General features: G+C 35.3%; 5 protein-coding genes across 7 annotated transcripts; 4 read left to right on the top strand and 1 right to left on the bottom strand.

Annotated features, from left to right (window-relative positions):
* Positions 1-10208: 10208 nt before the first annotated feature.
* On the top strand, positions 10209-15711 carry LOC110805950 (probable galacturonosyltransferase 3). Its single transcript, XM_022011581.2, has 9 exons — positions 10209-10459; positions 12200-12237; positions 12330-12390; positions 12471-12527; positions 12609-12746; positions 12991-13128; positions 13201-13535; positions 13607-14555; positions 15140-15711. Exons 1-9 carry the CDS (start codon positions 10397-10399, stop codon positions 15413-15415), a joined length of 2055 nt encoding a protein of 684 aa, XP_021867273.2. The 5' UTR covers positions 10209-10396; the 3' UTR covers positions 15416-15711.
* A 2386-nt stretch (positions 15712-18097) lies between these two features.
* Positions 18098-20590, top strand: LOC110805961 (pentatricopeptide repeat-containing protein At2g17210). The gene has a single exon (XM_022011592.2). It carries the CDS (start codon positions 18185-18187, stop codon positions 20396-20398), a length of 2214 nt encoding a protein of 737 aa, XP_021867284.1. The 5' UTR covers positions 18098-18184; the 3' UTR covers positions 20399-20590.
* A 964-nt stretch (positions 20591-21554) lies between these two features.
* On the top strand, positions 21555-41306 carry LOC110805965 (uncharacterized). Its single transcript, XM_022011597.2, has 39 exons — positions 21555-21779; positions 21943-22019; positions 23743-23842; positions 23923-24030; positions 24238-24354; positions 24796-24946; positions 27061-27308; positions 27466-27642; positions 28079-28140; positions 28229-28346; positions 28661-28744; positions 29121-29216; positions 29327-29428; positions 29658-29726; positions 29970-30062; positions 30141-30248; positions 30524-30637; positions 30808-30891; positions 31363-31491; positions 32693-32891; positions 32972-33115; positions 33247-33290; positions 34118-34201; positions 34323-34391; positions 34476-34552; positions 35774-35843; positions 36425-36574; positions 37302-37367; positions 37473-37617; positions 37742-37806; positions 37914-37979; positions 38180-38273; positions 39312-39348; positions 39459-39516; positions 39993-40103; positions 40264-40331; positions 40493-40559; positions 40659-40727; positions 40846-41306. Exons 1-39 carry the CDS (start codon positions 21735-21737, stop codon positions 40912-40914), a joined length of 3834 nt encoding a protein of 1277 aa, XP_021867289.2. The 5' UTR covers positions 21555-21734; the 3' UTR covers positions 40915-41306.
* A 3948-nt stretch (positions 41307-45254) lies between these two features.
* Positions 45255-48254, top strand: LOC110805953 (pentatricopeptide repeat-containing protein At2g17140). 2 transcript variants are annotated; one of them, XM_056843068.1, is made up of 3 exons: positions 45255-47104; positions 47483-47936; positions 48018-48254. In XM_056843068.1, the coding sequence occupies exons 1-3, from the start codon at positions 45463-45465 to the stop codon at positions 48142-48144; spliced, it is 2223 nt and encodes a 740-aa protein (XP_056699046.1). In that variant the 5' UTR covers positions 45255-45462; the 3' UTR covers positions 48145-48254. The 2 variants fall into 2 exon arrangements, with proteins under 2 accessions (XP_056699046.1, XP_021867277.1); XM_022011585.2 differs by having other exon boundaries at positions 45261-47936.
* A 381-nt stretch (positions 48255-48635) lies between these two features.
* Positions 48636-53560, bottom strand: LOC110805952 (protein NLP2). 2 transcript variants are annotated; one of them, XM_022011584.2, is made up of 5 exons: positions 53208-53560; positions 51749-52868; positions 51300-51347; positions 50230-51169; positions 48636-49830 (listed from the first exon to the last, which is right to left on the bottom strand). In XM_022011584.2, the coding sequence occupies exons 2-5, from the start codon at positions 52616-52618 to the stop codon at positions 48926-48928; spliced, it is 2763 nt and encodes a 920-aa protein (XP_021867276.1). In that variant the 5' UTR covers positions 52619-52868; positions 53208-53560; the 3' UTR covers positions 48636-48925. The 2 variants fall into 2 exon arrangements, with proteins under 2 accessions (XP_021867276.1, XP_056699044.1); XM_056843066.1 differs by having other exon boundaries at positions 53410-53559.
* Between the last annotated feature and the right edge of the window lie 18529 nt (positions 53561-72089).

Genomic DNA, 72089 nt, shown 5'->3' with positions numbered 1-72089 from the left:
TCTCCTTTCTGTGCTTCTTAGGAGAAGTCTCTTTCTCCGAAGCTTTCCTCTTCTTTAGCTTCTTCGACTCCTACAAAAAGAGGGGGCGGATGAGAAACGACCAAAACGCCGAAGAAGGTAAACAGAGTACGAATGTAAGACCTCTTACTTCGGGAGCGGCAAAAGATGGAGGAGACGAAGCAGAGGAAATGACAGGCACAGCGGTTGTTACCTCTGGTCCCTAGGAAAAACAGACACGGAAGACAGGGTCAAAATCGAGACCACAAAATCCACAGAGCCGAAGTCTAAACAAAATGAACGAACTAATCAGCGTTACCGGATCAGAGGTAGTTACCAATTCAGGAAGCACTGTCCGCCTCGGAACAGCCTCTCCAGGTTTCTGAGAATCCCAAGTGTCGGCTCGAACGTCTTCCAGATGCGCAAGAGCGTGATCCGAGAACTTGTGATCCTCGAGCTTCGGCTGCCGAGGATTCTGCACTTTGAAATCGTAGGGAGGGCAGCGAACGAGAACCCCTTCGCCGTTGAGCTGGTAGCCGAGCACCGCGGGGTCAACAACTTTCTCGCCTTGATCTACACAAAAAAGAAGAAATAGAAAAGATGAGATTCAAAAGGGTAAAGAAAGGGGAGGCCAACACCCCAACTGAAGCACGATCTCAGCAAAGAAAACCTCACCCCTGTCATATATCCTACTGAGACCAGCAGCATCGAGGATGACCTCCCGTGTGATATAGTGCAGGTTCGGAAGCCAATACATTGGCTCCCGAGCCGTCTTAGCTTTAAACCACTCCAGCTTCATGGCGTGATCAGGATTCTCTCGATCAACAGGGCCAACCCGCGACATCGAGGGGTCCGGCTTCACGAACCACTTCGGCGGCGAGAAATACTGAGGGTGCCTCGGATCAACGGGAACACGAACCAACATCCATCGTTCTTTCCACCCATGGACCGAGGATACATACGGAAAAGCGTTCATATAAAGATCCTCGCCTTTCCGTTTATTCTTATTGTTGATGGCCCACCAACCAGCCTCGGCATTCGCGTTCCTCACGAGCTCATGCATCTCTTTGAAAACCTCGACCGACGGCTCATAGCCGAGGTAATCACACATCCAGCGATACCCCACAATATGGCGCATGGACTTCGGGGTCAATTGACACAATGAGACGTTGTACTCCTCCAGCACACGGGCGATGAACGGATCCAAGGGGAACCGAAGCCCGTAGTCGAAGTGGTGGAGATACACAGGAACGTATTCCGGAGGAGTACGAGTCACCCACGCATTTTTTGCTTCGGGAGCTCGCACCAATAGCCCAAGGCATGTTGAATGCCATATAAATCCTCGGCAAGCCGATGATACCTCCCTTTCTTGTCATCCACTAGCCACTTCCCATCAACTGCCACTCCATCCGGGCCAGCAATCTCGGACTTGTCCTTGTAGAGGCTAGCAAGCCTCCCCAAGGGATCAGCCTCCTCCCACCGCCTCGGAAAGAGCGAGCGAATAGGAAAACGACCCGTCACGCCAGCCCCTTGGCTCGACTCAGCACGGGCCTCGTTCCCCGAGTCCTCTCCAACACCAACCCCGGGAGCAACCCTATCCTCCTCATCACTAGAGGAGGACACCACATCGGATTTCTTCTTCCATCTTCCCCCAGCCATGGCGAAACAGAGAATGCCGAAGATACACAGAAAGGAGTAGGAAAAGAAGGGAGCAAAAATGGAAAACAAATTACCTTTCCGGAAGCGGAAAACGCCGATGAAGCGAATGAAGTAAAGTCCCGAAGCAAATTCGCAATGAATATGCAAAGATCTGAAGAAATCGCCGGAATTCTGAAGATATGGAAAACGTTTGAGTGAATAAAGTTTGAAATGAGGAAAAAGATGCGGTATTTATAGGCCACGTCCTAAAAACCGCCCAACTTCCGCTCTCCACACTTGTCACTCATCCACGAACTCGCATCATCTTCTCTTCGAAAAAAGAGAGAACCTTTGAACTTCTCACAGCTGGAAACCCACCCATTTAATTCTAAATGGGTCGGGTTTGGGGGGCATGTTGTTTGGGCTCCCAATTGAATACCAATTGGGCCATTAAGTCCAAAGCCCAAGGGCTCACAACAACAACATCAAACCCACTACAGTCCAAAAGGCTATTCAGCCGCCAGCCAAGGCCCAAGGCCCACCTGCAATAAATAACCTAAGGGGATTTATTGTACAAACACTATAAATAAGCCGCAAGGGCTCACTTACCAAGGTACGTCCATTTCACGCCTTAAGACTACTCTTCTAGAGAACTTCTCTCTCTAGAATCCGAGCATTGTTCTTACTTAGGCATCGGAGGGGCTTTCCTCGGAAACACCCCCGAGGCTAGTAACTTGTTTATTGTGCAGGTTGACTTGGACACGACACATTCGGGCTAACAAGATCTTCAACACACACAAAAAGGGCCTTCATTCGAAGCCCATTGTTTCATCCACTTCAACACCGGAACACCATTTAATGGGAGTTTATTATCATCACTTAATTTTAACAAATTGGATTATAGCAATGATACGCTCTTCACTTTCTCGATTCTTATATTTTGACATTTGCTCAGCAAACTCCCCAAACAATGCGCACTTCAATTTGTTATTGCTATCAATTAATGACAAATTCATTAAAAACAATTTAAACATGTGAACAAAATATTAATTTGAAGATCAATAATAAAATAAATAATATTTTCTAATTAACATTGAAATATTATACCTTAGGTCTTTCATTTCCATCTGCAACTTCCAGTTTCGCTTAGCATCCTGTTTTGTTATATTTTCTTTATCACCTATCGCGATAACCTCGCCGATTACATCTGTAATAAAAAAAAATATTGTTATTACAATAACATATATTTCAAGATGCTCTTGGTGATGATATATAATAAAAATAGAATAAAACTGTCATACCCACTAAAAACATGTCGTTCAGCTCCTTCTTTTATTATCGTTTCAAAGGGGACAATTGGAAACCCATTTAATGGGAGTTTATTATCATCACTTAATTTGATGGTAGTTTTGTAGAAAAAGTTTATTTTGTAAGTATGGGTTGCCGCTTTATGTTTAAATTTATTTTCGACTACTCCAAAATTAGCAATAACACGAAAGGAACCTTCTTTCAACTCTTTTTTAAATTTTTCAATGAGCGTGCCTCTAATACTGGCTTGAATCTTCGATCCCTATAATCAAAATAAATTCGTTATAGTTAACATATAACCAGACAAACCAATTAAATGAGTAAAGGTTACCGTTTCGTCTACCAAAACAATTTCAAGGGAGCCGAGTTTTTTTGGTTTGTAATAATCTGGTGCCTCCCATACTCTTAATATTTGCACTATAATTTTTCAATTTTCATTTCCAGGTGTGAGATCTTTGAGCTTGATTATTGGAAGAGCCATGAAAAATGGAGAGATATCTTACAAGTTGAATGTTTTTATGTGTTGTATATTGTATATCTGTGTTATATATGTAAAAGAGATCGTGTAAAGGAACTAATACTCCAATATTTCTTTTACTTTGTCAATTAGTTTTCAGCGAATAATTAGTTTAGTATTATTACAAAGTTTAGGAAGTTAGTATAATTCCATCGAATAATTGTCGTACATATCAACAGACAAAATAGGTAAGTTGGAAAATTTTCAGTATATTACGTATACATGACCACTTTTTGTCCATAATTAAAGTTATTCATATATAGTACCAACATGTGATACTGAAATCCTTAGTCAGTTTAGTATAATTACAAAGTTTAGGAATTAAGTTAGTATAATTGGGGCGAATAATTGCCGTTAATTTTCATTATATTACGTATACATGACAGCTTTTTGTCCATGATTAACGTTATTTATATACCAATTATCATCCTGAAATCTTTCCATATATTTTTGTCCGTAATTAACGGGTAGGAATTTTAATTTCGTATAAGAATTAAATATTCTGAAAATTATCGTACTCCTAATATGAAATAAATATTAAATTTATTTATAATGAAAATAAATATTTGGACAATAATTATGGGAGCGACATGTGGACATAGGAGGAGAGAGGAACTTCTCTTTTAGTAGAGGTATAGATTTCCTTTATTTTCCATGCTTTGCAATGTACTCGCACAATTTTGATCACTGAAGTAATATTTATCATTTTCGAACTGTATTTGCTTTGACCAAGTATTACCATTAGTGATTTAGTGGCATACCTATTTGCTTTGACCAAATACTAGTATTAGTGATTTAGGCGCTGTTTAGTTCACCTTATTTCAGGACCTTATTGCTTATTTCAATAAATTTAATCAGGCCAAAATTAGAAAAAAATAAGTTTAGATCATATCATATTATATCATATCAGACCAAATTATTATTATTATTATTATTATTATTATTATTATTATTATTATTATTATTATTATTTTTATTAATGGTATATATTTGTATGATGTTATTATTACTATTATTTTATTACCATTTGTGCTTTAATAAAAAAATGTTATTGTCAGATCAGAACCGATATGTCCGGATCATAACCGATATGATCAGATCAAGACCAGATCATAATTGCTATGTACAGATCAAGACCAGATCATAATTGCTATGTACCGATCATGTCCAGATCGGTACAGATCCGTACAAATCATGCCCGGATCATAACCGGTATGTATAGGTCATGTGCAAATCAGAATCAATATGTCCAGATCAGAATGGATATGTACATATCATGTCCAGATACAAATTGATATGTACAGATCATGTCCATATCATTTCCAGATCAGAATTGATCTGTCCATATCATGTCTAGATCAAAATTGATATGTAGAGATCATGTCTAGATTAGAATTGATCTATACATATCATGTCTAGATCAGAACCGATCTATAATGATCATGTCCAAATAACTGATTTGTCCAAATCAGAACCAGTATGATCAGATCATGTCCAGATCAGAACCGATATGTGCAGATCAGAATCGATCTGTACATATCATGTTCAGATTAGAATTGATCTATACATATCATGTCCAGATCATAACTGATTTGTATAGATCATGTTCAGATATGTGAAAATCATGTCTAGAGAAGAACCAGTATGTTGATATCATGTCCAGAACATAACCAATTTGTACAGCTCATGTCCAAATAGAATTGATCTGTATAGATCATGTCCATATCAGAACTGATTTGTACAAATCATGTTAGATCAGAACCAATCTGTTTAGATCTTAACTCGATCATAAGTCCACATCAAAATCGGTATGTCCAAATAATATGTCCATGTCAGAACCTATATGTCCAGATCATGTCTAATTCAGCATCGATTATGTCAAGATCATGTCCAAATCAGAACCGATCTATACAGACCATGTCCAAGTCTATCTAGTATATGGAATACTTAAATAACCACTGATGTAAAAAATAAATAATTTATATTATAAATTTGAATAAATTTTATTTTACATGCAAATTATTTAATATTAGTAATTGTAGTTTTTTATTTAAAACTTAATTATGAAAAATCATATTAGATCAGATCAGAAAAAATAAGTTCAGATCAGAACAGAAAAAATAAATTCAGATCAAATCAGATTAGATAAGGAGAAATCAGGTGAAGTAAACGGGGCCACTTAGTGGCGTACCTAGCTAATTAATATCAAGCCTATTGGGTTTTTGGTCACCTAACTACTTAATTTCTATGGTCTACAATACTTTATTTTGTAAAAGTGATCAACAAGACTACAACCAATTTAGCTTTGTTTGTTACCATAGCAAATTATTTTAAGGAAACAAGATTAGAAAGGCTAAATTAACTAGAGTGCGTTATATTCAACTAATTTTCACTTGTCTACGGTTATTTGAATCTATATTGGTTGTAAATTGATTGAGTCTGGACACTTATTTTCCGAACTTAATTTACCTAAACTTATTTTTCCCATGCTTGTATTATCCGAACTTATAGTAAACTATTTCTTATGAAAATAAGTGGACGTAAGGCGAAAATAAGTTACATTATAGGGCAATACCTTATAGAAAATTCAAGAGGAAAAACATAATCCATCTCAATTAATTGAAAAAATATTTAGAAAAATAAAGATTGATACCAATTGTTTGTTGGTTCAGTAGTGACTGGGGCTGAACTTGGTAGGGAGCACCCGTGTTCGATCCCCCGCAACAACAATTGGGAGAGGACTGAAACCTATCCACCCAGAACTCGCCGCGAATTCAGATTATCCCTAAGGGTGAACCGGGTGCTAACACCAAAAAAAAGATTGATTTTAATCAAGAACTCTTAGGTTATCAATATATATCGGCGTGTTCGGCGGTAGCGTTTGAGGTAGCGGGTAGCGTTTTGACCGAGTCAAGACGCTACTTGTAAAATTTGTGAGTGTTTGCCAAGGTAGTGGTTTAGGTAACGGCTAGCGGTTAAGGTAGCGTTGAGTAGCTTTTATCAAACGTTAAAATTAGTAGCGTTTAAGGTAGCGGATAGCGTTTGACAAATTTATATTAAAGTTTTAAATAATATTTCAGCATTTATTTTATTTTATAATATCAACCGCTACTTTTACGAACACTCATATTAGTTATCCGCTACTTTGACAGCTAACCGTTACCCGCTACTATTGACCGCTACCCGCTATTCCAACCGCTACCCGCTACTCAACCGCTACCCGCTTCCCGCTACCGCTACTTTTGCCGAACAGGGCCATAGTGGCCTTTAAATTGGTCAAAATGATTGAGGGTTTTGTGGAAATTAAACTGAATGATCTCCCTCAATTATGTAGAGGTAAACAAGTTTCAAATCAAGATGAAGTATTTCTAGAAAACATGATAGTCAACTTGAGCAATCTATAATGGCCATAAACACAATAATTAGACGAGTCCATGAAACATAATTGACATCCCTTTGCCAATCTATTGATAATACGAAGTACTCCCTCCGTTCCTAAATAAGTGTCACTTATGGCACTTGGCACGGTGCTTAATAAAATTGTGAAGTGTGTAAGAGGTAATGATTGAGAATGTTTTTTTTTATTTGGAAAATGATAAAGTAGATAATTGTTTAATAAGATAAAGTACAAAAAGTAAAGAGAGAGAAATCAGAAAATTAAAGACATTGCCATGTCATCAATCCACTACCAACAAAATCAACCAATCAAATTACAAAAAAAAACCCATCAACCAATAGAAATACAAGACCACAAATACACTGATCATTCAAAAAAACCCAACCAAATCACCAAAATTTCAAAAAATAAACATCAAAAAATTCGAACAATAAACATCAAAAAACATTCGAACAAATCTAGGATTAATCATCAAAAAAATTCGAACAAAACTAAAATCATCAAAAAAATCGAACTAAACTAAAATCATCAAAAAAATCAAACAAAACTCGAATTATCAAAAAATCGAACAAACCCAGATTCACCAAAAAGAGAACAAACCCTAAAACTCGAATTATCAAAAAATCGAACAAAAATTCGAATAAAAATCGAACAAACCTAGATTCACCAAAAATCGAACAAACCCTAAAACTCGAATTATCAAAAAATCGAACAAACCCAGATTTACCAAAAATCGAACAAACCCAGATTCACCAAAAATCGGAAAAAAAAACATAAAAAACCTAAGATTCACCCTAAATTCGGAAAAAAAAACAGAAAATCATAAACCCAGACAAATAAAAAAATCCATAAAATCACAACAAATCATCAACCAACCCAGAATCATAAAAAAAATCATCAACAAACCCACAAATCGTAATTAAACCAAAATAAACTTAAAATAATATCAACAAATCAACATACCTTGCAATCCAAAGACAAATTCGATGTTTAAAATGTCAAATTTGACCATAAAAACTTCAGATCTGGAATTTTCATGGTCAAATTTCATCATTTAAAACAAGATCTTGAATTTGTGGGTGAAATAGGAGAAGGACCAACAAAAATGAAGGGGAGAGAATGGAGAGGGAAGAACGAAGAAGATGAACTTTAAGGAGAGAGAGTGGAGAGAGAATGGAGAGGGAAGAACGAAGAAGATGAACTTTAAGGAGAGAGAGTGGAGAGAGAGTGGAGAGAGAAGTTGAAGTTTAAGGAGAGAGAGTGGAGCGAGAAGTTGAAAATGAGAAAATGAGAGAGAGAGGTGAACGTGGGTTTGGGTTCCCCAAACCTGCTCCCTCTGTTTTCTGTTCTTTTTCTTAAAAAAAAAGTATTTTATTATTATTATTTTTTTGGCACATATTTTAATAAAATGTAGGTATATGGGGTAATTGTTGGGAAGTTAAGGGATATATGGTAAAGTTTATGTGTCCAAAAATAGAAAAGTGACACTTATTATAAGGGAAAGCCAAAAATGGAAAAGTGACACTTATTTAGGAACGGAGGGAGTACGTTGTTAACAAAGGGGAAGTACCACATAACCATAGCATATACGATCCAAAATAGATGGTTTAGAGCTAGTGCAATGAGGAAGTATTTTCGGATATCTGATATGTGTGGCAACACACATATCAGCGTAAAAGACAAATAGCTAAAAGACATAATATGGGAAAAAAGAAGTACCATTTATGTTAAAAATAATATCACAAAATACCCTTATTGACCATTTTTCGCCCATTCCGTTAAGTCTCCGTTAGCGTGAATTTAGTTTTTTGCCATTACTCAACCATTTTATCTACTATTCCTAATATTAACACTTAATTACATTAATTAAACCCAAAATAAAGAATTAACTACTACGGAGTATTATTTAAAAAACACAAAATTTTTGTTTGGGATTTCTTTCACTTGCTCTTCTTCTTCACTTCACGCTCTTCGCTTCACGCCATCAATCATCATCATCAATCATCATCTTCTTTTTCTTCTTCTTCCACCATCATCATCTCTACAATCTTTCTCTTTTACCTTGTCATTCTCTTTCCTAAAACCCAGATTATTTCAAACCCAAATTATTAAAATCCAGTTATTTTCTCAAACCCAGATTATTCCTCAAACCCAGATTATTGAAACCCAGATTATTCCTCAAACCTAGATTATTGAAACCCAGATTATTAAACCCATATTATTTCAAACCCAAATTATTGCAAGCAACTCAAATTACAAATCTCCAACCTCAAACAAATTGAATTTGGAGGAGAGATAATTAAAGGATGTTGATGGGGGTGATTTTATTAAATTAATCGGTGGATTTGAAGGAATTGAACGGAGTTCGAGCTCCTAAAGCTCGACTGCCGGAGTTTGAAATGGAGGAGAGAGAAAGAGGTGGGGAGTGTAGGTGGTCAAAGGAAAACGGAAATTGAGAGAAGTGGGCCGGAGTTCAAGTTCTTGTTCTTGTTCGGCCGCCTCCTCCACCGCCTATTTCCGCCGTTGTTGATGGTGATGATTGGCCGCCGCTGAGGAGTTGTCGTCTTCTCGGGCTAAGTGCGTCGCTTTGCAGAAGAAGGTTGATGTTGCTTCTATGTCCGCTGAGGATTTCGCTAGGAGGTTTGAATCTGATGCTTTGGTGGTGAGCTCTCTTTTCTTGATTTTGTCAATTAATTTTTTTTAATTATATTAATTGTTGATTGATGTGATTTTGAAATTGAATGTGTAGGAAAGAGAAGCAAAGGAGGTTGTGATTCTGTGAACAAATGAAAAAGGAAAGAGAAAGATGAAGGAAAGAAAAAAGAAGGGAAAAAAGAATGGAAAAGAATTAACTTTGCATACTCCATAGGAAGGAGAAGGTGACAGAATAACGGAAAGAGAAAGAAAAAGGAAAAAAATTTTAATTAAATGTTAAAGGAAAAGGTAATGGAATGGACGGAAAATGGACAATAAGGGTATTTTGTGATATTATTGCATTCGTCAGAGGTATTTGATACGTTCGGGAAAATTAGGGATATTTGGTGCATTAACGAAACATGAAAAATCCGAATAATTTTTTACTTGGAAGAAATACAAAAGGGATACTCCATAAGGGTGTGTTATGTTCAACTTATTTGACCTAAACTTATTTGAACTTATCTAAAATTTTCTGAACTAATCTGAACTTATCTGAACTTATTGGAACTTATTGAAACTTATCTGAACTTATCTGAACTTATTAAATCTGTAACTTATTTTTTTTAAGGTGAACAGAACGCACCCTAATTAATATCGCACTCTTTCTATTTCATTTGATCATTCCGGTCAAAAGAAAAGTTATTACAAGCACGAACAGTGTGTTGCAACCAAAAAGATGTACTCGCACAGCCACTACTGAAGTGAGGACTCCCCAAAAAAATTCCCCAATGTTTTACAGTTTAATTACTTCATCTCCCTCTTTCTAATAAATATGAACTGATCTCTTTCTCCTTGGCGCGGATCCCAACGTCTCTCTCTATATCTTTCTCTCTCCTCTAGCCATGGGTCCTCGTCGACGAAGAATCTCAACTTCCGTCTTCGCCATTGTTCTATCCATATCTCTGGTAATTCTTTCGATTTTTTCGTTCTTTTTGTTGATTTATTTTTCATGAGGATTAGTATTTTGGATTGATTGTTTTTATTTTGGTAATCTTATTTTTGAGTTTCGATTTACGGTGTAATTTGCTCAGTTCTTGATGGTTATGTGGATAGTTGTGATTGATTTTGAAGTTTTGTGATGGTGATTTGTTTAATTGTTGTCAGTTTAGGGAATTTCTATTCAAATAGATTGTTGATACGGAATCTAAATCAAACTTTCAGTTGAAATTGAAATCACTGTCAATTTTTGAATTCTGATATAAGTTGCAAACTTTGATTTTTGGATTGAATGCATTTCTTATTTCTATTAGTGATAGAAAAACTGCAATGTAATCTTAGATGCATTTTACATGTATTAGATTAACACGGCCTATTCATGATTCAGCTGTGTTATAAATAAAATGAAGTTGTTACTACTGAACTCGTTTTCATGTGAGACTTGCGGTTTTCGTCACTGGATCTTGTTGTTCCTAAGCATATAGATGCACATCACAACCAATGTAACTCAGACACAGGTACAAGTGTTGTACGCGAGAATTTTTGTAGGAATGGACACGAGTGCGGGGACACACAATATATAGCTGAAAGTACATATTCACAGTATTTGACACATTTCATGTCATCTACAGTCTAGGGCTTGTTAAATTTTGTGATCTCAATCCAGTTTGTGAGCACATATCCTTAATTTTTCGTTTTTCTGCATTTTTTCTTTTTAAAATGGTTGAGGTGCTTGGATAGATATTGAAGTTTAGGTAAGGAGGCTATGTCAAACTGTTGAGTGTCTGACAATCTGAAATTCATTCGACAAATAAATAGTTAAGTTACATAGTGTACAACCTACTACTACGTATGGTTGATGTTTCAATGCAAAATGACTTTGGGATTGGATCACAGAGTTATTGTTTACTCTTGGTTGGAAGACGTTTTGTCATCCAATTGCCATATGTACTATTGTACTAATATGCATTAATTGCTAGATTTATAGATTTAAGCATTTCGATTGTGAACGAGGTTTCAATACAATTGTGATCGATTATCTTCTTTTTGAGCCCTAAGGAACAAAAAAACGAACCATATTTGCGTTAACAGCTCAATCGAGGAGAATTGAGACTTTAAGAGCCGTTTGACTTAGTTATATAGTGTGCATAGAGGCTCAAAAAGTTTTTCAAATTCGAGGCGTGAGCTTGGAGTGTGTTTATCATGGACTCGTGAAAAATATTCTGCAAAAATTCTTATTCATGATTTTGACAACTCATACTCTACCAAGAAGCTTATAGTTTAGGTTTTTTCTACTCCACCGAATGAGTTAAATCTTTCTTATATCAACAAGGAAATGGAAAAGAACCTGAGGAATGGATTTTGTTATGTGGGTTGTTCTGGTACACCGTGTCATGTCTTCACTGATTCACTCCATGAGGTGTAGAGGTCAACGCCTCTTTATCTTGTGTTTACGTGTTCTACTCTTGTCTCTCTTCCTATTTCTCATCTGCTCTATGATGAATTACTCTTGTTTCAACTAAAGCATGCCTTCTACGCGAGGTACCTTAACATGTGCCTGCCTTGCTGCTTGCATCTTGGCTTCAAAAACCCTTTCTGCCTTGGAATACCTTCTAAAAGCAAGTTCTGTAATACGTGACACATCACTGTGGACCTTTTTATCTGCTTTTTGTTGAGTGTTTTCCCATATTTATCTTTCATTTGTGCAGGTGGTGTTCAACTGTACTCTCACTAAAGCTCAGTTACTGTAAGTTGATTACATTGTTGTCAAATTTGGCTAGTCTCAAATTCTTCTATGCTCTGGCATCTCATGCTCATTCTAATTACTTTTATTTCCAGTCAAAGAGATCGCAGAGGGTACCCGCTTCTTTACGATTGTGAGCAGTGTAACAGAAAAAAGGTTTTGTTTCCATCCTTTTCTTCATTTTAAGTTTGTATCTTTCTCTGTACATGATCTTACTGTTAACGGTAAATGTGCAGGACCAGGCAACTCCATCATACACATCCGTTGATAAATCTGGGAATTTGGATGTCAAGGTATCTTCTGGAGCTGGTCATAAGCTCATAGCTAGTCAAAAATCAGAAGAAGAAATGCTTATTTCATTTTTTCTATTTCAGGATATTGATATAATGGTGACATATAGTGATGCTTCTGGCGCAGTCCGGGTTGGTTCAGTAAAAGCAAAAGATCTATCTTCTTCCTGGGTTTGGAAAACTCCTACTAGTCACCACGATGACCGTGTGAAAAATTCTGAGGTACTTCCTAATAGAGAGGATTTGAAGTGTTGAGAGCCAGATGAAAAATGTTGTCTGATTGCCCTGAAACTCAATTAACTGTAAATGTCAGGGGATGCCAAATTCCTAAATTTGTTCTGTTGAATAACTTTTAGTTTGTTTTTCCCTGGCTGTGAAATTTGTTCTTTATCGCCATACAGACATTGGAGCTATTGCTTTACAAGTGTAAACTGATTGGTGATGTTTACCAATGTTGCCCTTCCAGAAACTGAAGGATCCATCTCAGCCCATCACAAGGCATGACGACAGTACTGAGCATCATATCGAGGCAAAGCAAAGTTTAGAAAGCACTACCTTTCACGCAAAAAAATATCCAGAAGATCCAATCAAGCGCCACCGCCAGGTTCCTTTATTTGCTTCTTATTTAGTTTTTACTTGATACAAATGCTCGGCGATTCATCATTATTGCTCGCAGATATTACGGCTTAATAGAAGGGAGCTCCGCGCAGCAGAATTAATGAGGCAAGACAAAGACGTGGATGCAGAGATGGAGAAAGCAGCCATCGAACGTGCTGAGGGGCTGGATACTACCGTCATAGGGAAGTATAGTATTTGGAGACGAGACTATGACAATTCAAACTCTGATTCTACTTTAAAGCTTATGCGTGATCAGATCATAATGGCAAAAGCATATGCTACCATTGCGAAAGCTAAGAATGAAAGCAGTCTCTATGATTCCCTAACGAAGTGCACGAAAGATAGCCTGAGTGCCATTGGAGAAGCAAATTCTGATGCGGATCTTCTGCCAAGGTAATTGGCATACTCTTCATATGTTTAAAAGACACTAGTCTTTTTTCTCATGTAGCAGCTGTTTCTTGCAGTGCCCTGGATCAAGCAAAGGCAATGGGGGGGATTCTCGCATCATCAAAAGAAAAATTGCATGATTGTGCTGTTTTAGCCAGGAAACTAAGAGCCATGATTCAGCTAGCTGAAGATAATGTTAATGCTTTGAAAAAGGAGAGTGCATTTTTGATTCAGCTAGCTGCAAAGACGATCCCAAAACCAATACATTGCCTTTCTCAACTGCTTACAGCTAATTATTTCCTTCCTGGCCGTGCAAACAAAGGTGTTAACGAGAAAGAGAAGCTCGAAGATCCATCTCTTTACCATTATGCCATCTTTTCAGATAATGTACTTGCAACAGCAGTGGTAGTGAATTCTACTATTGTGCATGCAAATGAGCCAGAAAAGCATGTTTTCCACATTGTTACGGACAAGCTGAAGGTTGCAGCAATGAAAATGTGGTTTCTTGACAATCCTCCTTCTAGTGCTGCTGTAGAAGTCTTGAACATTGATGATTTCAGGTGGCTAAATTCTTCTTATTGCCCTGTTCTTCGGCAACTTGAATCTGCTCGAATGAAGGAGTTTTACTTTAAGGTCAATAATAACCCATCATCTCTCTCAACTGGTTCAGACCAACTCAAATACAGGAATCCAAAATATTTGTCAATGTTAAACCATCTCCGTTTCTATCTTCCAGAAGTGTATCCCAAGCTTAATAAAATCTTGTTTTTGGATGACGACATTGTTGTTCAAAAGGACTTGACTCCACTTTGGTCCGTTGATATGAAAGGAATGGTAAATGCTGCTGTAGAGACATGTAAGGAGAGCTTTCATAGGTTTGACAAGTATCTTAACTTCTCTAATCCCTTGATCTCTGAAAACTTCGACCCCAATGCTTGTGGCTGGGCATATGGAATGAATATGTTTGACCTGAATGAGTGGAGGAAGAGAAACATAACAGGAATTTATCATCATTGGCAAGAACTGGTAAGGCATCCTATTTTTTGTTGTCTCATTCTTTCTTTTTATCCCCTTGGCTAAATCTTTTCCCTTATCACTTTCTACCACAACATGGTCTTAATCTAGAGATAGGCCTGGTTCATGTTGCTATAAATTGTTACGCAGATACCGCGTGCCTACAATTTTACTTTGTGCTTTTCGGCAGACTATTCTTTGTGAACCTCTCAGGCATCAATTATTCTAGTATTTGAGCTCAATTCTTGCCAATTTCTGTTTCAGTGGAGGGATCCATTTAGATGTTTTCACAAAACACCTCTACACTGTGTTTGACTTCCACCTGATTGTTTTAGGATTGGTTTTTAGAGCAAAGAAAGAAGATGGTGGTCATGCTTCCTATCTTTGGGTTAATAGCGTCACTGTTGAAAGTAACTGCAGTTTTTCCGGCCTTCAATAGCTTTCCTGCTGGAGTGTTTTTGTTGATTCCCTTTTTATTTAGGAATTTGTAATCTCCTGTATAGTAATACAACTATTGAGAAAGGACAAAACTGTGTCTAAAACTATTTTGTGAACTTTGTCTGCTGGTATTCTGATCTATGGGTTTGGTTTTGCAGAACGAGGATAGAACTCTCTGGAAACTGGGCTCATTGCCACCTGGACTGATCACTTTCTACAATCTAACCTATCCGCTAGAGCGAAGCTGGCATGTGCTGGGACTCGGATACGACCCTGCACTCAATCAGACTGCAATGGGGAATGCCGCGGTTGTTCATTATAATGGAAATTATAAACCGTGGTTAGATCTCGCCATCTCCAAATACAAGTCATATTGGTCCAGATATGTGATGTATGATAGCCCCTACCTTCAACACTGCAAATTCACGGAATAGCCTCAACATGTAGCAGCAGAACCTAACAGGAAAAATACGAAATGACTTTACCCTTTTTTTTTTTTTTTTTACCACACTTCCCTCGTCAAAAATTCTTTTGATTATATAGATCCCCGAGATGGCACATTGTTGTCACCACTTTGTAACAGTTCTGTAAAAGCAAAATTACGTATAGGTTTACGGAGTATATTTTCACTATTTGTATAGATTCATATGCCACAAGGAAGAACAAAAGTTAATGGAAAAATATTCATTTTTTTTATATCGTCCGAGGCATTACTCGGACTCAGCTACAAGTGTGTAAGTGTCCCATTCAGATACAGTCCAATAGTTACATGGCCAATTGTATTTGCATGATTTTAGTAAAATGAAGCGCATTTTATATATCTATACAGCTATACTGTGTACATGACTTACAAAAGGTTTTGCATGCACAAGGCGTACAATAAATTTATTGTACACCAATATAATTTTTACCCAGTTTTCTCTAACTTTTACTCAATTTTCTCTAAGTATAATATTATTAAAAAAAAAGGTTAATAGATAAACATTTTAAAGTGTTAAATGATTAATTTTATACTACCTCCGTTTCAGAAAGTTCTTTACGCTTTGGAAAATGTGTCCAAAGTATGAAAACTTTGACCGTAAATTCCCACTATTATATACATCAAAATGTTACATGTAAGATCATGTTAGATTGGTCTCGTTATTCATTTTGAGAATATTAGCTTTTTATAATTTTTTTCCATACAAAATTGGATATATTAACGGTCAAACATTGCACCGGAGTCCGTGCAAATAGTAAGTGTAAAGATCTTTTTGAAACGGAGAAAGTACATTATTAATGATTTTGAAGAAATATTATTTATTAAAATGAAAATTTTTATTACTAAAAAGTAGATAACTTTTGGAAGACTTTTCAATGGCTACACTAAAATGGTAGCTACCACAATACATTAAATCACAACCCTTTATTATTGTTGACTCATTTAAACCATTGATTGCCATGACTTTTGTATTACTAAAAAAGTAATATATTTATTTTTAAAAAAAATACTCTCACGTTCAGTTACATTATTTTAGTATTTTCTCCTAATCACTTTTCTTGTTCCTGGAAATAACTGCCTACTCTGCTTTTAATGAAAATTTTCTCTGTTGTGTCATAAGTTTCCCCTTTCTTTCATCAAGTTTCCAAGCTTTTAATGAAAATTTATCTCGGATTTTGCCTCAGGAGTATGAACGAGTTAGATAGTATTAGTGGTTTTTGTTTAAAAATTATACGGTATGTTCTTATTCCTTGAAGTTTGATTTCCTGCATAAATGGTTTGTTTCAACGGTGAAATTTTGAAGTAGCGTGAAAATTATCCAAAAACCATACTGAGTACTTAATTTTGTTATGCTGATGATAATCAAACGTTATCTGCTTTAATTACTTCAGGGATCACAATGATACCACGCTGCTCCCATTTGCTAATTAATTGAAGTTCTCCTTTTATCAAAAAAAACTTAATCACAACAATTAGGGATACCAATTTCCCTGCCTTCAAATAACAATGGAATAACAAGTGGACAACTACCTTATAAAGAAGACCATAATGACATTAAAGAAAAAATGTTCTGCCTTCAAATAACAATTGTATTTTTGATAAATTGAAGAGATGAAGGGATTGGACTATTAAAATTAAAATTGGTTCACTGGAGAAGTTTAATACGTAGTAGAATAGAAACTGGAGAGCGAATCCGAATTTGAAGATAGAAACTGCTCATGATTCGAAGTTTAATACGGAGTAGATAATTTAATAGATGATTTGAATAGACAGTTTAATAAAACCGCTCATGATAGGAAGTTCAATAGACAGATTAATAGATGATGATTCCACCCAAATTTTGAAGAACATCAAAAAAGAAACGAAGAGTTTCAAAAATTTTGTTCAACCAATCCACCCGAATATGAAGATCGAAAATTGTTAATTCCACACTAGGAACATCAATTTGGAATTGAAGAGTTTTAGAAAATTTACTCATTTTCTGTCTGAGATATAAACTGCGTGATTTCCTGGATGATAGGTGGATGAAGGTGGGGTAGTTTAAATGCATTTATTTTTATTGAAAAATTAATGTTAATTAAATTATTAAATAATTTGAAGGCAACATAACCAATGGTTTAGATTGGTCAACTTTATTTCAATGGTTGAGATTTAATACATTATGGTGGCTACCATTTTATTGTAGCTATTGTAAAATCTTCCCTTTTACATATATATATAAGGGTAACTTTTAAGATTTTACGTCAACTTTAACTTTAGTGTACAATATTTATCGTACACCCAGTGCAAATAAGAATTTGTGCACGACTTAAAATGAAGAACCGGTATAACATACTAGTACAGTAGTACTAGCTAGTACTCCCTCCGTATTTATTTAAGAGATACACTTGCTTTTTCCAGTCGTATTTATTCAAGAGATACACTTGCTATTTTTGGCAACTTTTCAACCCCACCATCACTTCTATGCCCCACCACTTTATTAAACAAATAATTTCCCAATTACACTCCACCCCCACCCCCCCTAAAAGGACATGAGACCACTTGCTTTATCTATTAAAAAGTCTACCCCAACCCCACTTGTTTTATTCTTCTTAATACCCGTGCCGGCTCAAGTGTATCTCTTAAACAAATACGGAGGGAGTAAACAGCAATAAGAGAGTTGGTTTCCTACCTTCCTTCTCCATTTCTCTCGTGATGATTTAGTTATTTGTTATGCGTTGCAATGCGATTGCCAATTGCATCATTTAATTTGAGATTACCAGAATGGAATTCGAGGATCAAGGAATGTTTATCAAATGGGCATTGGCAAGAAGCAATCTCTTGTTATGTAGGAATGCAAAGATCTGGAGTACAACTAACAGATTGTTCACTCTTCCCTGCCATTATCAAAGCAAGCTCGCAAATTTCCTTCAAACATGGAGAATCAATGCATGCTTGTTCAGTGAAGCAGGGATATGACTTCTTCACTTCTGCTGGGAACTCAACGCTGGATTTTTACATGAAATGGGGTGCCCCCATTTCAGGGTTGTCGGTGTTTCGGGCCATGGGAAACAGAGACACCGTTTCATGGAACATTATCATTCATGGGTACCTTGATCATGGTCTTTTAGAAGGTGGTCTTTGGTTTTTTGTGCAGGGACGAGTTTCGGGTTTCGAACCTAATGTTTCCACCTTGGTTCTTGTAGCTCAAGCATATCGCATTCTCGTGGATTTTGATGGGGGGAGGAAGTTTCATGGTTATGTATTGAAAAGTGGATTTCTGGGTGTTCACTCTCTGCAAAACTCCCTGTTGGGTATGTATGCCGCTGTTAATATTGAGTATGCATACAAGGTGTTTGATGAAATGTGCGAGAGAGATGTTATTTCTTGGAGTATGATGATTCGGGCTTGCGTACAGAATGAGGAACCGTTGTTGGGGCTGCAGGTGTTCAAGGATATGGAGGTTGAGCCAGATGGGTTAACTGTGGTTAGTGTTCTTAAGGCCTGCAGTAATCTTGAAGATGCTAGTGCGGGAAGATCTCTTCATGCTTTGGCCATTTCTAGAGGGCATGATATCGATGTGTTTGTTGCAAACTCTTTGATTGACATGTATTCTAGATGTAGTGATCCGATCTCTGCCTCGAGGGTTTTCAATGAGATGACTGTAAAAAATATTGTATCCTGGAATTCAATCTTATCTGGGTTGGCTTTTAATGGAATGTGTATAGAAGCTTTAGACATAGCCAATTCCATGCTGCAGGCGAAAACTGAAACAGATGAAGTAACACTTGTGAATCTTCTTCAACTATGGAAGCACTTTTCTGATCCATTTCAGTGTAAACTAATCCATTCTAGAGTAATAAGACATAGGTATGAATCAAATAATTTGGTTTTAAGTTGTTTAGTTGACGCTTATGCAAAATGCAGTCTCATTGAGCTATCATGGAGACTGTTTAGCAGAACAGATAAAAGGGATACAGTTTTATGGGCCACAATGATTGGTGGATTCGCCTACTGTGGCATGCCTGATGAGGCAGTTGCTGTGTTTAGAAAAATGAGGGAGGTTGGGGAGAGAATTAATCCAGTAGTTGTCTTAAACTTGGTTGAAGCTTGTACAGTTTCTGCAGAACTCAAAACTTGTAAATGGGCACACGGTATTGCCATCAGAAGTAACTTTGATGCATATGTATCTGTAGGAACTGCAATCATAGACATGTATTCCAAATGTGGGGCGATAGAAGAAGCAAAAAAGGCATTTGATCAAATACCCCAGAAAAATATCATGTCATGGACTAGTATGGTATCAGCATATGGCATGAGTGGCCAAGCTCAAGATGCATTAGGTCTAGTAACTGAAATGAGGCAAAAAGGTTTCAAACCAAATGCAGTTACAGCACTTTCAGTCTTAGCTGCTTGTAGTCATGGCGGACTAATTCAGTTGGGCCTCACATTCTTCAAAGAGATGGTTCAAGATTTTGGGATTCAACCAAGTCTGGAGCATTATGCTTGTATGATTGACATGTTGAGTAGATCAGGAAAGTTGGATAATGCTATGAACCTGATCAATGTTATGCCTGAAAATTTTCAGGGCAAGGTAAGTATTTGGGGAGCAGTGTTGAGTGCTTGTACGAGGTTCAAAAACATCGAGATTGGTGAAGGAGCGGCTTCTCATGTTCTTGAGTTGGAGCCCTTTGGTTCGTCTGGTTACTTGCTAGCATCGAGTTTGCATGCTAGTACAGGGTCATGGAGTGTTGCAGCAAAGATGAGACGATTAGTCAAGGAAAGAGGAGTCAAAATAGTGGCTGGTTATAGCCTGGTTCGTGTTGATGACAGGGCTTTAAGGTTCATAGCTGGGGATAAGTCCACGCCACAGGCGATTGAAAGTTGTTGTACCGTTGACAAGTTACACAGATGTATGGACACTGATGAAGTATATGATCAAGTTACTGATTACTGAAGATTTTATCAATATGTTCAAACTTTCATCAAGTAATATTGCACTTATTTCATCTTCCTCCCTGTTGTACCAACCAATTATAGAATCATGGGAACTGTAAATTGATCTTCAAAAATTCAGATGAAACCAGAGTCCTTTTTATTAGTGCAGATTAATTTTTCAGAAAACTCGTGTTAACCATTAAGGCTCTGATTGACTTGGTGCAAAATATTTTCATTTTTCAATAAAATGAGTTATTTTTCAAAAACTAAATGTTTTTTCCTGAAGAATTGTTTCTAAAATGTTTTTCTTAGACATTTTAATCTACAATCTATCCATTATAAAATCACGCCTCATAATCAGGAATGGAGCGATTTCCTTCAATATTGCATAAAGATCCAATAATTCCCTAAATACGTTACTTTCTAAGTTATTTCCCACCATATCGTCCACGTAAGCAAGGGAGAAAGAGAAGTAATTTTTTTTTTTCCGGTTCAGCATTGAACCGCCATCTGAGATAGCGGTTTTGTTTTAAAGCAAACCGCCAATGTTATAAACCGCTATCTGAGATAGCGGTTTGCATTAAAACAAAACCGCTATCTCAGATGGCGGTTTGCTTAGTTGTAACTTATTTTTAACATGAATTACAGTTTAAATAGAAATATAACTTAGAAGTAACCTCTTGTCACATCAATTGCATCTGTAGCTCAGTGGATGGAGCTTGTGCTTTCTAAGCAAAAGGTCGTGGATTCGAATCCTACTTAACGCGCATATTTCTTTTTAACCATTTCTTAATATTAATTATAAACATTACCAAATTTAACTTATCAACATTAGTGTTTGTAGCTCAGTGGATAGAGCAATTGTTTCCTACGTTGAAGGTCGTAGGTTCGAGCCCCACCTGAAGCGGTTATAAACCGCTACCTTAGATAGCGGTTTAGTGCCGCTTCGTTAAAAAAAACCGGATTTAATGCTGACGTGGACGGTATGGTGAAAATTAAGTTAAAAAGTGGCGTATTTTGAGAATTTGACGTTCTTTAAACAATATTGAAGGAAATGACTCATCAGAAATGGGAGTTTCTTTTAGGTTAACATCAAATCACCTGCAAGCTCCACGAGGACAAAAAGCGGGTAAAGCATGGATAATATTCCCATAAAAATATCCAATTCCAAAGTCCACATCATAGATACGTTTCTTGGTTTCACCTTCATTTGACTGTGTTTGTCTCTACTGCCCCCAACAAACTTTGCCCATTTTCAACTGAAAACAACTTCCTCTCTTTTCATCTTCACTTTCCTCCCTTTCTCTCTCCCCAAACCAAATCATCAAACCAATTGCTTATGTGAGAAATCATCAATGGCGTCATCTTGCAGGTTTTTGGTCCCTCTACTTATGATCCAGGCAAGTTAAATCCTTTTTAATTTAACCCACCAAGAAAAACGATCAATTTTTGGTGTTGCAAGTTGAAGAATTGTACTTCGTTTTTTTTTCTTTTTTCTAGTTTTATTTTGCTAATGTCATGTGGAAACATTTAATCAAAGTTGCGATGATCTTTGTTGTGCAGGTGCTTTTTCTAGGTTCTTTGCTTATTTTAGTGAATGCTGATTCTGGGTCTTCCTCGTTCTCTGATTCAATACTCAGGTATGTTCATTTATCTCCTGAATTCTGCTTTTCTTTTTGGATTAATTGATCAAATATGAATTGTATTGTAAAAATCATTAAAAATGGTTATATAAAAAGGGAACCAGAAGTCTGAAATGAATGTTTTGTGTGGATAAAAAGAGTATTGAGAAGATTAAAGACTTTATTTTGCTTCGGTAAAATTCAATTTTGCCAATAACTGGGTTTTGGTTTGAATTGATACTATTTGACAAAAAGAATGGGAAGTTCAGGAAACATCAAAACATGAAATGGCATGATTTTACTTGAAAGATGTGAAAAGCATGATAACTAGGTCTATGATTTGATGATTTCACTTATTTTTTTTCCAAGTCATAGTAAAGGCTTATGTGAACTTTTACTGTAGCCACTGTATTGTTATTTGTTAGGGCATGCTTGGAATGTGTAAGGTGGTAATGGGCATCATTAGGGGCCAGGGTAACTGAGTAAGATGGTGGCGGTGGCGTGGTTAAGTCTTTGTGGAGGAACACATTTCAAACAATTGGCGGTTAATTATTACTCTATGAGCCATATGGCTGACATGAGGGTTAGGGGATCCTATTACCCTCCCTAACTATTTAATGTATAGTTTGCCTCTAATAGTAGCTTTAACTTTCTCATGATTGGAGTGAGGCTAAATAACTAACTGCTAAACTCTTACGGTCCGTTTGGTGGCCGGTAATAAACGGTGTGGGAATAAATCCTAGTGTTAATTGGCAAGAAATTAACATCATGTGTCCATGGTAATGAAATTTTATCTCAAACTTGGTGTTTTTCTTTATAAATTTGCATTCCCACCTAATACCACTCCCCAAATGGTAATGGAAATTTATAAAGAAAAAGAGATAATTTTGAGTGAATTAGCATTACTTTAGGAGTGAATATTGATTTTCCTTATAAATTTACATACAAATTCATTCCCATTGGCACCATTTATGGCCGGCTACCAAACGGGCTGTTAGTACTTCACATGTTTTTAGAATTTTTGATGGTTGTCAGGTGGCTAACATGATAGCCATTTAGATATTTGTAATTGATCTCTTGATTCCAAGTGATGCTTTGTTTGAAATATTGATTCGGTGTTTCATAAAATCTGTTCATCTGAAACTCTTATTGCTAACTGTAGACTATCATTCAAAATAAGATTCATCTTCCATCATGAGTTGTTCTTATAAGAATAATGGGTATACAGTCTTAATAGGTTCTGATGTCCACGAATAAAACTATTTGGTTGGAATGAAGTAAGAGTCACACACATTAAATTTGGATTTTATAGCTGGATTGGAGTCCATTCTATCGAGAACCTTGTCTCGGAACTCTTGATTTTCATATCCTTTCTTCATCTAGTGTTTGCTAATGGGTTTTATAGTTAGCACGTCTGTGACTACTCTGACTAGTGCTTGGTGAAAGGATCTATTAAATATTCCATTCACCTAAGTTCTATTTTCGCAGATAACTGGGAAAATTAAAAGTAAGAAGATGAGGGGTCAGGAAAAGTGGATTGTCTATACTTTAAGTTGCAATCTTGATTTCTTGACTTAGTATGAACCAATCAAGTGCCATATTATAATAACTATGCCGTGTAATAAAATGGATGCCATAGTCTTGGCTCTTGTATCTTTACCGGTTTAACTCTTTTAATTTTTCTAAATTGTTACTTCCTGTGTAAAATTCGTAATTTAACTTGCTTAACCTTGTTTCTTAGGAGAAAACACTCAACAGAGTATTGTTCCATGTATGATATTTGTGGAGAGCGCAGCGATGGGAGAGTTTTAAATTGTCCTGACAGTTCTCCTTCAAAAAAGGCATGATATCAAGTTTTTATTTCATAAATTATTTGTACCGCATTGGACTTTTAACTCAAGCTAGTGGTCATCTTTTGCAGCCTGATGATCTCTTTTCTGCGAAAATTCAGAGTTTGTGTCCTACCATAAGTGGGAATGTTTGTTGTACAGAACGTCAGTTTGACACATTGCGGTCACAAGTTCAACAAGTAAGAATAATTACAAACCTCTAGCACTGCAATCTAGCAATAAATATGATGTTATATAAACAGCTTCTTCCTGTATATAACATGGACCTAGGATAGATAATTGCAGAACTCTTGATCTGGTGCTGATAAATTATTTTGTTACCTGTGTCTTGTTCAGTTTTCTTGTCTATTGTAAAAAAGGGTTCAATTTTAGCTACTTTGTTGCAGGCGATTCCTTTACTTGTGAGTTGCCCCGCTTGCTTGAGGAACTTCTTGAATCTTTTCTGCGAGCTTTCATGCTCCCCAAATCAGAGTCAATTCATTAATGTTACTTCCATCGGCAAGGTTAGTAACTCAGTACAAGTTACCACAAGGTTAATTGGTGTTGATACTTACTTTTTGGAAATTATCCCTTAGAAATGTTCTAGAGTTTATAAAATTGTTTCATGAAAGATCTGTTTTATTCCCAAGCCTTCCACCCCCCTTCCACTCCCCCTTTTTAGCTATTTAAATTTAATGGAGTATGTGAGCTTTTTGTTTATAGTTTGCAGCAAAAAGAAAAAAAAACAGAGACAAATTCATCTGACTAGGGTTATTAGGATTGCACACTATTGATTTGTTTTATCATATAAGCTTGTGTTTTTGTGAAATTGAAAATTTTGTTTGCCCATCTTTTAAAATACTAGTTTTCTTCTTTATTTTTACATTGGAGGTGTAATAGTTGTTTGCCTTGAATGCAAAAAATAACATTACTGTCATCATAAATTAAGTTTAATTATTTTCCAGGTAAATGGTAACTTGACTGTAGATGGCATTGCATATTATGTGTCTGAAGATTTTGGTGAAGGACTATATAACTCTTGTAAGGATGTAAAATTCGGAAGTATGAACACAAGAGCCATAGATTTTGTTGGGGCTGGTGCGAAGAGTTACAAAGGTAAGGATATTTTTCAGCTTTGTTTATCTGATTGTTTATTCTATAAAGCGTATACCTTCCCTTCTTCTTTGTGTGTGTACGTTAAATCTATAGATTTCTATGTGTGTTTTTTTTATAAGGAAAGAAAACTCAGGCGTATTACCTGAAATCATCCTTTGAATGAATTCGAATGACTTCGTACAAACTAGATAGAGATTAGAGAGAACAATGAAAACCTACGCTCAAACCTCATACTACCCCAGCCCCAATTAAAGTTGGTGAATAGACTTCAAAGATAAATGATTAGCCGAACGATATATAATGACACCACATCCTTCGGAAGAAACCAAACTCGAAGCCCAACACTAAATTACTGCACTAACCAACTACACTAACTAATTGCAGCAGTAAAATGAAATTAAAACTAACTAATGTAATAATAAAGAATCATCCTGTGCAACAAACAAAACCAAGTAATAAAACAATGTAAATACATTTACAAAACTTACAAAACCCAATTGAAATATGGCCGATGCTAACGTGATGTCTAGCGGTGGTTGCGCCGGTGGCAGAAGTGATGGTGATGACGGTAGCGGCGGCGTAAACAACAATCTACACGACCGAGAATGAAATTGAGCTGACAAACTTGCTTCCTCATCTGAGAACTCAAACCTAAGTCAAAGAGAAAGAGGGATAGGGAAGCGAAATTGAATCTAGAAGATAAAATACTGAAGAAGAAGATCTATGTGTTTGCGTTAGACATTTGAATGATTATTCCAAGTTAAAAATCAAGCTTAAAAAGTTCTTTATAATTGGTAAAATCCTCTTTTTTTTCTCCGTTCATAGCACATTGTTAGCGAGCTTTGGGATTTGTTACTCAGAATGCTATAGTTCTAAGGCTTGCGAACAATGTTGGGTAGAGGGAGTAGCGTTTTTGCTGGTTGTAGACACAACAACCATAACCATGAGTTGCGTGTTAGTAAAGATAAACAAATTTGTTTATATAGATCATGCAGGAAACTTGTGTTAATTTTATAGCAATATTTTGAAGGAATGTTTCATATTTATCACCTATTAAGGTTCAGGTTTTTGTACTTATCACCTTGTAAAATGTAATTTTACATTTACCATCTAATTTTATGAAACGTTTTGTATTCACCATTTTTTAACGGATTTCATCCAGTATTCCGTCCATACGGACCATACTTAACCAACTTCTTTAATCTCTCTCCTCTTTCATTAACTTTCCAGTTAAAGAAATTAATTAAAAAGGACTCACACGAACGGAAATTTGGATGAAATTCGTTAAGAGGTGGTAAATATAAAACCTTTATAAAGTTAAGGTGATAAATATGAAATTACATTTTACAAGGTGGGAAATACAAAAACCTGAAACTTAAAAGGTGTTAAATATCAAAATAAAGTGACCGCAGTTGTTTACCAACATTTTAGTAGTCGTTATTTTCTTATTGTACGCAGTGGAAAATTAGAACATACCTAATTCTTGTTTTGGGATGTGAAAAAGATTGTATTTTAACGGAATTGCTCCTTAGTTACTGTTTTTCATGACGCTATTATGTCTTCCATTTGTGTGCAAATAGGACTTGTCCGTTTGAATTACTCCCTCCTTTCCCTTTTGTTCTTCCCATTTGGAGTCTTGATACTTCGTATTATTCACAATGAAATAAATCTTTTCCAATATATTAGAAAAAACATAGTCTTGTTTGATTCGTCTCAATGGGTACTTAACAATATCAATTTTTTATTTTTTATTTTTACTAACATGTAATTAGAGATATTGACGATACAAAATGTGCATTGGCAAGTGCGCCCAAGGGAAATGGGAAGAACTTTCGGAGGGAGTACCTCTGGAGGAATCACGTGATAGGCAATTGGAGGGTTCACTTTGCTGTTTAGTGCTCTGATTTTCTTATATATGTTGTCTAGCTTAGTCTTGATGCAAAGGATTGGGTTTTAGCCATTTTGTCGGGGTCTTCTATTGACCAGTCTTTCATGCTCATCTATTATACTTGGTATCATTTCCCCCTTCTAATATTATTTGGAGGTTAAAGTCCTACTTTAATGAGCACACTTATACTTTTAAGAGAATGTTTACTAAACCATATAATTTTCAGAATGGTTTGCATTCCTTGGTCAGAAGGCAGGACTGGGCATGCCCGGATCTCCATACTCCATGGATTTTCAGACTAAGGCTCCTGAATCATCCGGAATGCAGCTTATGGATGTGTCTACCTACTCTTGCAACGACACTTCGCTGGGCTGCTCATGTGGTGACTGTCCTTCATCACCTGTGTGCTCAAGTTCAGAACCTCCCCATTCACATACAAAGGAGTCCTGCTCAGTAAAGCTGGGTTTTTTTGAGGTCCAAAATGACATGAAAACAAAGATCCTAGCTTTAGTCACTTTTTTCTGTTGATTGGATCAAGATTTTGGTTGTTGTGTCATCTGTTAAGTTATTGTATAGTTTGTATCTTATTTTACCTTCTGGTTCTTATGGATTCGGCAATTGATACTTACAGGTGAAATGCATTGACTTGGCAATGGCCATCCTCTTTATTGTGTTGGTTTCTGCCTTTCTTGGATGGGGGTTCTTCTACAAAGAAACTGAAAGAACTGGTCCTGCCTCTAGTACGAAGCCTTTGTTGAGTAAAGTTGACTCCTTTGATGAGGAAAATGAAGATACCCCGGACGTGAAGGTTAATTCCGAGCATCTGCCTGTGTACTTTTCATTGGGGAGTGGGAATAATTTTCACTTGTTACTGTCTTTTAGCATAATCATCAAATTCTAGTTGTTTATACTTCATAGCCTTCTATAATTGCTGATCAATATCATGTTTGTTCATAATTTCTTGGTTAGTTGAATTTGATGCGCTTTTCTTTCTCCTTTATATGGTTAACTGGCCTGTTATAGCAGTAATCTGCATGTCTTCAATTTGTAAAGTTGTTATTTTATTCAGTTATCAGCTGGGATCCTGTAAAATCTAGTTTCATGTTACTCTACATTTCAAAATTCAAACCATACCTGCATGGTCAAATGTTGTTTCCTTCTGTAGCTCTACTGTTTCTTGAAGCTTCATTTATTTTGCTGTGGGTTTATTTTGTAATCTCATAGCTTTATTTACTTTTGATTAGGATACTGAGACAGCTCCACAGTCCCAGTCTACTGTTCAAGTATTTATGATTGATGTTTTTAGGTGAGCAATTAAAAGTGTTCTTTATATTCTTTTCAGCTCCTTCAGAATTATCATTGATTCAATGAATTTCATAATGAACCTACTGCAGGAAGTATGGGCTGTGGGTTGCAAGGAATCCTACTCTTGTACTGTGCTCCTCAATCGCTGTAGTTCTTGTTCTTTGCTTGGGTTTACTACGTTTCAAAGTTGAGACTCGACCTGAAAAGGTGTGTTAGCATCCAGGTCTACCCCTTTACACCAATTGTACAGGATCACAAATTTTAAATTCTGGACTAGGTTGTCAAGGAACCTGAATAGATGCAAAAGCTTCGTACTCCACATCAATGAAAGCACATTTTCATTTTAATGTAATTTTTTTTTTAATATGAATTCTTACATCTCAATTCTCAATGAACCACTAAATAATTTCGAGAACACTGGTGGCTTAAGTAAACATGTTGGTTTTCTCTGTTTATTGTTATTAAGATATTTCCTGTGTTGACGGCGTCATAATATTCGTCAGATGTCCTTTTTGTTTTAGTTATGGGTAGGTCCTGGAAGTAAGGCAGCTGAAGAGAAGCATTTCTTCGACACTCACCTAGCTCCTTTCTATAGGATTGAACAGGTATGAGACTCCTGTTTTCTTTTGTGTCAGACTTGCAGTAGTATCAGTGATGAGTAAGCATTTATTTGCACCTTGTTTTACTTGTATTTAGTCAATCCTCCATTGACAATCTGATAGATTTCTAATAGCTATACGATGTAATTCGTATGTGTCTGTTCTGCTTGGAGAGACATTGGATTCATGCTGAATTATCATAGAGTAAATTAGATTTTTCTCTCATGCTTAGGACATAGGGACTCTGCTTAGTAGAAAATAAAGACAAAATAAAGGATCCAGCTTTAATTAGTAAATGCTGTAGTGCAACATATGGTGTAGAATTATGTGAATTTTGGCATTCATGTTTGCAAACTGAAGTTGAGTGGTTCACTATTTTCAGGTTATATTGGCAACCATGCCAGATCCGCAGAGTGGAAAATCTCCCAGTATTTTAACAGAGGATAATATGCAGTTGCTTTTTGATATCCAGCAAAAGGTATTAGTGACTTCAAGTTGCAGTTAGCATGCCTTTAAAGGATGTCTGTAGGTGTATCTTTCTTTATAACCTCTTACTGGTTTTGAATGTGGAAACTTCTTTTGCTACAGGTTGATGAACTTAAAGTGAACTATTCAGGATCTATGGTATCTTTGTCTGATATTTGTTTAAAGCCTCTAGGGGAGGATTGTGCCATCCAGAGTATCCTTCAGGTTGATTGAATACTGTAACTCTGAACATTTCTGTTTTTCCACTCATTTTATCATCATTCAGCAATCTATTTTCTTACTAATCTTTTGGCCTGGTATTCTTGGTATTTTCTACTTGAAATGGAGGAGCCTATTGCAGCCTTCCTTTTTTTATTTTATTGTTAATGTCCCTTCACTTTGCACGATATCTAACTTTATTTTATGTAATTTGATATTTTCTTGTATTTGACAGTATTTCCAGATGGATCCTGACAATTATGATGATTATGGAGGAATTCAGCATGCTTTATATTGCTTTCAGGTATTCACTTCATGAACCCTTTGTGGCTATATTCTTTTGGTCCTGGTTGCAGAGGGTATGCTCACGTGGGAGCATTTGCTGCTTGAGCAAATTCCTCAAACACTAAAAAGAAAATCATGTGTGCTCCATCTGTTGAGGATACCTAAAGACTCCATGAAATGAAAAAAAATAAGATGTCACTGCTTCTATCTTCAATATTTTGCATGTATGTTAACACTTTTTTGGGACTTGTATCCGTTGCAGCACACATCCTCCGACACATGTTTGAGCGCTTTTAAAGGTCCCCTTGACCCAAGCACTGCCTTGGGGGGATTTTCCGGGAATAATTTTTCTGAGGTAATTGAGGTAATTTCTTTATTGAATCTAACATTACTAACAGCAGAATAATTGATTTTTGTGATGTTTAAATATCAGGCTACTGCATTTGTGGTAACTTACCCAGTCACTAATACGGTAGCTGAGTCAAGTGACGCGAATGAGAAGGCTGTGGAATGGGAAAGGGCTTTCATTAAGCTGGCCAAGGTTTGAACACTCCTTTAGAGCATTTTAGTTTTCTTTTTCCTAACCGCCTTCTCGTTTAAAAAAGGATAATACTTTAGATATGTCCTGTGCTGATGTTGAGATGGAGGAGAGAAAACAAACAACACTTCTTATTAAGTTTATCAAAAAAAAAATGAAAAGTGGTGTTGCTTTACCTCCTCTATCCTCGAGTTTATACCATCTACTACAGCACTAGTTGATTTTTTGTTGACATGTGGTACCATTCGGTGACTCTTATAATCCATTTCTCATTACAGGAGGAACTGTTGCCCATGGTGCTGTCTAGCAATCTCACTTTATCTTTTTCTTCTGAAAGCTCAATTGAAGATGAACTAAAACGAGAAAGCTATGCTGATGTTTTAACAATTTCAGTAAGTTATTTTAGAAATCAATTTTTTCTTTATGAATTTAGGCTGTTTTTGGTGGGAAGAGCTTATAGCATGTCATCATATATCTGCCTGAAAATTTGCTAAACTTGTTAATGTATTCGAGAAAAATGAGGTCATATAATTCGTTTTCCGATTTGTTTAATTTGTAACAGATAAGCTATCTTGTGATGTTTGCTTACATATCACTTACACTGGGAGACAGGCCACGCTTGTCCTCGTTTTACATTTCATCCAAGGTATGCATTCAATTAACTTTTTCCAGTTAGTTCCTTAAATTATACTGCGATAGTCACTTTAATCATCCATTATCCTCATCCTGCTGCATCTAGCACATAACAATAGCAGGTTCCCCTAATGTTTTAAGCCTCTTTAGCGGGTTTATATGAAACTTCGTATGTTTTTTCCATAATGAAGATTTCAGTGTGCATATGGGAAATTAAAAATCATTAACTGTGATTTGTGAATAGTGCAATATCACATGGCGTTATTGTAATTAAATTGATAAGAAAAAATAAAAAAACATGAAAATAAAAAAGGAACGAAAAAGTTAATTAAATGAATAAAGTTTGAGATTAAACGAATAAATTCAAGCTTAAATGAATAAAATTTGAGCTCGAATAAATATAAGTCTGAGTAACATAGGTTGTGCATGGGGGCAGGTGAACTAAATGACTAATGAGTATTTTGGTAAACTATTACCATTACAGGTTTTACTGGGTCTTTCAGGAGTTGTGGTTGTTATATTATCTGTTCTTGGCTCAGTTGGTTTCTTCAGCGCCTTTGGAGTGAAGTCAACATTAATAATACTGGAAGTCATCCCCTTTCTCGTGTTGGCTGTAAGTTGACTCATCATTCTATTAAATGCCATATTATTATTTGGATTCACATATGCCGAGTGTGTCTTCCTTGTTTTTCTTGGAAGTTGGTTTATGTATGACAATGACTGCCAATATATGTTATGTTAGCGTCTGTCATTTCTATTGAGTTTAAGTGCTTTAAAAATCAAGATGATGATAAATGTATGTGACAAACCTGGATTGACATTATTCCTTACCGCTTCTGGTGAGTTTATGTAGTTGTTGATGATGATAGATTTGAAGTGATCAACCTATCATCATATCTTAGGGATGTTTTTACATAACAGTTCAAAGTCATCAAACTTCACATTCATTTGGTCAGGGCTAAAATTAGAGGCTGTTGCTTAGAGGATTGAGGCATTATCATGCGTTAAACTTACTTATGCTTAGCATTTCTTTCTAATGTAGCTGTCATGAAGTAATTTGATAGATCCTTTCATCCTTGTATCATCAAGTCTTGTCATATCCTTCATCCAATGTATAATTTTTCTACCGAGATGGAGAAGGACAGCAGCAGACAATCTGGATATTGGTATGCTGATTCAATGTGAAATTTTACTCCAGATAAAAGCATATAGCTTTGCAGCATTCTATTTCATGCTGGGTAACAGGGTTGGTGCTTATTCTTGTTGATTTTTTTGGATAAGTGAAGATGTTCTGCCTTGAATTCCCACAATTTCCCTTTCCATATCTGCAGATGTTTTGCCTTGAATGCCCACATCCTTTTGTCATTTATCTTTCTATGACACCTGAACTGATAGTACAATGTACTAAGAAAAGTCTTACTAGCTGTCTCAGGAATCAGGATAGCTTTAGTTGTTTAAATACCTTGTGGTAGAAATTTTAGTCTTTCATGCGTGCATAATTTTTTGGTTCTACTACGAGGAGTTCCATCTGCCGTCAGCGGGTGGACTAATTTCCCGCGGGAGTTTGCATGGTTACCTCGACGGGCAGCATCCCTCCCAGTTGAGGTTTTTTCCATTCCCAAGGCTCGAGCCCAGACCTTGGTTAAGGAGCAAGAGGCCCTTAACCACTCATGCCAACCTCAATTGGTTTTCATGTGTGCATAATGCCTTCCAATTTTATTTTATTCATTTTCTTTCCTATACCTTTATGGTTGCTGTATGCAATGCTCTCCGTAAATAAGTATGCATCAAGTCTCTCAATCATTCGTCAACAGGTTGGAGTTGATAACATGTGCATATTGGTACACGCTGCAAAACGCCAGCCAATCGAAATTTCTTTAGAAGAACGAATAAGCAATGCCCTTGTTGAGGTTTGTCCATCTATAACACTCGCCAGTTTGTCTGAGGTCTTGGCATTTACAGTGGGAGCTTTCATTACTATGCCAGCATGCCAAGTTTTCTCCATGTTTGCAGGTTTAATCAGTTCTTGTTCTTTTTTTTGTCCGTTTGATATAGTTTTTTATTGGCTGATACAATCGTGTCCATCTCTACAGCTTTGGCTGTCTTTCTGGACTTTCTTCTTCAACTTAGTGCCTTTGTAGCACTGATAGTTTTGGACTTCCAGAGAGCTGAAGACTTCAGAATTGACTGTTTTCCTTGCATTAAAATTTCTTCAGCTTCTGTGGGATTAAACAGAGGTCTATCAAAGCTCAATTGAATTCATTTTTTTAATCCTTGGTCAAATTATTCTTTAACCTGCAGATTTGCTCAGTTATTTCCATTCATCATATTTCCTGAGCTGATGTATATTTATATAATATGACGACAGGGATTGATCAGAGAACTCCAGGTCTGCTTACTCGATACATGAAGGTATGCTTGAAAGTTTGAGGATATTAAGATCTTTTAGGCTACCTACTTGGAGATCTGTACCTCAATATGAAAACCATTGATGTGCAACAGATGCTATTATTGTATGGAGTATTATGACAAGTGGGTCCACTCCTGACCCATTCATTGTTTAGAACTAAATGATAAAGACTATAGCTACCGGAAACTGACCCAACCTGAGATGACCTGGATTGATTAAACAGTGAATTGACCCGACAGCTTGAGTCAGTTCATCGAAACACCCAATTGGACAGCTCTAAGAAACATCAATGTGTTAGTATTGTGTCAGTGCACTAACATAAATCTGAGGATTGCCTGCTTCGCGGATCTAGTTGTGGAATTGAGCAAAATCTGTTTACTTACAAGAGCTGAGGGACTGAGACTCAAAGAGACAAAGATGAAAGATCACTGATCCTGTTACAGTGCTACCCCACATAAATTTTGCTAATATAGAATGTAAACTTTGGGAAACTGAAATGACCATAAAATTAACTCAATCCAAGTTAAACTTTTTAGCAAACAACTTTTTGGTTTTCGAAAAGATGAAAATGGCCATCTCATATGTCATGTGATTATACTTTTCATTGTTTAGTGTGATGTGTTAAGTTTGGTGATAATATCCTGATGGCTAAGCTTCGGTGTTCAATTTGATAATTAGCATGTCAATTTAAAACATATTATTGAAGTTGCTAGCTGTATCAAGAATGTGTAAATTCTATGTTGTCTTTGAGTAATGAGTAAACAATTGTTGCCAAAAAACGTCCCTCTTGGCCGTATTGACTTTTTAAATTCCCTAATTTATTTTGCAGGAAATTCATGCACCCATTCTTTTACGCCGTGGAGTTAAAGTAGTTATTCTTATACTGTTTTCTGGTTTTGCTTTGGCAGGCATTGTAAGTTGTTCTAATCAAAATTTCAATTTCTAAGTTGATTGAAGTAGTAAAATAGGGCTCCCTTTCATCTACAACTTCATTTGAATTACCTAATACATTTTTTCCATTCTCTTTTCTGTAGGCTTTGTGCCCCAGGATTGAGCCAGGGTTGGAGCAACAGATTGCTCTTCCACGTGATTCATATCTGCAGGTCTTCCTGTGCTTCTTTATGTCTCATGTTACGTAATCCCACTGCTTACTTTTCCTGGTCTCACTAGTTGCCTTGTGGTTGCAGGGCTATTTTAGTAATATTTCAGAGCATCTCAGAGTTGGACCTCCCCTATATTTTGTTGTAAAGGATTATAACTACAGGTACCATTTTTTCTCTCATCGAGCATCTACTCAATTCACTTTAAATTGTTTCATGGAGAAGTTTACAATTTTTCTATTTCAGTGGAGTTATCTTGGGATATTTTCTTTTTTGTTTAATATTAACAGATGTATAAAAAAAAAGAAGGGCTGATATCATGTTTTCTAGATATAATGTAAAAGAAAAAATTCAAGAAAAGGCAAGTGTAATCCACTTAAAACTGTCAATAGAAAAGGCAAGTGTAATCCACTTAAAACTGTCACTTAAAACTGGACTCCTTGATATCGTCAAATAAATAAGAAACTGGCACGCTTGCACAATCAAGTTCTATTCTCAAATTTCCACTAGCTTCTTTTTCCTAAATGCACCACTAAATTGTCAATAGAACCAATTTCTGCATTTCAACAGTCAAACCATCCTTCTTTTCCAAACCACAAGAGCCACTCTAGGTAAAATGAGGTTGCACCCAATTCCATACCAACAAACCTAAGCCCTAAAGAGATGGAGCCCAATGGAAGAAGAGTAAACAAAAGCCTTTTCTCTTCATGACGTGAACTACAACTGATTGGAAGAATAAATTCCTTCTTTGAAGAACTCTTTCTAGCGAAATCTCTCTTTGGAAGCTGCCTATGAAGAGTATAATGGTTTAGGAGCTTCCGTCATTCAATAGTTTTTAGCAGTGAAATCTACGGAGATTTTTTTCAAGAAAGTCACAAAAACTTTGAGAAAATGATCCTCCCCTATCGGTTGCCATTACATCTCCCCATTCCCTTCAAGATCAACCTCAGCAACAGAAGACTCTTCAAAACTAGACCCTTAAACCACTCTATACCTCTAAACCAACTACGGACTTTAATACACACAACCTTTCTAAAATCGATCTCCTCATTTCTTGGGATACTTGAAAGTTGCCTTTTTGAATTTGGAGAAAATAGAATAGTCCCGTTTATGTATATGATGGTTCCTTAGCTAATAAACCCAGTTAATAGAAAGTCATCTCAAGTTTCAAGTGACGCTGAGTCGATGAGTATATATTAACAATAGATGCTAGGAAAATTATTAACAGGTCTTTAGGACTCGAGGTTCACTGTTGCAAGTGATATCTAAGTTCAGTAATTTTTCTAAAAGAGACTGCTTGTCTGTTTTCTGTATTTACAAGTTAGCATTGCATGTTTCACATAAATTTTGATAAAGATGTATGTTTCATATTGAATGCCTTGCAGCTCCAAATCAAGGCATACAAATCAGTTGTGTTCGATTAGCAAGTGTGACTCAAATTCTGTTCTAAATGAGGTAACATGTCAACTTAGGTCATTGGTAACACTTATATTTATCTTATTGGCTGGCATCTTCAGGAATAGCTTAAGCATGATTTTTATTGTGGCAGTTTCCTTAATTATTATTTGATACGAACTGCTTTTGTGAAATAAATTTTTTGAAATTGATGCATTATGATTTATGAGCACAATTATAAATGTTAATTCCTTTGTTATGAATGCATACCTTGATTCTTAAAGTGAATGGATGGAACCCCTCCCCCCCTGGCATTCCCTTTTATTTCTATCTGAACAGGAGAAAGCCCCCATCTCTTTATGTTGATGTTTTTGGGTTTTTGTTGTTCTTTCCGCATATTCTTAAATGTGTTGCTAATTGAAGTATCTAATCACTTCTATTGATATTTTTCATTATTGCATGAAGTGTCAAATAATTTCTATTAACATTCATCATTATGGCTAGTTTGGTTACAGCCTATATATATGTTTGGAGATCTGTTTTAAAAAGCATTTTTAGCCTAAGTCCAACCGCTGTGTCCAGCTTCCTGTATAATGTGCGTTTTCATAGATATTATGTTGATTTTGCATTAATGGATGCAGATATCAAGAGCATCTTTGACACCAGAATCTAGCTACATTGCTAAACCAGCAGCGTCATGGCTTGACGATTTTCTTGTGTGGTTATCACCTGAAGCTTTTGGTTGTTGCCGAAAGTTTGTGAATGAGAGTTATTGTCCTCCTGATGATCAGGTTGGTGTTTCTTTCTACCCCCTTGTACCCTCCCCCCCTCTCCAACGGCCACAAAAGTATCCAGTGTTGAGTTGAAATGATGATGTCAAGGGAATCTGACTGTCAGGTGTCAGCCAATTGGAGAATCTTTTGTCACAGAAATGGCTAAACATGATTCATAAAGTAAAGAGTGCATTGATCCACAAAGGAAAATGAGAAGATGAGACTTAAACTTGTAAAAAAAGCGTCAAAATGAGAGTAGACTGACCTCACATATCACAATACTGAAGTTGTCCCGCCATTTAGACTGCTCGAGTTCTTGGTGACAAACTGACAATGGAGATAGCATTTCTTAGTTAATTTTATGTTTTTTCACGTGGTTAAAATTATTTCAAGAATGCGATATGTTAGACTTTTTTTTTGGGTAAATGGCAACTGCTGGCTAACAGTGTGAATTAAACATCCCGATTGCATAAAAAAGAAACCAATAAACTTATGATGATTACGCGTTTACACATGTTGTGAACCTTTTGTTTGTACTTGATATGATTATCTTCATCAATTTGCTCACATTTCTGTTTAATGATCATTATCCGCCATTTACTCATTGAACTAATGGTTTTGCCACCCAGGAGTTCTTGGTAGATGTTACTTGTAGGAAGGATTTTGTCAATAGAATATATTCTTCTTGCAGAAGTCCATGTTATTAGTATTTATAATTAATCTGTCTGTTGATTTTTCTTTCCAGCCTCCTTGCTGTTCACCTGATGAAGGTCCTTGTGGTTATGGGGGAGTTTGTGAAGATTGTACAACAGTAATGATGTTCTTCTATATGCCTTAATAATTTTAAATTCCAATTTGTTTAGTAAGATTATTTGACATGTGCTAGTATCAATGTAACATGTAAAATATCGTGCAGTGCTTTCGCCATGCAGACCTGGACGGTGATCGCCCTTCTACTACACAGTTTAGAGAAAAGCTCCCGTGGTTCCTCGATGCGTTGCCTTCTGCTGATTGTGCTAAGGGCGGTCATGGAGCCTACACAACTAGTTTGGACTTGACTGGTCTATTACTATCTCTCTTCCTACTGACCTACTGAACTGTGTCCTCTCCTGTTGATTCTTGATATTCTCTTACAAACTCTAAGTTCCAGAACTGAAAATTTGTGTTCATGAAATCCCAAATCAGGTTATGAGAGTGGTGTTATAAAAGCCTCTGAGTTTCGGACATATCACACACCAGTCAACAAACAGGTTAGTTCATGTCTACAGGAAATAGAATAATCAGCTGTTTCTTGGCCTAATTTAGCATTTGTAATTACCAAGATCTCTAAAGCCATTTGGTTCCTTATCAATGACAGAGTGACTATGTCAACGCACTGCGTGCTGCCCGTGAATTTAGCTCAAAAATTTCTGACTCGCTGAAGGTATAGATTCAGTTATGTGTGTGTGTGTGTGTGTTTTCTTCTTTCCTCCCTAGGCTATAGTGACGTCCTCTTAATATAGAAAGCTTTATCTAAATTTATGTTGTTTTACCTGTTGATCATCGTTGATGGAGCTTTTTTTTAATTTTTTTTTAATTTTGTGTTTCTCATGGTATCAATGTCTATGTATGGCGACTTTGCAGATTGATGTCTTTCCATATTCGGTCTTCTATATATTTTTCGAGCAGTATTTGGACATTTGGACAACTGCTCTGATCAACCTAGCTATTGCCCTTGGTTAGTATTTCCACAGTGCTTCTTGAAGCGTTTGATTTTGTTATTTATATTAATTTGGCCACCTTGTGGTAGTAACAAGAATTTATATGTCTCTCTCCTTTTTTCTTCCCTCTGAACATGGAAATGAATATTGGAAATGTGAATCGTTTTATTCTATCTTCTTACTAATTATTAAAAATACGGTGGTCAGCAAATCAGATTTGAGGAAGAAAATTGATAAACAGTCATCAGCCTGAATTTTTTTTAAGACATGGAAAACGTTTTTTGTACGCTTTAGATTCTTTTCTCTTGTCGGCTGTTGTAGACTTATAGCTGATGACTCAGGCTTCAGTTCCCAGTTTAGAGTTCCCATTTTCTTTCCAAACTACAAAGTTTTATACACTTCTTCTTTCTCTACTACTACGTATTATATATAGAGATCTAAATTCAATTAACTCAACTGTTAGATCCCCTCAAAAAAAAAAAAAAAAGTTAACTGTTAGATATCCAAAATCAGATAGTTCTATTTTAATATACATCGTGATATAAATTACTAGCAGGGTAAACAAATATATCCATACTTTTTGGGCATTGATTGCCTTCACTTGGATTAGCAAGTCTTTTCCCTCACGGCACATGACACTAGCATAAGCATAAGGTTAGAAAGTCTTACATCCACGAAAAAAAGAAGAAGAGGAAAACCCTCTTTAAGAAGCAGAAAATTTATTTGCACTTTAAGCATTCTAGAGTGATTCAGATGTTATTTTATCAAAAAAAAAGTTACATGAAACTGAAAAGATTAACGTTCACAGTATTTATCTTCATATTACTTGTTTTAGTCCTCTCGTCCAGTTTATATACATGCAGATGTATTTTGTCTATGAGTTTAATTCAGTTCTATGGTCTCTTACAAATGAAAAGATTAATGTGCAGTATCTCTCCTTTTATGTACTCATTTTAGTCTTCTCATGCATCCAGTTTATATACAGTCGGCCTTAATATAGATAAGACACGTTACTTCAAAAGATCCACTGAATGACGTGTTAATTGTTGTCGCAGGTGCTGTTTTTGTCGTGTGCCTAGTCATAACATCCAGGTTAGAAAACTGCAGACCCTGTACCTTTCGCCCTTTCTGCTTATTTATGCAAGCATTCAACTGTCTTCCTTTCTTGTGACTCATTGCTGCTTGTTTCTTGTCAACTGCAGTTTGTGGAGTTCAGCCATCATTTTGCTTGTTTTAACCATGATTTTGGTGGATCTCATGGTATACTGTGATTACTATCTTCCTTAGAATTTCACTTACCTAAAATTCTATTTTGTTTTCTTGCATACAAGTGAAACTTTATACTTGGTATTTTATTTGTTATGCAATATATCTGGTCTTCTAAAGTTTCTTTAACTTGGAATGTTGGAACTTATGAGTTGTGTTGTTGTGGTCCTTGTGGAATTATTGCTTAATTTCGGTAAATCCACTTGTGGAGTAGGACCACTGCAGACTTATTTTTTTCCAAAAACCTAAACCAACTCAGGGGCATGAACTATATATGAAAAGGACTTGATTGCAATAACTCATTCTTTTGAGGGTTAAAGGATCTGTTACGGACTTGTAGTGTTGTGTATGCTTGAAAGTCAGAATCCAGATATTCCCCAAGTGAACTATATGTTTCTTTCTGAAGTGATTTATGATATCTGAAATAATAGCTTTCTCACTCCAAATCTGTAATATGATGGAAAATGCAGGGTGTTATGGCTATTCTGGGTATCCAACTGAACGCCGTATCAGTTGTCAACCTTATCATGTCAGTCGGAATTGCTGTTGAGTTCTGTGTTCATATAACACATGCCTTTTCGGTAATTATCACAAAATTATTTGCTGTTAATCTGTTATGTTATTGACCCTTCCAAAACAACTGAAATGGATTAGAAAAGGCTCATGAATTTAATTTCCCACCTATATAGTTTGTCGTCCATCTTTTTCTTCGTGGTGCTCAAGTTTTTGGATTATATTCAGGTCAGCCACGGTGACAGGAACCAGCGAGCAGAGGAGGCTCTAGGCACTATGGGAGCTTCTGTTTTCAGGTAACAAACTCCACATTTATTCAAGTCCACGGCAACTTGTGAGAATCAGATATGCCTTAATACAGTTATATAACTTTATGAACTCTCAACCATTAACTAAAGTTGATTCTATAGTCGTTGCAAATTCATCTAATTGATACCTGTTTTTACTTCATTTGCAGTGGAATCACACTGACGAAGCTGGTTGGAGTTATCGTCCTGTGCTTTGCAAAATCAGAAATTTTTGTGGTCTAACATACATATACTTCTCTATTATCTATCTCTTGAATCCTTTTATTACTTGGGTGAAAACACGAATGGTTAAACAACGGGTGTCTATATTTGCAGGTTTATTACTTTCAAATGTACTTGGCGTTAGTTATCATTGGTTTCCTGCACGGACTCATCTTTTTGCCTGTAAGTTGCTGTTTTCCATATTTGTGTTCATTAATTAGATGATGAAACAGTAGTTACTCCAGCTCATTTCGTTCAAACAACCTCTATCATGTACGAGTAATTACTATGTAATTTGCAGGTATTGCTAAGTTTGATCGGGCCACCACCGAGAAGCAATGCATGCAGACAGAGTGCTAGAAGCTCCTGATTGAGCTGATTGCACCTTGAGTAGCAGTTGCTCGTACTTTTCTAACCAATCCTTGGATTATTTTGCTTCTAACTTTGCACATTGTGGATCTTCTGCTGGATTCTTTTATTGTCTAGTATGAAGTGTCAACTTAGACAACTGTCTTCTTTGCACCTAACGTGCTTCCTGTAAAAGAAACTCAATATGGTAACTGTTGTTCCAAGATAGAGGTTCTTAGTGCAAGTTTCAATTACATGTTCAAAGGGTATAAACACAGATCAGCCTCTCTGATACTCGCACATTATTAGTGTAAATGTTATTATAACAAAAACTTCTGCTGTTATCTTTTTTTTGTGGTGATATACTTCAGATGGTTCATTAATCTTCTTATAATGCGTATATACCTTGATTCATGTCTTTGTTTCTCGGGTATGCAAAATGTTCCAATAACATTCATGTGTAACGTACTAACGTTACATTGCTTCATTTGTACTACGTATTCACTAAAAGTTAGTACAACAAGAAAAAAAAACAGTACAATTAACCCCTATAGAATGAATTAATCAAAAAAATTACTACGGAGTGCAACTTAATGGCATCAACTACAAAAATTGTAACCAAATTCATTATGATCAACAGGAGAATATAACTATTTACGTTGAACTCTATGACTAATACGCGTCATTAGTATTTCTGGAATTTATAGTACTTTTTATTTTATTACTTTTTATTACAGAGCCCGAATTTTCTTCGTTGGGAAATAGAAAAATGATTAAACCTAGGAAAAATTCGATGTATATTTATAATGTTTTTTGATTGGAATTTAAGCTTGTGTTATTTTTTTTTTGACGGGAAAGATCTCATATCTCTATTATACTTCGTATAAGTGAATAGGGGAGGGGGTATTTCGGTAACACCACTTTTGGTGTCCCTCACTCCCCCTAAGATAAGACTAAATTACCCTCTAAAATTTCACAATTAAATTCAATTTAAAAGTTGATTATTTTATTGATTTAAAAATCTGATTATTAATTAATTTTAAAAACTGATTATCAATAGGAAAGTTTTTTGGTGTCAGTATTATGGGTAATCCCCATACGTGTAAAATTTAATGGTCTAATATTTGAAGATCGTTGACTTTTTATAAAATTAGGAAACTATTATGGCATTTATTTTTAATAAGAATGGTAAGATATGATTATGTAGAAAAGACTATAAGAGTATAACTGCACGTAGTATGTACAAGATCTTTGCTTACGCTCATACATCAATATTAGGTAAAAATCAATTTTAAGGTTTTAATAATTTACCAGGTTTCCTGTGGAGTAGTGGCTAAGAGTGTAAACTCTAACCTCTTTATCTAGAGATCAAGCCTCGGTACCACTCTCTTTCTCTCTCTCTCCTCAAAAAAAGATATATATCTCTATTTTATAAGGGAATTTATGAGGCCATTTTAATAAATAGCCTTTTGGTGTCCCCCTATGGAATAGACTATAATACCCTTAATAAGTTTTAATTTAATTTAATTATAATAATTTTAAAAACTGATAATTAATGTCATATTATAAAAAATGAGAATTTCAATGGTGACAATGAAAAGTCAACAAAAATTTAATTTAATTTAATTCCTATAGCGAACATGAAAGCAATTATTAAGGCAGTAAAAAAAATTGAAATTCATCCCTTCAATCTTACATTTTTTTATTACAAAATTAACTTAGTCTTACTCTTAATCATACCCTAATTTTATATGGTTATACAAGCACTTTGCGGCAAAAGACGCAAAAAATAAAATAAAATTGAACAAGTAAAAACACAATCTTTTATGTTTATTTTAGTTAATTTGTTATTACATTAATTCCTAAATAGATTTTATTACATATAAATATGTATATTTTTTTCTTTAGTTTTAAATAAATTTTCTTACATGTTTTAGAAAATGTACATATTTTTAAGAATGTGTAGCGTGTATATAGGATTGTGTTTTAATTAACAAATTAGAGAAGAAATTAAAGTCATTGAAGTATTATTTTAGTTCATTATGATCAAACTTTAAATTAATAACTTAGCATTTAGGTGTCCATATAAGATATTAATAACACACTTATAAAAATTGTTAAAATACTTATAAAACGTTAGAACATACTTGGGTATATATCAAATCAGATTTTAAAAAATAATTACACGCATTGCATGCATAGAATACTAGTTTAATCATAAAGGAGCCTTGTCAATGATGACAAAGGGTAAAACATCCACGGGGTGTACGTTCTTCCATCCATACCTTCACCTCATTCAACAAAAGAGAGGATTGGGCAATAAAATAGGCCACCTTAATTGGTAAATTTTCATGTCTAGAAATAGAATAAAGCAAAGTGTAAAGAACGTTATAAAACGGACTAAAATAGAAAGTGTAAAGATCATTTTGAAACAGAGGTAGTAGTAATTGTGCCTGTTGTTTAAAAGTAACACAATTAACATTCAAAATTTAACCCTAGAAAAACACTAAAGTTAGTTCAAATATTTTTAAATGGCTAATAACCGGATTAAAAGTAACTCTTCTAAAACTATAAAAGTAACTGAAATTATGAATAGAAGGAACCAATAATAAAAGCAACCCTTTGTGCCTATTGCTTAAAAGTAACACCATTTATATTCAAAACACTAAAGTAAAATCTTAATGTTTTAAGTGATTAAGTAACTGGATTAAAAGTAACTCTGTTAAAACTATAAAAGTAACATAAATTATAAATGGAAGTAACTAATTACAAATAGAAATAGTCTTGAGTAGTATTAATAGTAATCGTGTCTAACATTTAAAAGTAACATCATTAATATCCCGTAATGCTATGATAGTGTAAATGTCTAACATATGTCTTTGTGATTTGGTTTATTTTGTTGGCATGCATGCTATGATAGTGTAAATTAGTCTTATATGCACGCGACGCGTGCGAATTATATGCACGCGATGCGTGCGAATATAAGAAACATAATTTGTGTTATTACATTTAAACCTGAAATAACATGTAAAAAAATATAATATAAATGCGATGCGTGCGAATATAAGAAAGATATAAGTTATATAGAGCCGAACGCATATAAACAGATTGATTAAAATGGTAAGAATTTATTTAAGGGTTTAGATTGATTAAAATTCTTCTTTGGACTTTTCCTATTTGGTAGGTTATCATTATATTCTCAATTCTATAAGTGTAGAGGATATTTTATTAATCCAAGGGGATACCAGAAGTGGATTTACTAAAATAACCTCACATTTTCACTTATACAATAGAGATGCATGAGCAGAACAATTAAAAAAAAGGTGGTCTTGCAGGGAAAATCCACCCCACAATCAAGCCTTGACGCTAGGGGTGTTCAAAAATACCCGACCCGCATTACCCGACCAGTTGACCCGTTGACCCGGCACAAATAAAGCGGGTAATTTGCTGATTTTTTAAAAATAAATGGGCCGGGTACCCGACCCGGTAAAAATTCCGGGTACCGGGTCGGGGCATGGGCCGCTATTTTGACTAAACGGGTACCCGAATACCCGTTAAAAACAAAAAACAAAAAATTAAAAAAATGTGCGTGTTGGGCCTATTGACAACTGAGAGAATATACTTAATTTAGTCGGTTAACTGGTTTAGAACTTTAGATTTTAGGGTTTCTCAAACACTCAATCCGCCGCTCCTCTCAATCTCTCATTCTCTCATCTCCTTGATCTCCTCTCTCGCTGCTATATGAAGATTGGTCTTGTTGTCTGACTCTACGACCAGATTAGAGAAGTCGAAATCATTGTCAAATGTACTCTACAAGCCATTGATGCCATTGTCTTCGAAGAGAAACGAACAGTGAAGGGCGCAATTGATGATGATGAGTTACAGGAGCGCTACTACTGCTTGGCTGGCTTTGCAAAGCCATGAATGAGCTTTTATCATTTGAATTTGATTAACTAGCACTCGTCATTTAGTGGAATCCTTGCTAATAATCTAATATGTGCGCCATTGCTACATGATTATTTACATTTTACGGGGTTTAAAATCTTATATTATGCTATATTAATCATTTACAGAAGTACGAGATTTTTTTTTTTAAAACAAACCGGGTACCCAGTGACCCGACCCGGGATAACCGGGTACCCGTTTAGCGGATACCCGGTTATCCCGGGTCGGGGCATGGGCCGACAAAATGACTACCCGAACATCCGGGTACCCGCAATTTCGGATACCCGTTTAACCGGGTACCCGGTAATGAACACCCCTACTTGACGCCAATATGGTTTAAACCAATTCTCCGGTGGTAATTACATGTCTCTATTCCGCGATCTCTTATAACACAGATTTCAGACAAGTGTTAACCGATCACACCATCAAATTGATGGTGAAACTTGCCACACATAAAACGGGCTGCTCAGTCAATATGTTTGCTTTAAATATATACGAAATATTTTAGATTAAATTTGATTTCCTGCCATTCCCTTCACGCACCAACAGACCAACAGTCGAAAACAAATTCCCTAAAATAAAAATTAAAAACAGTCCAAAACAAACGGTCAATTGGCTCCTCCATATGAACCAAAATACACTCAACAAAGCACTTCTGAAGAACTCCATAAACCCTGCATTAGCATGGCAGATCTTCAAGCGTATCATCTCCAATCCTTCTTCCTCTTCTTTCGCTCTCCTAAATTCTTTGCCTATAATTGCCCAAATCCTAGTTCGCGCCAAAATGTACCCCCAACTTGACACCCTACACCACCATCTTCTTCTCCTCCACAAACAATCAGCTTCTCCTTCACTATTTTCGCTTGTTTGTATTCTGGCTAAATCTGGCCTCGTTGACGAGGCGGTTTCGCAGTTTCAATCTGCCCGGAAAGAATTCCCTCATAACCCTCCACCGGTTTATGTTTACAATGTGCTTCTCGAGTCGTCGGTGCGAGAGAATAAAGTTAATTGGGTTCCCTTGTTGTACAAAGACATGTTCATTTCTGGGGTTTCTCCTGAAGTCTATACCTTTAATCTTTTGATCAGGGGTTTATGTGATTCGGGTCATTTGAAAGACGCACGTAAGGTGCTCGACAAAATGCCTGAGAGAGGTTGTAAGCCGAATGAGTTTAGTTTTGGGATTTTGATTCGTGGGTATTGTAGAAATAGGCTTTCGGTGGAAGGGTTGGTGATTTTGGGTGAAATGAGGCGATCGGGTTTGGTTCCTAACAAGGTTGTGTATAATACATTGATTTCCAGCTTTTGTAAGGAAGGTAATGATGTTGAGGCTGAGAAGTTGTTGGAAATGATGAGAAAGGATGGTCTGGTGCCAGATGTTATCACTTTTAATTCTAGGATTGCAGCTCTGTGTAAGGCAGGGAAGATGTTAGAAGCTTCTAGAATATTCAGGGACATGCAGATAGATGATGCACTTGGTTTACCTAGACCCAATATTGTGACATTCAACCAAATGCTCGAGGGATTTTGCAGGACAGGGATGCTCGAGGAAGCTGAGATTTTAGTCGATACCATGAAGAAAAGTGATCGTTTGATGACATTGGAAAGTTATAATATATGGTTGATGGGTTTGGTGAGGAAAGGGAAGCTTTTAGAAGCCCAATTAGTTCTCAAAGAGATGTTAGAAAAAGGAAAAGAGCCAAATATTTACTCATACAACACTGTAATAGATGGGTTATGCAAGAATAATATGCTATCTGATGCAAAAAGGATGATTAAGTTAATGCAAGATAGCGGCATACAACCTGACACAGTAACTTATAGCTCTTTGCTCCACGGATACTGTAGTAAAGGGATTGTTGCTGAAGCAAATGCTACTTTGAATGAGATGATGGCAGCTGGATGTCTCCCAAACATATATACCTGCAACATTTTGCTCCACAGTTTGTGGCGTGAAGGGAAAATACCAGAAGCAGAGAGCTTGCTGCAAAAGATGAATGAGAAAGGCTATGACTTGGATACTGTAACATGTAATATAGTGATACGAGGTCTCTGCAGAAGTGGAAAACTGGATAAAGCTATTGAAATTGTTGACGGAATGTGGAACCATGGGAAGGCCGCTCTTGGAAACGAGTATATTGGTTTAGTGGATGTTGGTAGTGATGAGAAGAAATGCTGCCCTGATGTGATAACATATTCAATCATAATTAAAGATCTCTGTGAAGCTGGAAGGCTTGAAGATGCTAAAAATAAGTTGATTGAGATGGTAGGTAAAAATCTATACCCAGATTCTGTTATATACAATACTTTTATACGTAGTTACTGTAAAATTGGGAAGATACCATCTGCATTTCGGGTTCTTAAAGACATGGAGAAAAGGGGGCTTGACAAGACTCTGCAAACTTATAATTCTTTGATTATGGGGTTAGGGTTAAAGAATGAAATCTTTGAAATGTATGGACTTGTGAATGAAATGAGAGAACAAGGGATTTCCCCAAACGTATACACCTATAATTCTATAATTGGTTGTCTTTGTGACGCTGGTCAAACCAACGATGCCATGTCTCTTTTAAATGATATGTTACAGAAAGGTGTAGCTCCTAACGTACATTCTTTCAGAGTGCTAATTAAGGCTTACTGCAGAGAAGGTGAATTCAGAGCTGCTCAAGAGGTCTTTGAAATTGCTCTTACTGCATGTGGGCATAAGGAAGCACTCTACAGTACTATGTTCAATGAGTTACTTCTTGGAGGAGAGATTATTGAAGCTTGTGAATTATTTGAGATTGCGTTAGACCTGTGCCTTTATATAGGAAACTTCAACTACAATGATCTGTTTGACCAACTCTGCAAGAACGAAAAGTTGGATGATGCTACTAATGCTCTCTTCAAACTGATAAATAAAGAATACAACTTTGATCCTGCATCATTCATGCCAGTGATTGATGCCTTATGTAAACTGGGGAAGAAACATGAAGCAGATGAACTTGCAGAGAGGATGACGATCATGTCAGAACAGGGAGAGATTACAAATACAGTTTGTCATAACAATTATGCAAAGCTCAAGAAGAAAGGTGAAGGAAAATGGAGGAACATAGTGCACAGGTATGAATATTATCTCTGGTTTTCTATTTGCTCATCTACGTTTGGCTTTATTAAATTTGTTTTACGCTTCATTTGTAACAGAGAGGATGGCAGTGGAATTGCATTAGAAGCCCTTAAACGAGTACAAAAAGGATGGGGTCAGGGAAGTGCAGTGAATTTGCCATCCTTAAAAGCAGAAGCAAATGATTATTGGCAGGATGCTGGTTGATTATTTTGTATTTTTGTTGATGTATGTAATCTACTTGATGGGATAAATGAATTTCTTCCGATCATTTACTCTACTTTTTGAAATATATATTCAGATTTCAATCTAGCTAATTCAAACCGCCAATCTGATTAAACTTACACGTTCTAAATCTTCTATTACTTCATGCTGAAATTGAAGGCTTCAAATTAAATACGATAGAATTACTTTTAAACATCTTTTTTCCTTGATCTTCTGTTGTCTCTTTATGCCAAAGTATGAAAGTACTAATGTTATGGGGTTTGCCCTTACAACCCCATTCAACCAAAGAGGGACTTTTATGATTCACTCCGATCACCAAACAAGTTCCTTATAGCTTTTTGCTTTCCTGGTCAAGCCTTCTTGTAACTTATCTCGAAGTTAAATCTCAAGTTCGATCATGTGTGTCACTAATCTATTGCTGCCACATTTATGGAAAATTGAACACACACACTCTAGTTGTTCAATCTCATGTATAATAAAATTGAAATCACCTACAATAAGCACTTGTATATTCAGCAAAAATATATCAATCCTATAGACCAAAGCTGTAATCTTTCTGCTTTTAGTTTACATTGTCAAGTACAAGGTGATGAACAAAAATATTCAACAGTATGAAGTAGAAAATATTCATCAGATGGTTACTGGTACGGAAAAAGAAAAAGAAGTGCTATGTTTGTAACTATTGATAAAGAATAAGAAGATAAAACTACATACACGTAAGGCGCGCAGAGCATAAAAGTTCCATAGCCTTAAAAATCTGAAGTTAGGATAAACCACTGCTGCCAAACGAACCAGCCAAGCTCGAAAGAGGAGAGATAGAGAGCTTGATTGTGTGGCTGCCAGACGATTTATGTATATCTATACATTCCTCTAGGTCAGCATCACATGTTAAAAGAACCCATTCTTTATCATCATCCAAGTACTTTATTCCCATCTTACTCAAGTCCTCCAAACTAAATCGTTTGACAATCTCTTGTTGCAGTTGTTGGAATCCTGTGTTTGGTAAGATGGAGAAACGGACTTTCTCTTCCCCGAAAGAAGCTTTAGCCTTAAACACACCTGCCTCTCTAGAAAGCCAACTTTTAGTCATTGGAAAAGGAGGTAAAGTTTCAAAAGAAGGATGCTCAGCAAGAGTTTTGTTGCTCTGAGATCTTTCCAAAATCTGAGTAGCTTCTTTTTTAGTTATTAGACCCTGTAGTTCTGCTTCACTTCGGGCTCTCTTGAGGGAACCACCTGTTTCTTCTGCAGTTGATGCATCCTTACTCCCTGATGCAATGGTTGTAACAGGAGTTGATGACAGATTTGCTCCACTTGAGAAGCAATAACTAGAAGTGGAGGTTTGGCTAGAAGAAGTTGAGGCAGGGGAGTTTGAAGTTGTGGCTCCTGAAGGGTAAATGTTCCCTTCAGGTTGAGTTGTTAGCTGTTGCTTTGGTTGATTATTCAAGTTTATCGATGAAACTTGACTTGGTTTTGCTTGTGTGGTTGGACTATTAAGTTCAGGGAATTTTGAATAGAAAGAAGACAGTTGGATGGAACCTTCAGCACCTTGCACTGAGTCAATCACCAGTTGAAGTTTCCTTAAAGAATGATCCACCTTCTTGATCTTTCTAGAAGGCCATCTAGCAATTCCGTGCTGCCTACATATCCTTTTCAGAGTTGTGGGGCAAACTGCATAAACATAATAGCCTTAGTCATAGGATTCATACTTAGACAGCATCAAGTGAGCACATTGTCTGCACCATTGAAATCCTAGCTATATTTCTAGAATTTCAATGGAATTATGGTCAAGATGTTAAGACAGATAATAGCAAAATTCTGCTCGTTAAGTTCTGCATTAGCTAACAGTAAGAATGACATTCAGACATTCAGTTAATATTACAGAAATGTTCTCTTTCTTAATATTACAGAAATATAACAGCTCACTTTCTTAATTCAACTTGTTTCTTGGATTTTACACCGCAATTAAATGAGGCAATCACTTCAAAATGTAGGAGTATTTCTTGATCTGAATGTATAAAACCACCAAAATTTTCTTATAAAGTGGATCACATTGTGTAAGAATATTACCTCCAATGCTTTTGGCTGCATCTTTTAGACTACCAGCAAAATATTGCCTAAGTATATCCAAACTGATTGTTTTCTGAGTTTTGGTTCTCCTCCTTTCACTTCTTGCACTAAGAGGAAGCCGGCTTCCAGATGATGTACCACTTATCCCTTTTGATGCAGAATCTTGATTGATGTTTTCACTATCAGAAAGTGCCTGTCCAAGTTGTAAACTTGGCTCGCTATCACTCCAATTCATCACCTTAAATCCTTTGCTAGGCTCGTCCTCTCCAAATTCAAGTGAAACCACTACTTCCTTACCCTTTCTCTGAGGTTCCATCATCTGTGAGAACCAGGAAGTTTCTTTTATCTCGTTATCTGCAACCGTCTTCCCTTGAAACGAGGCTTTCTGCTCAAAATCCTTATCTGTGATAAAATGCAGATACTGGCAGTGTTGCTGTATCACCATTGATACTGCCTGCCATATCTTAGTATGAAAGGATAGCCCATTTTCCTGGAAATCGGATGGTAAATACAATTCTAAAACATAATCATTCGTCTCATGACAGATGCCGCGGAGCCTTATTGCAACTGCACCACGCAGCCCAAACATCTTTGCATGATGAGACAGAGGATATTCAACCTTACTAAACTCTGTGACATCAGTAGCATAACAAGGCTGGTTGGTGTCAAATGCTTTGCCAACTATACCTCCTTGACTTCTCAATAGGTGATGATCTGAGCAGGCCTTGTGAAAATCCATAACTCGTTCATCACGAACATAACAAGCAGAATCAATGATTGAAACACAATGAACATTTTTTTCAGAATGCCAACAACCACCTTTTCCTTGTTGTGAACATGGAGCCCATGTTTGAGCTAAAGGCAAATTTAATGTATCACATACAGCTCTCACCACTGTTAAAATCTCAGGCTGAACAACTTCATCAGTTCCTTTTCTTGCCTGATAAAGAAATATAAACATTCTAATGTTAGCAGTTAATCAGTAAGATACTTATGTCAGAAATACAGAGAAGAAAATTTCTCTCTTCTTTTTTTGGGGATACATGCCATTGATTTCTGTTATAGGTTACCTGTTCCGGAGGAATGTTAAGGATTTCTGAACTCCTGAGGTGAACAGTCTGCACAAAAGTGAAGCACAAATGAGCAAGTGATTCTCATTTGGATAAGTAAAGATGGCATTGGCTGAATAAACAGACATGATAACCCCATTTCAGAGACGCGCAAAGTAAATCATCCAATCTCTAGGGTGTTCTTTTGCAAGAATACATTCCTAATTAGTCAACAAATCCTCGCCCTCACCATAAGTAATACAAGTAGTTGGTAAAAGTAAATAGCAACTTGATATAACTTGAGGGCTGCTAGTTGATAAAACTTAAAAAGAGCAGCAGCATAATTGATCCCAATGTGGTAAAGGGAAGATAATAGAAATCAAAGAATACGTACAGAAAAGGAATAATAGTTGATTAGTTTGGGATAATCCTTAACAGTAGAATTAAAAGTAGGAAAGAAAAAAAGATACCTCAAGTGCTTTACAAACACTTTCAACTTCAGGACGATAATCAAACTTTTCGGTAGTCATGATAATCTCAACCACACCCAAGGAATCACCACTACCTTTTTCAAAAACAGGAAGAGCAATGGAGCCACGAACATCATACTTGTGTGCATAAACACTACGTGGATACTCCTCCTGTCTGAAAAAACGAACATCAGGCGTCCATTCAGGCGCCTTGCCAAGGAAGACTCGCCCAGGCAATCCAAGTGCCTGTTTAGTATCTTCATCTGCTAAGAATTCATACTTTGCAGAAACATCTCTGTAATGAACCAACCGCGTACTAGAAGGTTGGTGGAAGTATGGCTGTTCCGCTGTTGTAAGGAAACTCTTTAGTCCTTTCTTTATTGGAACCCATATCTGAATCAGCACATCTCTATTTCTATTCAATTCTTTCAACTGGTAAACTGCTGACATCAACCTATCTCCCACAGAGGTTGAAGGCCCTGAATTTGCCTTTGGCTCTATCCACAATATTCTGTTTAGCTCATTGCCTTCCCAACTGAAGTTACGCGCTTGATTCAGAGCTGCTGCTGCTACTGATGCTGGTGTTATCGCGCTACTGTTAATGTTATTCTGACAATCTGAATCCACTGCCTGTTCTGCCTGAGTTAAACTAGGCTCCAAACAAGGGAATGAAAAAGATGATGGGTAGCTCAAGCCTCGAGAAGAGGATGGACTAGGACCCTGCCCAGGACTTGTACTTGACTGCAGAAGGTTTGATCCATCAGCTGTCTGTAACCAGCATCCTTCATCCAACAGTTGCTCCATTAAATCATAGTCAATGTTTCCAAATACAGGAGGATTATTGGCAGGATTGAAGGAACCATTATCCATATTCACAAACCTTTTTTTTTAAAAAAAATAGCTTTTTATGAATCTATTATGCAAAAATATAATTTTCTTATTTTAACAGCATCTAAAAAGGGAAACCTGTTTTTAATATTATGAGCCAAAACTCCAAAGTAGCCTAAATATGTAGAACAAATGGCAAAACTCCCAAGAAGGATCTCTATCTTCTGTCTTGAAGAACTCAATCTGTTTGAGGTGTTGAAACAGCATCTTCAATTCAAAAGTCCTCTCTATACTGCAATACATAACAAAATTCATGTGAGAATTTGTTTGACTTCGTATTTTCCAAAAATCAACATCAACTAAGATCACAGTAGAATTAAAAGGAAGCAAATTAACAATCTAGCTTGGACAACAAAATGACGCTCCAATTCATCAAACTAACTACAGTGATTTCAGTTTTTTTATTCTTCCTCATATAAACAACAACAAAAAGTAACAATTTTTCCAAAAAAAAAAAAGCAAAACCCATTTCAGAAAAGAAAAAACCCATTATGAATATCTGATTAAAACTCAAAAAACTGAGCATAAAAAGGAAAAAGAGGTGAGAGAAAAAGGGAAGGAGGGTACTAACTTTGTGGAGAATCCTACGAGATATGGAAGTGTGCATCTCCAAAAAAAAAAATTGAGAGAGAAGAAGAAGGGCAGAAGAGATATTTGTGTTGCTTTAAAGTGTTGGTGTTGTTGTTGAGTCAGATGATCATGATGATGATGATTAAACTGTTGATGATGATGATATAGTTGTAATTTGTTGAAGGAGGCTACAGATTGTTTACCTTCCCCCTTTGTCCATAGCATACATCAGCAAGAAGGAGCAGAGCTTTCTTTTAAATGTCTGGTTTTATTTTAACTTAATTTTTGTTTTGTATGGAGCATTTTAATACTTGCTAGTTGCTGTTGCTCTAACATGGCAACTTTTTTATATCCTGGCTCTCCTGTTTCTTTGGTCTATTATGGTTTTATTGGAGAATCTACTCATGTGTGGGACCCAAGCTTACCTCATGTCCTTTTTTCCTCTTTTTTAATTATTTTTGTTTTTCCTTTTACATTCTTCTCTAGGATCTTGTGATTTGTTCTCTTCCCCTAGTCTGTTCTAGTCTGAGTTTTCTTGGTGTGGTCTGGAGTTTTATGTTCTGGTTGGGCCTAATCTGATGTAGGATTAAGAGAACATAGATATTCTTTAGACTTATTTTTCAATTCGATTTAGTTCAGATAGAATTAGTTCGATTCAAATCAGATTCAATTTTAACACTATACTCCGTAGTTCAATCTAGATTAGTTAAATTTACTTTATGTCCAATAAATTCATTTTGGTTCAATTCAGCTTTGTTAAGTTCACTTCACGTCCAATAAATTCACTTCAATTTTAGTGTAGTTCGTATCATATTCATTTAATCCAAGAGAACAAAGCCTAATTAAATGACCAATTGGATCAAGGCCTCTCGCGTGTAAAACAACCTAATGACGCAACTTGACATTTGTGTTGACGGCGTAAGGATAAGGAAATCCTACCCCCAAGAATTGCAGTTGGTACTTGGTAGCTAGGGAGCACGGACACACGTGGCGTGTCCCGTGTCGGACACGAATACTCCAAGGATAAATCAAGTGTCCGGTTTTTTTAAAACTTTTAGGACGTTGGGATACAGACCGAATATACTGTGGATATATTTTGGACATACATTTCAATATTGGTCAATTTTTCAGATAATTATGGAAATTTAGAAGAGTTCATTTGTCTTGGAAGGCAGATCTCTCATTTGATGAGCCTAAATTTGAAAATATTCTCTTTTTGGAAGATGTTGATGAAGATCATATGGTCAAAGACGTTTGACTTGGTTTAATATGTAAGACTATTGTTTGGTAAATTTATAGCTCTAGACTTGAACTTGTAAAATATTTGAGCATGATTTGGTAATTGGTTTGCACTCTCATAACAATTAACTTTAAGTACTCCTTTGGTCCTTATACATAGCTTGAATATATTAATTATCGTGTCAATATGTGTAGAACAATTTTATTTACTTAATTGAATGTTGTTAATTGATTTATTTTATTTTTTCATATTGTTTTACTCTGTATTAATAATTGTAATTTTATCTTTTTGACATATTATATTTTTTTTATTAATTCATGTGTCCGTGTGTCTGTCATTTATAGGATGGCGTTTTTCCGTATATGTGTCGTGTCTGTGTCTGTGTCTGCATCCGTTTTGGTGCAACCTAGCTTGGTAGTGTTTTAACCCTTAACCTCTGAACTTCACTGTGTTCCAAGCCCTCCAACCTATTGGTAAAGCTAAGATGTAATCTAGTCCGGCTTACCATCTTATAGGAAGTAGTCCCTAATCCCAGTCACTACTAATAGACTAAGGCCCTGTTCTTTAGAGCTGCACTGAACTGAACTGAACATAAATAATAAATAATAAATAATAAATAATAAATAATAAATAATAAATAATAAATAATAAATAATAAATAATAAATAATAAATAATAAATAATAAAAATAATAAATAATAATAATAAATAATAAATAATAAATAATAAATAATAAATAATAAATAATAAATAATAAATAATAAATAATAAATAATAAATAATAAATAATAAATAATAAATAATAAATAATAAATAATAAATAATAAATAATAAATAATAATAATAAATAATAAATAATAAATAATAAATAATAAATAATAAATAATAAATAATAAATAATAAATAATAAATAATAAATAATAAATAATAAATAATAAATAATAAATAATAAATAATAAATAATAATAATAAATAATAAATAATAAATAATAAATAATAAATAATAAATAATAAATAATAAATAATAAATAATAAATAATAAATAATAAATAATAAATAATAAATAATAAATAATAAATAATAAATAATAAATAATAAATAATAAATAATAAATAATAAATAATAAATAATAAATAATAAATAATAAATAATAAATAATAAATAATAAATAATAAATAATAAATAATAAATAATAAATAATAAATAATAATTAATAAATAATAATTAATAAATAATAAATAATAAATAATAAACAATAATTAACAATTACTCCCTCCATTCCTTTTTGTTCTTCCCATTTCCTTTTTTAGCATTTCTTTTTGTTCTTCCCCTACTGAATCTTTACTATTTTTGGCCATAGTTTTTTTACCAATTTACCCTAAGATTCCCCACTATTTACAAAAAATACCCTAAGATTCTACCCTTTCCCACCCACTTTTACCCCACCCACCTTATTTAATTAATTAACCTAACCCCACCCCCCTCCCTTTATAACCCGTCCCTATCTCACAATCCCTCTCTCACCTCTCATTCTGATTTCTCTCTCTCACCTCTTCGGATCTCTCTCTCTCTCTTATTTCACTCTCTCTCTCTCTTAAAATCCCTCCCGTGTTCTTGAGAAAACCCTAGGTTTTCCGCCTCTGATCTGGGTTTTCCTCTCCAAATCTCGCAAATCTGTAACGTTTTCGCCGAAAAACGTTCATAAAAATTACTCGGATTCATTTTCCGATCAGATCCCCTCTATTTTTGTCCCCTTTTTGGTCCCTAATCGTCGCTGATCTCTGTTTTTCTGGTACTTTATGGGTTCTTCTTTGTCTAGAACTCGAGGTGATTCTGGGGTGGGAACTTCTGGTCAAAGAATCCCCGATTCCAACTGTGATTGGGGATCCAAGTGCAACTGTCCCAATAACGAGCATTCCTACTCCGCCGAATATAAAAACAATCTGTATTTGGCCCAAAAAGAAAATACGAGTACTCGAAACTATTTGGAAGAATGGTTTCGGAAGAGGGAAGTGGAGCCAGGAGAGGAGGTTGAGTCAAAATATGACGATCGGAAACCCACTCCCTCAGATCTGCGTTTTTTCGGTGAAGGAGATTCCGATGAGGTATTACTTTTGATTTTTTGCGATTTTTTAAGGGTTATTGATGTCGGTGTTATTAAAATGGTTTGATGATTGTTTGCATGTCTAAAAAAGTGGGATTTGATAAATGTTGGATTTATTTGGAGTATTGTTCATTAAACTCGGATTATTTTTTGGATAAGTTGGTCTGATTTCCCATTGCATGTGTTAAAAATGCAGATCTGGTATTATTTCGAATTATTTGGGAATTTTTTGGAGATCTGTTGGATTCATTCGGGCTTTTTATGTTATTCTTTGCTCTGTTTTCTCATTGCATGTTGTTAAAATTGAGTTCTGATTGTATTTTGTGCTCTGTTTTTTCATTGCATGTTGTTAAAATTGAGTTCTGATTTTATTTGGAGCTATTTGGAAATTATTTGAAGAAAATCGGAATATTCATGTGTTTTGTTGATCTGTTTTCCCATTGCATGTGGTTAAAAATGGGATCTGGATGTATTTGAGATTTTATTTCACAATTTTTGGGTAAAAATGGGATCTGGATGTATTCGGAAAATTAGTTGGATTTTAATGGAATTATTGTGTGATTTGCTCTCATTTATCTCATTGCATGTGGTAACCTAGGTGATCTGAAATTATTTCGCACTTTATTTTGAGTTGTTTGATGATATCTGATTTTAATTCATGGTCCCCTGTTATTTTATGATGGCACTAATCATGTTGTTTGTCCCCTATTGATTGCAAGGAACCAAGTGGGTCTGATTCATTTGATCTGGTGTATGTTGGAGAGTGTGAAAATGAGAATGCTGATGCTGTTGGGTCTCCAGGACAACTTTCATCTGGTTATCCCTCCTCAAAGAAAGGAGAAAAGGGAAAAAAATCGGCTTCAGCGTCTGATGATGCTTAGATAAGTCTGTCTCCTTTCTCCCTTTTTTCATTTTATTGAATGCTGGCTAGCTGTGGAGTCATAAGGTGGATGCCAACAACTGTGATCTGTTGTTGGCCAGGGGTGTTGTTGTTTGGATGATGATGTTGTGATTAGTTGTATGGATGTTGATGTTAGATAATGATGTTATGATATTGATATTGATAATGATGATTGGATGATGGTGTTTCCATATGGTTATGAAATTTTGTGGAATGTTGTCTGTGTGATGAACATGATTTGATGGCTTAATGTCCCCTGTTTTATGGTATGTTTTGTGTATGATAAATATGATGCTTTGGTGAGTATGAGATTTGATCAGTATAACTATGTTTTGGATTAGTAAAGGCATGAAATGAATATAATTTGGGGATAGGGTTTGAGTTATTTCAGTCCTCTCAGTGTGGCCTGGTGTTGAATGCTTAATGTCCAAGCATGTCCCTTAAGGATACAATAATGTCCCTTTATTTGTTGTGATCGATGATGAGTCTTTTTTTTGCTGAGGAACAAGTCCAACTAACCACAAATGCTCGTGCTGCCATTAGTATCAGTAATGATATTTCTCGGGCGCTAAGTGTTTGTGGTTTGGAGTTGTTTCAATGATGCTTGGGGACATTCTGAGATCAATATTAGGAGGTTTGTGATCTTCAATGATGTGATTGTTGATATTCTGAGATCTTTGTTTTGATAATTGTCCTTTAACTTCTTTTGTCGAACGGAGTGAATGTCATTTCACACAATGGAATGTGAATATCAATCATTCCATTCGGCAGAAGAATGTTAAAGATATGATAGTATTGAAACTACTTGATCAATGATGTGTGTCAATATGTCTGAGAAATGAAACCCTACATGTTAATGATCTGTTTAATGCTTCATGTCCCATGAATCAGTGGAGGTCTGTGATGAGTCTTTCATTTGATGAGGTTCAAACCCTATGCTTTGATCAGTTCATGGTGATCTGATGCATTGTTGATTGTTATTGTTATGCTTGATCTGTGATGAGTCTTTCATTTGCTGAGACTCAAACCCAATGTTCCAATAACACTTGTGTACCATTAGCATCATTGATGCTCTTCCGGAGCTAAGTGTTAGGGGATAGGGTTTGTGTCAATGATGCTTGGGGACATTCTGAGATCTTATGTCAGGTTAGACAGGAGAGGCAATTCATGTATTGCAAAACATGTATAATGTGTTTCTGATATTCAATGATGTTAGTGTTTCTGATCTGTGATGTATGTGTTGATAACCTGAGATATTTGATTCTAAACATGTCCCTCACCACCAATCACCAAAGGGAATACAGATCATGTCACATCATTGATTGATCTAGTATCCCCTTTGGTGAATTGGTGGTGAGGTTGTAAATCATTTAGAAACAAATCTGTCAATGATGTAAAACAACTTAACTGAGACAATGATGTTGCCTTGTTCATTGCTTCCTTGTTTTTGCTGCTTTGTTCTTGTTTCCTTACCATTACATCTTTTGGCACATCGGCATCCAATGGGGAAGAATTTCCATCTGAAAATGATGTGATATGCATTCTTTCCATTTGGATGCCGATGTGCTTAGAGATGTGATGTGAAAAAGTTTTTGTACTTATGCCTTGTGATCTGTGATGAGTCTTCATTTTATGAGTGTCAAACCCTTTGTTTTTCAATCAAACTCATGCACCATTAGCATCCATGATGTTTTTCAGGAGCTAAGTTTAATTGGAAAGGGTTTGATTCAATGATTTTTGGGGACATTCTGAGATATTTATGAATCTTTGTTTATGTGAGGCATATTCCATGTGTTATCAATGATGAATTGATTGTTTTTGTCAAAATTACATCTTTTGACGCATCGGTTTCAAAATGGGAATAATTTCCATCTGAAAATGATGTGATATTATTATTTATTTCCATTTTGAAGCCGATGTGTTTAGAGTTGTGATATTGCAAATGCTGCCTTGTTCTTAAGAACCCAATGCTGCCTTGTTTATAGTGTTGCCAATGCTGCCTTACCTCTTGTGCCTTGTACTTTTTCTGCCAATGCTGCCTTGTTCTTGTTATGTACTCATTTGATGTTTATTGCCTTGCCTTGATTACTCTACATTGATGTGAATAAGAATGATGGAAAAAAACTTTACTAAACTTAAACATGAGATTCATTCATTGATGCTTCCAAAAGATATGCTTACAAAATGTTTTGCCTACATGTTATGCTTGCATTTAAGCTTACAAAAGTGACACATTGGTTTTACTTGTCAATTTAAAAACATGTCCCCAAAACACAAAAAGTTATCTAATTGTTTTCACCTTGCTTCACTGGTTTGCTTTCCATTCATCATAGAGTTGCATGCATTCATTAACTGCCCATATAGGTGCCTTGACTTGCTCTGGCAGTCTGCCTTCATCTTCTAAAATCTTCTTCTTGTTGTGTGGAAGTTGGTAATCATTGTTGCCTTTGTGTTTTAGAATCTCATTAGAAACAAACTGTAATGTCATCCACACATTAGACAATGTCTTAGGATGCAACTCATTAAAAGAATCATACACTGCTCCACTTAAGTCCTCCACAGTTTTAGGCATTTTCTTGTGCATAAGTGATTGTATTGACCTGAAAAATCCCAAGTCCAAGATGTTGCAATCTGGACTGTTTGCTGGCTGTTGAGTCAACACAAAAGTGAACCCATCTTGTTTGTAGTGTAGTTGCCATTCAGGATCATTTTGCAATATATGTGCCTTTGCATTATCTTGAATGATATAGATGACCTTTTCCCCTTCATGTGGTGGCCACTTTGCCTTGATTGCTGGAATTAGCATGTTGATCATCATTGCCCTTGTTTCAATTTGATTCACAGACTTCACTGGCTTTGTTTCAATGGTCCCCTTTACTCTGTTTTTTGATGTCCTCTTGGCTGCAACTGCATTTGTGAATGGAAATATGCCTATTTTACCATCAAATTCACAATTCCCATTTTCACCCCACCTTGGTCTGGCTACTGCTGCCATGAACATGAATTTTGGTATCTTGGTTCTTGAACTTGCACTTCTATGTGGATAGGGTTCATTGTTTGCAAGATAAACTCTCTGGTTTTTTTGAGTCAAATAAAACCACTTCTCATCAATATGAATGAAGTCATACATGCTGTAATATGTTGGTTCTTGTGGTATAGTGTAATCCATTATTAGTCTGAGTACCCACCTCATCCTTGCCATTTTGCATGCATCTGAAATGCCTGGATGCAAGGGACTTGAGTGTGGCTTAATAATTTTCCTCTTGATGAGCCTCCATACTGTTGTTGGTCCCAAATTGAGCATTCTTGCAAGATCTACAATGCATGTTCTGTCCCCCATGGCTATTTGTGCAATAGAGTCATATGTGACTTGAACCTTTTTCCTGCCACACTTGTGATACTTACTTTCCACCACATATGAATTCATTGCTGCCTTCTGCTTCTTTTCTTTGTCCCATATTGACCCTATGGTTTTTCTGTTGTAATCAAATTCTATGGCTGCATCCCTTATTGTCCCAAACAAAAGAGTTTCTGAATCTGGAATTTTTCTATTCAGCAGGTACACCAAAATTTCAAGCCTCAATTCATTATTTATTCTAGGAGTCCTAGGCTTATGATGATCTGTTCTGGGTGTTGCTGTTTGATGATGAATTGGTGATGCATTTTCTGATGGTGGTGGAAAGTTCAAATCAAAAAGAAATGGTACCTCTTGAAAGTTGGTAGTTTACTGCTGCCCTTCCCCTTCTACTTCTGGTACTTGCTGTACATATTCAGTGCTGTTTGGTACATCTTCATTAAACCCAATGTCCCCAAAATCAGCAGCAGTATTTTGAGAAGCTTGTACCAAGTCAGCAGCATCATCACCTACCTCTGAGTCAGAATCGGAGTTAATGCCATCGCCTTCATCATCAGAAAATCCGAGGAAATCGTCATCCTCTTGATCTGAAGCCATTAAGTCCCCTGTTTTTTTGCTATTTAATGCTGAATTGAGGAATAAATTTTGGTGTTTTGCTTGTATTTATTGAACTTGGTAAAAGTCAGATTTTGGTCTTTTGTGGGGGGAAAGTGACCCTATTTATAAAGGGAATTCACTATGTCAACCCCTCAAAAATTTGGAGGGAAATTAAAAATCCCCTGTTTTTTTATTTGGGGGGAAAATTTGGAGGGAAAACTGAAATCAATTGTTTGGGCTAAATTTCCAGCCAAAAAAAACGTGAGTCATTGTATGATTAAATCTGATTGGTCCATGTAACAGCTGATGGGTCCCATACCCCATGTGACTGAATTTTTTTGCTGATTTCTTTCATTACTTTAATAAAATATCTACTTTTCTCCCTATTAATTAAATACTTTCTCTCTCTTTACTTTATTCAATTTCTTACACCCAATCATTATTCTTACACCCAATCATTACTCATATCCCAATACAAACCAAGATTCAGTTTTCTTAAACCACACCCAACATTCTTTAGGGGAAGAACAAAAGGGAATGGAGGGAGTAATATTTAATAATAAATAATAATAATCATCATAAACTATTAATTACTAATTATTAATAATTAGTAATCTCTACTTAATTACAAAATAATAATAAAAATGTTAAATTAGTAATTAAACAATAAATAATTAATAACTTAAGAATATTAATAATTAATTACTAAATAATTATAATAAATTATAAATATTAATAATAATATTTCATAATTAATAATTAATAACTGAATAATAAATAACTAATTAATTAATAATTAATAACTAATAATCCGTAATTAATTACTAAAAATGATAAGAAATGATAAATTATAATTAATACTTCCTCCATTTTTTTATCATTGCACCATTTTCCTTTTTCGGAAGTTGCATATTAATTGCACCATTTCCTTTTTTAGTAAGTTTACCCCATGAAATGACATTTCTATCCTTATATGTGTGGTGGGGACCAAACCTCATTTGTTCTTTACATCAAAACTTGTACTAAATCACATGGGTATTTTTGTCAATCTCTTACCTTTTACCTCATTTCTTAATTCTTGTGCCCAATGTAGATGGTGCAATAATAAAAAAATGGAGGAAGTAATAAATAATTAGTTATATATAATAATAATATAATATAAACATAAATAATAAGTAATATAATAATATAAATAATAATACAAATAATAAATAAATAATAATAACATTATTATTATTATTAATATTAAGTTGAATTGAATTGAATTAAACTGAACTGAAATGAACTGAACTAAATGTTCCTGAACTGAACTGAACTGAAATGAATGCTCCTGAACTGAACTGAACTACGAAATAAGTCCTGAAACTGAAATTAAGCCAAAAAGAACAAGGCCTAATAGTCATACATGTAATGTGTTGTAAAGGACTAAAGGCAAAATAATGCTATATGTTGAAGATGTCCAAATAAATTTTGAAAAATAAAAGAAATAAAAAGAAGAATAGAGTTTGAAAATAACATTTGGTTTTGGACCACTGTTTAGGAATTTACTGAAAATGGAAATGTTTTCCGTGAATTGGGCCTACAATGAAGAATTGACTGAAACAAATATTGTTATTCAGTTAAAACTTTAGCACTCTTGTTAGTTCTAAAGGCTCAACTGTTGGCTGTTGTTAGTTATGTAGTACGGAGTAGTTGATATTTGACTCTTGACATACTCTTTCTATCTTAATGATTTACATGATTTCCTTTTAAATAGTTGTCCCAAACTTTCACACTTGTATTTTTAAATAAAATTTCTCTTAACTTTCATTTTCTCAACATTTTAAATTTAATTCTTGTCTAAATTCAATTGTACATACCTGGGCAAAACTCCATAGATCAGAAAATAAAAATGTGTTTTTCATTAAATAGGTAAGAAGAAAGACTTTACTGAACCACCACTTATCTCATGTTAGTTAGCTTAGCTACTCATGTTTACGCTAGATCACCATATGACCAGCTTCGTATTTCATAAATTAGGAAATTGGAAAAGCTTCATTCAAGTTTAATACTACCCACGATTCACAATGTATGCGATACTTTCTTTTTCCACGTACTCCAACACGCTTATTTGGACGTTAATATCTATAATCGTGAATAAAAAATTATATTAAAAAAAATTAATATTTGAAATCCTCGCATTGATACGAATTTAACAATATCTCATTTAACTATGTTTTTTGGTGAAAGAAAAATAGTCAAAGATGGTCAATAAATATTGCTAAAATAAAAGATGTTACTCCCTCCGCCCCTTAATACTCGACATGTTTTGACCGGACACGTTTGCAATGCACAGCTTTGACCACCAATTTCTTTAACTATATATTATAAATACTTATAAAATATTAATATTTTGAAAATATATATTAAGATGAAGCCAACAATATATTATATACTAACATTTGTTTTCATATTCTAGAAATAAAATAGGGTCAAACTGAATTATGTGAATAGTGCAAAAAGTCAAATCGAATTGAGTATTAAGGGACGGAGGGAGTACATCTATTGTGAAACGGAGGTAGTAAGGTTAGTATTCCATAAAAGTTGAAACATTAGCATAATGATAACATTTTATGAGTGTTTTGACCTTGGAGTGCTACTCAACATTCAAAAACAATTAAAAGCTGGTTGACAATGTTGACATAATATTAATAGAATTGGTAGCACGGTTGATTTACCTTAGAAGTGAAGAAGACCAAATGGATTTGACCCACTAAACATTATAGAGTGAAGCCCCACTTGCAAAAATATACTATGCTCACCACTTTCATAGGACGAGGCCGTCTAAAAAGAGGAACCCACTTTATTCCTAACGGTCCACGTCTACGAAAACAAGACGAGGGTATGAGTCCAAAAGGAGAAATCATAATCACATTTCTTACTCATGAGGTTTTAGCCTAATGATTATATTTTGAATAGACCATGTGTTATTCTTTGTTGGAGCTCAAGGATAAATTTTTACCCATTTATTTAATGGGTGGGTTATTCTTTTTATTTTCTTTTCTTTTACCTTTTTATTTGGGTGGGTATGGGTGATAAAATTCGTTGTCCTCCAGCGATTGATCACCTCTCAATAGTCAGAGCTAGAGCTGTCAATTCTCAATCCGAACCGTTGAATACTTGAACCCGATGGGTTAATCCGATAGTTAAGAATCCGAACCGTTAATAACCTATGAGATGGAACCCGATCCGATCCGATAATATTCAACCCGAACCTGAACCGTCTCGAAAATATGAACTAGATTAAGATCCGAACCCGATAACAAACTGTCATGCGGCAACCTGAACCGTTTCTACCCGAACCGTCTCGAAAATATTAACCCGATTAAGATCCAATCCCGATAACAAACCGTCATGCGGCAACCCGAACCGAACGGACCCGAAAATCGTTAATGACCCGATTTGTTTCAATCCGAACCGTTTCAACCCGGGAAAATCCTGTTTTACAACCCGAACTGTTTCAACACAGGCCGTTTACAACCCGAACTGTTTCAACCCGGACCGTTTACAACCCGAACTGTTTCAACCCGGACCATTTACAACCCTAACTGTTTCAACACCCGAACTTTTTCCACCCGAACCGTTTACAACTGGTAACCCGTTTACAACCCGAGTTGTTTCAAGATACATGTTGTTTTAATTGAATTGACTTAATTCATTAACAATTGAACTTGTTTGTCTCGTTTTGTTGTTGAACATGTTAGTCTCGTTGTTGTTTAAACCAATATGAATATATGATAAATTTGTATTTATAATTCATTACATATTAGTTCATCATTATCGATTATTAATTACTACGTTATTAGTTTTTAATTCATCAATAAATGTTTCATGAATACGAAGTGATGAATTCTATTAGTCATTAGTTCATCGTTATCTATGGTAAAACTAAGTCGTATACTATATACTCACTAACTCTACTGATCTTAAAATTTTAACATTTTTAAAATTTAGTTACCGCCCTTGTCTCTTAATTAAGACATCCATATTATAATATAAACGTATTGAAAACTGTGATTTAAGTACTAACCCAATGTTGTTTATAATTTGTATCCGAATTGACCTGACCAGACATGAATCCTACTCAATATGATATGATTATGAACCTATTACAACCCAGCTAAACCCGTTTACAACCCGACGTGATCCAACCCAAACCGACATGACCCGACTCGACTATAATTTGACCCGATCTGATTATAACCCGACCCGATACAACACGAACCAATGTGAACCCAACCCGGTATTAATCCGAACCCCGACATGAACCCGACCCGATATGAACTCGTGACAACCAACCCGAACCCGAACCGAACCGTTAATTTTTCAACCGGATAGCCAAATGAACCCGTTTTAACCAGAACCGATGAACCCGACCCGAATCCGATCCATTTGTCTGAATTGACACCTCTAGTCAGAGCCTCAGGGGAGAGAGAAAGAGACAAAAAGGGATGTGTGTGTTTGGAAGTACAAATTCACAAGTGTGTCTGTGTCACTGAGCTCCGGAGTAACACACATGTGAAATTGTGAATAATGTGATTAACATTAGCAGCCTGAAATTATGGAGACAATGAACCAAAGTGTGGTCAGTTTTTGTTAGGTGGGAAGCCAGTGACTTATTTTTAAGTCTACTTTGAATCTTTTAAGTTTTAACAATCCTTATAGTAGTAAAATACCAGACAACAAAGGATATAGTATAGGAGCGTGCATGTTTTTAAGTTACTTAAAATTTTATGAACAGAGAGATGAAGTGACTGAATGATGAGTGAGAATTAGGGCACTTGGTTGTTAATCATACATGTAAAGTGGAAATGAGTGGATAATAAGTCTAAGAAAAAATAGATGCTAACTTTGTACAAAATAATACTTGTAGTAAGTACAAGGAGCTGAGGGGGGGATAAAGCTTGATTATATTGTACTTCGTATATTTGTATTATTATGATTTCAAACTTAGTAGAAATGAAAAGAGTGATCAGCTTACTATAAAACTCCCAACACGCATTAATGTACTATCCTTACGGTCTCATGATCGAATACATAGAGCTTTAGGATGACAAATACAAGTACACATCACATATGGAAATTAAAAGAGGGTTAATTAACCGATCTAAAAAGTGTTAAAATTAAAAAAAACTACTGACATGAATGGTCTATAAAAAAAAACTTACACATCTAAAATTATCCATTTTATAAGATCTATACGAAAAGAAGTAATACAAATATTATTATTCTAGTATTTACTTGTATCTTTCGTAGATATGATCTAACATGTTCGTGGAATATTGACAACCTGCTTTTATTACTATCAGCATATCTTAATATAAAGTCATAAAATTAATTAAAAACTAATATTCAATCTACATCCTACACGTATGTACCCCTCCTAATCACTGCCCTTAAAAATGAAGGGTTTCAAGAAAGGGGTCACAAAGCATTATGGAAATACATTTACCCCACATTAACATTTTGCCCTTAGAATTTTCAGAGGGTTATTTCACAAATCGCCGCATCTCAATCTTGACGTATGCAACTGACTTTTTCTCCAACTATTATTGTAACATTCTCAGCTGTTTCATTTTCTACAATTTCTTTGATCAAATAATTATTTTTTATGAGTTAATTTGTTAAAAATATGAAATTAATCTTAATTTTTAATTAAATAATAATTAAGGAATCCTCACTTTCTATGAGATCATGACATCTGATTCCACTTGCACACAAAACAGTAGGAATTTTGACGAATCATATTGCTGGTTTTTTGTGGGGTCCATCGTGTTGTTGCTTGTGGGGAAACACTAATCAAAATAGTTGCCCAATAATTTATAAGGAAATAATGGAAATATAATTATAAAAACATACCAAAGTACATTAATTAATTATTAACCAGAATATTCAAATATGTAAGAACTGTACTCTCTGAAAGCAAGTCTACATCATCCTCATCAGTTTAATGTTGGATCTTCGTCAAAATATCGACCTTTGCAGTTGAATCAACATAATAATAGTAATAATAAATTAATTAAAAACAATAACCTATAATTGTGAAATGCTCACGTAAGGTCAATCCCTATCTAATGTGTACAAAACACAATATTTTCTTCGTTTGTTTTTACTCGTAACGTTGACCACTTTCACACAATTTTGATCATTACTCCAATTTTCTTTAAGCAATTTTTTTTTTAAAAATGATATGTTGAAAATACACATTGAGACGAATTTAACAAGATACCACATGATAATCCGTGTGTTTTAATTTACGTATAAATCATGAATAATAATAGTCAAAGTAATATGTGAATAGTGTGAAAATTCCAAACGATGTGGTATTAAAAAACAGAAGAAGTATATTTTTATCAACTTATCAGCATACACACATAACGCTGATGAACGGATGAAAATCACGTACTACATATAACATAACAAATTACTACGGAGTATGTATATTTATAACGGTTTGATATTTACTTTGTATGATAAGTGACAATTTCTGACCAACTATACAATACGTACCACTTCACCTATCCCTTCTATCGTTTATTTCCTCCGATTCAAAATGGGGGTTTTTATTCGACGTCCTCGTTCGCTAAAAACGCTCGCGTATTTTACGTGAAAGGACCATCTTACCCTTTCATATAAAAAAACCTATCTCCCCGTTCACCGGTTAATCCCTCCCCTTTGAGCCATGGTCGCCACCCCTCCCCTTTGAGCCATGGTCGTCGTCGGGTCCACCCCTCCCCCTCACAAAATCACCGTTCGCTGCTCCTCCACGATAACCGGTCGCCGCCTTCGCAAAACCAGAGAGGACAATTTTCGAAACAGAGAGGATGGTTTTCTGGCGGCATCTCTCTCCTCCTCTCTGTTTCGTGGTGGCCATTGAAGGCGGCATCCCTTGATTCGTCACCTCAATTAACCGACAACCGTTGTTACACTCTCGATCCGTCACCCCAATCGACCAGAAAAACTAATCATCATAAACTAATGTTAAAAACATTTTAACATTTTTAACATTTTCGAAAACAATTACAAAAAAATTATGATGATTATTCAAAATAATTTCAACTATTTAATTAAAACAGAAAAACTAATTTCCATAATTAAAAAATATATACCATCCATCAAAAAAAAATTATTTTGTAATTGTTTTTGAAAATGTTAAAAATGTTGAAATGTTTTGAAGTGTTTTATTTGTGATAGAGTTTTATAAGGGCACAACCGTCCTTCTACATAAAATACGCGGGCGTTTTTAGCGAACGAGGACGTCGAGTAGCGACACACTTCAAAATAGTTGCAACATTTTATTTTTTGCACTATTCACATAATGTACTTTGTTTATTTTTGATGATCTATGTTTTATGAAAAACATATGGGATCTTGTTAGATTCGTCTTAATGTACATTTTGCGAAAATTAAATTTTTATACGGAGTAATTTTTACTTATCGGTAATTAATTAACTATATTAATTGTTCAAGATATGCATTGACAAGCGTGAAAAACAAATTGTTGCAACTAAAAAGAATCGGAGGAAGTACATAGCATTTGATTTCTCAACGATTCTTTGTCAATGCCATAAAGCTTTCTTTAAAGATTACATGTTATCGAACTATTTTGATAAAGACTCTAGTTTCAAAATGTCGAATAATTAAGCTCATGAGACCACAAAACTTAATTACACTTGTAACATATTTAAAGGAAAAATTGTGGAGATGGGATTCGATCCAAAGTTTTGGGTATCATTCCATTAAAACTTTATCAATTAGGCTAGTTGACATACACACATTGAGATATTTATAGTATTCGTATAAGAAGTGCCTACCCAAAATTTAGTTTCTTGTCTCCAAGCTAGTCAAATGTTAGCATAATTAGTGAACACTAATTTAAATTAGAGGACTTACTAGATTCTTAATCTAGGATTTGCTTACGTGCAATCCACTTAAAAAGCCCATAGAAAACCTAATTATCACGAATGATACGTCCACACGATCTGAATTTATGTAGTGCTACAAATCTTAGTTTTGTACTACAAAGATTTCGAATCCAAATATAGCTTGCATTCTTTTGTTTTCCTAATATTAAACATTCATTAATTTTGCCTCTTCGAAGTCTAATATAGTAATATATATGTGTGTTGAGAATTTTTGTCTCTCTCGTACTGGCAACTTCGGAGAACGTAACCAATTTGAGGTGCATTACGGGAGTAAACGTTATTGCATCATTCTACATACCTACGATTTCCATCCTACATTTGAGTGTAACATTGTTTGTCTGAGTGCTCGCTTGTGCACATAACACTTAACTGAAACGGGAATTTGAGAGCTAGATTGCAATTTTACATCACCGTGGAGGAGATGGTGTGGGAATAACCGTCGCAAATGTCTTTTACGACGGGTTAACGACGAGATTTTCTATTAACGACGGCCCTCTTTTATGACGGGTTCACGACGAAAAATCCCGTCGTTAATCAACAATTATTGACCTTTAGCGACGGGATTTCACGTCGTTAATAGTACAATTTCTTGTAGTGAATAATTTTTCCCTCATTCAACCATTACAAGATTCATATTTTCTTAATTATCTCCCTAAACCTTGATTCTAAATGAGAAGAATATTATGGAACAAACAGAGTAATTAGATAAGCTCATGAAAAAATAAATACAAACCAGGTGAATAAAATACACCCTAACATGTCTATTTCCTAATTGAAAATTGTGTTGGAATGAATCTTCGAAACCCTACAGAATGGTAATCAAGGACATTCATTAATGTTCTCATATATAATCTGTAGCATACGTCAACAATTTAATACAAGTATTTGCTCATGTCAAAACTCGACATTCCAAGGAAGAAACCCTGCAATAGATTTATATAAATGATGATATATATTGAAGGGAAATCGCTATAATTTATATTTATAGTGCTATTTCTATATTTGACTTTTGTCTTAGGCAGTTACATACTTACACATTACCTTGTCAACTCAACCATTTTTTTAAACAAAATCTCTTCCTATTGACTATATCATGGGAAGATCTACAAAATAGAAGTGTTATCAAAATAATTTTCAAGATTAATTTTATGAATAAAAAAAAATTCACTATAACTAATACGAGTTGATTGTTTTAGCCAACGCACTGATGATCAATTAGACTTGGAAGAAATAATACTTAAAAACAATTATGACAATATTTGGCAAAAAAATCCCATAACCACTGTATTGCATGTAGGTGACATAAGCTCATAAGGTATTCTTGTAAGATTTGAAGTATATACATAATGATTTATACTCCGTAGTATACACTATATTCGGGCGAGGTTGTTTTTTCGCATATCTGATATGTGTGGAAACACACATATCAACTAAAGACAAATAGCTAAAAGACAAAAAAGAAAGTACCATTCATGTAAAAAAAGTATCATTCTGTAAAACAAAGTACCATTTGTGTTAAAAAAAGTACCATTTAATTTCTTTTTTGTCCTTTTTCCTATTTTGTCTTTTGTTCTGATATGTATTTGTCCATACATATCTGATATGCGCTTGTACTTCCTCATATTTGGGCAGGAAACATGGTTGTTAAACTCCTGATTCGGATCTTAGGATCCTACGATTCTACGATCCAAAAACACGCCACCTATCCGAATCTTAGGTGGGATCTCGGTAAATATTTTGAGTAGTGGGATCTTAATACGATCCTACGATCCGATCCAACATATAATATTTCAAGATAACAATTTTTTTACGGATTTTTCATGAAATACCCCTCAATTTTCACGAAATTCACCAAATGCCCTTCAACTTTCATAAATTCACCAAATGCCCCTCACCTTTAATATAATACCCAAACTACCCTTACTAATGACACGCCGTTAGTCTGCCGTTAGCCTACTTTTCTAATTCACCAAATGCCCCTACAATGTAACTTATTTCACCAAATACCCCTATTTTAAAATATAATTCACCAATGCCCAAATGTAAAAATTACCTTTTTAAAGCCCAACGGCTAGTTTTTTGGGATTGAAAAATAGTCGTAGTTTATTGTTTTAGTATAAATAACCCTGTTCTGAGTGTTTATTTAGTCACCAAATTGTTTTGTTGTAATTTCATCTCATTTTGTGTCATGAGTTATCATTCAAAATCATCATCCACACATAATGAGTCTATTACCTCTTGTTTTGCATGAATATAAGTTAAAATCACTACTCAAGGAAAGGAAAGGAAAAAAGGGCCTCCATATTGCATATAACCAATTGATATTACACTCTATTACCTCTACTAATGGAGTATCATATTCCTGTTATCCAAGCAGATAAGCGGGAAGAAAGTCATGTTCTTAATTAATTTCGTTTCGTGGCCTCAAATAACCGTGAACCAAACACGCATCAAACTCATTAAGTGGTGTTAGTCTTTTGAGTAGAGTTTCATTTGGTTGGTCTTTTATTTTGGAGGCATTCTCTTAATTGTATCGCTCTTTTCATATGCCACTCTATAAGAAATGTAAATAAGTAAATAGAAGCATTATATATTTGTATCAAGTGTATTGCTTGCATATACAAAGTATCAAGTAGTACTTGGCCTAACCTAGTTGTTGAGATTGTATCTTACAACCTCAAAGTTGTATTTTGGGGGTGAGGATTCCCTTCCCTTGAGTATC

This window comes from Spinacia oleracea, chromosome 4 (genome assembly GCF_020520425.1).
Source record: "Spinacia oleracea cultivar Varoflay chromosome 4, BTI_SOV_V1, whole genome shotgun sequence".
Lineage (NCBI taxonomy): Eukaryota > Viridiplantae > Streptophyta > Magnoliopsida > Caryophyllales > Amaranthaceae > Spinacia > Spinacia oleracea.
Note: the sequence above shows the minus strand (reverse complement) of the source record. Positions and strands in the feature narration are given on the sequence as shown.

What these genes read in the sequence shown, in the direction of transcription:
- LOC110805950 (XM_022011581.2), top strand. Translation starts at nt 10,397, where the DNA reads ATGGGTCCTCGTCGACGAAGAATCTCAACTTCCGTCTTCGCCATTGTT. An exon ending in ACCGTGTGAAAAATTCTGAG is followed by an intron (nt 12,747 to 12,990) that starts GTACTTCCTAAT and finishes TTGCCCTTCCAG; the next exon opens with AAACTGAAGGATCCATCTCA. An exon ending in GATGCGGATCTTCTGCCAAG is followed by an intron (nt 13,536 to 13,606) that starts GTAATTGGCATA and finishes TGTTTCTTGCAG; the next exon opens with TGCCCTGGATCAAGCAAAGG.
- LOC110805961 (XM_022011592.2), top strand. Translation starts at nt 18,185, where the DNA reads ATGCGATTGCCAATTGCATCATTTAATTTGAGATTACCAGAATGGAAT.
- LOC110805965 (XM_022011597.2), top strand. Translation starts at nt 21,735, where the DNA reads ATGGCGTCATCTTGCAGGTTTTTGGTCCCTCTACTTATGATCCAG. An exon ending in TTCTGTGGGATTAAACAGAG is followed by an intron (nt 33,116 to 33,246) that starts GTCTATCAAAGC and finishes ATATGACGACAG; the next exon opens with GGATTGATCAGAGAACTCCA. An exon ending in ACACACCAGTCAACAAACAG is followed by an intron (nt 37,807 to 37,913) that starts GTTAGTTCATGT and finishes TATCAATGACAG; the next exon opens with AGTGACTATGTCAACGCACT.
- LOC110805953 (XM_022011585.2), top strand. Translation starts at nt 45,463, where the DNA reads ATGAACCAAAATACACTCAACAAAGCACTTCTGAAGAACTCCATAAAC. An exon ending in TGGAGGAACATAGTGCACAG is followed by an intron (nt 47,937 to 48,017) that starts GTATGAATATTA and finishes CATTTGTAACAG; the next exon opens with AGAGGATGGCAGTGGAATTG.
- LOC110805952 (XM_022011584.2), bottom strand. Translation starts at nt 52,618, where the DNA reads ATGGATAATGGTTCCTTCAATCCTGCCAATAATCCTCCTGTATTTGGA. An exon ending in GTGTTTGTAAAGCACTTGAG is followed by an intron (nt 51,348 to 51,748) that starts GTATCTTTTTTT and finishes ACTTTTGTGCAG; the next exon opens with ACTGTTCACCTCAGGAGTTC. An exon ending in TGCAGCCAAAAGCATTGGAG is followed by an intron (nt 49,831 to 50,229) that starts GTAATATTCTTA and finishes ATGTTTATGCAG; the next exon opens with TTTGCCCCACAACTCTGAAA.